At 41.1% G+C, this 72089-nt stretch overlaps 1 protein-coding gene across 1 annotated transcript; it reads left to right on the forward strand.

The window, feature by feature from the left end:
• Positions 1-748: 748 nt before the first annotated feature.
• On the forward strand, positions 749-17241 carry LOC134607760 (cytochrome b-c1 complex subunit 7). Its single transcript, XM_063450308.1, has 4 exons — positions 749-812; positions 9900-9971; positions 11962-12128; positions 17027-17241. Exons 1-4 carry the CDS (start codon positions 794-796, stop codon positions 17102-17104), a joined length of 336 nt encoding a protein of 111 aa, XP_063306378.1. The 5' UTR covers positions 749-793; the 3' UTR covers positions 17105-17241.
• The last annotated feature ends 54848 nt before the right edge of the window (positions 17242-72089 follow it).

Raw genomic sequence — 72089 nt, forward strand, 5'->3', positions numbered from 1 at the left:
CCTTCATCCAATTTAATTATTGTAAATGGATTCTGCTACAAAAGTGTCTTTTCAGGGATTCAAAATGTGAATATTGGTTTAAAATTGCTGAACTGAAAGCATATATGACTTTAATGATTTTAGCCGATTGGTGGGCTACGGTAGCCAAGCCGTGACAATACCTTAGTTAGAAATTATTCACAGGGCTATTTCCTAAAGTGAATACTGTTAGAAATTTAAAGTGAATTTCAAATTGCGATTAAAATACCCAAACGAGACGTATAGCTGACTTGGAGAATATTTCTAATTGAGATACTTTTTGCCTTATAGTCAAAATCCACTTTTAAATCCTGACAATTGTCACTTTATTAAAAAAAAAACAAAAACAAAAAAAAACCCTATGTCTATATACATCCAAATTGTTATAGTAAATAACCTAATTGTAATATCAGCTCAAATTCTGTTATTTCTCAAGTGTGTAACTCAAATGTACATTTAGATTCTTTTAGAACCTATTGCTAACATTGCAAGCACCAACTTGGGAAGGGGCATGTTTTTTTGTATATATACTAACTTTATTAGCTGTAAGGAAGTGGGAATTTTTTTTTTTTTTTAATTTAATCTTTACTGACATAAAAAATGTATTGTTGGTTTTTGTTTTCCGGGTCACAACAAACTTTATTTAAACTAACAACCTCTTCCACCATAAACATGGCTGAGCGCCCTGCCCTTAGTTCTGAGGCGGGTTTTGCCCACTTTAGACGTCACGTCCGCCCGTCAGTCAGACGTTTTTTTCTGCGGGAGTCGAGGGAAGATGGCGGCTAGGGCACCGGGTAAGGACGAGGCTCACCATGTTTAGAGTTTGTCTTGCGTTGATGTTCGTTGGATTCACGTACAGCAGAGCGTATGCTGGCAGCCCCATGTCCTATCAGACTGCAGGGGCTATAAAAGGCTGGCAGCTATGTTACCACTCTGCATGTCCTCTGTGTGACCCAGGCAAAGCCTGCTAGAACCTGCATGTCCTCTGCTGTCACTGCTCCCATAATGTAACAGCTATATTTTATATATATATATATATATATATTATTATTATCAGATCCACTGTGTATTCATGGAAACAACATCCCCATGCTGATTTAACTTTGGAACCTGGCAGTGTTCTTTCTATTGAAATTTAAAAGAAGACTGTGTGTTGTAAAAAAATAATAATTAATTTTTATAAACCTCCTAAAGCAATGTAGTGCTGAAAAAGAGAATGGTTTGTCCAATACATTAATAGTAAGTACCCACTGTGTCTCAGGAAAGGTAAGCATTCATAACTCACATAGGTGTGTGTGTGTGTAAGGGTGCTGTTAGTGTGTGTGTGTGTGTGTGTGTGTGTGTGTGTGTGTGTAAGGGTGCTGTTAGTGAGTGTGTGTGTGTAAGGGTGCTGTTAGTGAGTGTGTGTGTGTGTAAGGGTGCTGTTAGTGAGTGTGTGTGTGTGTAAGGGTGCTGTTAGTGAGTGTGTGTGTGTGTAAGGGTGCTGTTAGTGAGTGTGTGTGTGTGTAAGTGTGCTGTTAGTGAGTGTGTGTGTGTGTAAGGGTGCTGTTAGTGAGTGTGTGTGTGTGTGTAAGGGTGCTGTTAGTGAGTGTGTGTGTGTGTGTAAGGGTGCTGTTAGTGAGTGTGTGTGTGTGTGTAAGGGTGCTGTTAGTGAGTGTGTGTGTGTGTGTAAGGGTGCTGTTAGTGAGTGTGTGTGTGTGTGTAAGGGTGCTGTTAGTGAGTGTGTGTGTGTGTGTAAGGGTGCTGTTAGTGAGTGTGTGTGTGTGTGTAAGGGTGCTGTTAGTGAGTGTGTGTGTGTGTGTGTGTAAGGGTGCTGTTGGTGTGTGTGTGTGTAAGGGTGCTGTTGGTGTGTGTGTGTGTGTAAGGGTGCTGTTAGTGTGTGTGTGTGTAAGGGTGCTGTTAGTGTGTGTGTGTGTAAGGGTGCTGTGTGTGTGTGTGTGTGTAAGGGTGCTGTGTGTGTGTGTGTGTGTAAGGGTGCTGTGTGTGTGTGTGTGTGTAAGGGTGCTGTGTGTGTGTGTGTGTGTAAGGGTGCTGTTAGTGTGTGTGTGTGTAAGGGTGCTGTTAGTGTGTGTGTGTGTGTAAGGGTGCTGTTAGTGTGTGTGTGTGTAAGGGTGCTGTTAGTGTGTGTGTGTGTAAGGGTGCTGTTAGTGTGTGTGTGTGTGTAAGGGTGCTGTTAGTGTGTGTGTGTGTAAGGGTGCTGTAAGTGTGTGTGTGTGTGTGTAAGGGTGCTGTTAGTGTGTGTGTGTGTAAGGGTGCTGTTAGTGTGTGTGTGTGTGTGTAAGGGTGCTGTTAGTGTGTGTGTGTGTGTGTGTAAGGGTGCTGTTAGTGTGTGTGTGTGTGTGTAAGGGTGCTGTTAGTGTGTGTGTGTGTGTAAGGGTGCTGTTAGTGTGTGTGTGTGTGTGTAAGGGTGCTGTTAGTGTGTGTGTGTAAGGGTGCTGTTAGTGTGTAAGGGTGCTGTTAGTGTGTGTGTGTGTGTGTAAGGGTGCTGTTAGTGTGTAAGGGTGCTGTGTGTGTGTGTGTGTGTAAGGGTGCTGTGTGTGTGTGTGTGTGTAAGGGTGCTGTTAGTGTGTGTGTGTGTAAGGGTGCTGTTAGTGTGTGTGTGTGTGTGTAAGGGTGCTGTTAGTGTGTGTGTGTGTGTGTAAGGGTGCTGTTAGTGTGTGTGTGTGTGTGTAAGGGTGCTGTTAGTGTGTGTGTGTGTGTAAGGGTGCTGTAAGTGTGTGTGTGTGTGTAAGGGTGCTGTAAGTGTGTGTGTGTGTGTAAGGGTGCTGTTAGTGTGTGTGTGTGTGTGTGTGTAAGGGTGCTGTTAGTGTGTGTGTGTGTGTGTGTAAGGGTGCTGTTAGTGTGTGTGTGTGTGTAAGGGTGCTGTTAGTGTGTGTGTGTGTGTGTAAGGGTGCTGTTAGTGTGTGTGTGTGTAAGGGTGCTGTTAGTGTGTAAGGGTGCTGTTAGTGTGTGTGTGTGTGTAAGGGTGCTGTTAGTGTGTAAGGGTGCTGTGTGTGTGTGTGTGTGTGTAAGGGTGCTGTGTGTGTGTGTAAGGGTGCTGTGTGTGTGTGTAAGGGTGCTGTGTGTGTGTGTGTGTGTAAGGGTGCTGTGTGTGTGTGTGTGTAAGGGTGCTGTGTGTGTGTGTGTGTGTAAGGGTGCTGTGTGTGTGTGTGTGTGTGTAAGGGTGCTGTGTGTGTGTGTGTGTGTAAGGGTGCTGTGTGTGTGTGTGTGTGTGTAAGGGTGCTGTTAGTGTGTGTGTAAGGGTGCTGTGTGTGTGTGTGTGTGTGTGTAAGGGTGCTGTGTGTGTGTGTGTAAGGGTGCTGTTAGTGTGTGTGTGTGTAAGGGTGCTGTTAGTGTGTGTGTAAGAGTGCTGTTAGTGTGTGTGTGTGTAAGGGTGCTGTTAGTGTGTGTGTGTGTAAGGGTGCTGTTAGTGTGTGTGTGTGTGTGTGTGTGTAAGGGTGCTGTTAGTGTGTGTGTGTGTGTGTAAGGGTGCTGTTAGTGTGTGTGTGTGTAAGGGTGCTGTTAGTGTGTGTGTGTGTAAGGGTGCTGTTAGTGAGTGTGTGTGTAAGGGTGCTGTTAGTGAGTGTGTGTGTAAGGGTGCTGTTAGTGAGTGTGTGTGTAAGGGTGCTGTTAGTGAGTGTGTGTGTAAGGGTGCTGTGTGTGTGTAAGGGTGCTGTGTGTGTGTAAGGGTGCTGTGTGTGTGTAAGGGTGCTGTGTGTGTGTAAGGGTGCTGTGTGTGTGTAAGGGTGCTGTGTGTGTGTGTAAGGGTGCTGTGTGTGTGTAAGGGTGCTGTGTGTGTGTAAGGGTGCTGTATGTGTGTAAGGGTGCTGTTAGTGTGTGTGTGTGTGTGTGTAAGGGTGCTGTTAGGGTGCTGTTAGTGTGTAAGGGTGCTGTTAGTGTGTAAGGGTGCTGTTAGTGTGTAAGGGTGCTGTTAGTGTGTGTGTGTGTGTGTAAGGGTGCTGTTAGTGAGTGTGTGTGTGTGTAAGGGTGCTGTTAGTGAGTGTGTGTGTGTGTAAGGGTGCTGTGTGTGTGTGTGTGTGTGTGTGTAAGGGTGCTGTTAGTGTGTGTGTGTGTGTGTGTGTGTGTAAGGGTGCTGTGTGTGTGTGTAAGGGTGCTGTTAGTGTGTGTGTGTGTGTGTGTAAGGGTGCTGTTAGTGTGTGTGTGTGTGTGTGTAAGGGTGCTGTTAGTGTGTGTGTGTGTGTGTGTAAGGGTGCTGTTAGTGTGTGTGTGTGTAAGGGTGCTGTTAGTGTGTGTGTGTGTGTAAGGGTGCTGTTAGTGTGTGTGTGTAAGGGTGCTGTTAGTGTGTGTGTGTAAGGGTGCTGTTAGTGTGTGTGTGTGTAAGGGTGCTGTTAGTGTGTGTGTGTAAGGGTGCTGTTAGTGTGTGTGTGTGTGTAAGGGTGCTGTTAGTGTGTGTGTGTGTGTAAGGGTGCTGTTAGTGTGTGTGTGTGTGTGTAAGGGTGCTGTTAGTGTGTGTGTGTGTGTGTAAGGGTGCTGTGTGTGTGTGTGTGTGTGTAAGGGTGCTGTGTGTGTGTGTGTGTGTGTGTAAGGGTGCTGTGTGTGTGTGTGTGTGTGTAAGGGTGCTGTGTGTGTGTGTGTGTGTGTAAGGGTGCTGTGTGTGTGTGTGTGTGTGTAAGGGTGCTGTGTGTGTGTGTGTGTGTGTAAGGGTGCTGTGTGTGTGTGTGTGTGTAAGGGTGCTGTTAGTGTGTGTGTGTGTGTGTGTGTAAGGGTGCTGTTAGTGTGTGTGTGTGTGTGTGTGTGTGTGTGTAAGGGTGCTGTTAGTGTGTGTGTGTGTGTGTGTGTGTGTGTGTAAGGGTGCTGTTAGTGTGTGTGTGTGTGTGTGTGTGTAAGGGTGCTGTTAGTGTGTGTGTGTGTGTGTGTGTGTAAGGGTGTTGTTAGTGTGTGTGTGTGTGTGTGTAAGGGTGCTGTTAGTGTGTGTGTGTGTAAGGGTGCTGTTAGTGTGTGTGTGTGTAAGGGTGCTGTTAGTGTGTGTGTGTAAGGGTGCTGTTAGTGTGTGTGTGTGTAAGGGTGCTGTTAGTGTGTGTAAGGGTGCTGTTAGTGTGTGTGTGTGTGTGTGTAAGGGTGCTGTTAGTGTGTGTGTGTGTGTAAGGGTGCTGTTAGTGTGTGTGTGTGTAAGGGTGCTGTTAGTGTGTGTGTGTGTAAGGGTGCTGTTAGTGTGTGTGTGTGTGTGTAAGGGTGCTGTTAGTGTGTGTGTAAGGGTGCTGTTAGTGTGTGTGTGTGTAAGGGTGCTGTTAGTGTGTGTGTAAGGGTGCTTTGTGTGTGTGTAAGGGTGCTTTAAGTGTGTGTAAGGGTGCTGTTAGTGTGTGTAAGGGTGCTGTTAGTGTGTGTAAGGGTGCTGTTAGTGTGTGTAAGGGTGCTGTTAGTGTGTGTAAGGGTGCTGTTAGTGTGTGTAAGGGTGCTGTTAGTGTGTGTGTGTGTGTGTGTGTAAGGGTGCTGTTAGTGTGTGTGTGTGTGTGTAAGGGTGCTTTTAGTGTGTGTGTGTGTGTGTGTAAGGGTGCTGTTAGTGTGTGTGTGTGTGTAAGGGTGCTGTTAGTGTGTAAGGGTGCTGTTAGTGTGTGTGTGTGTGTGTGTGTGTGTAAGGGTGCTGTTAGTGTGTAAGGGTGCTGTGTGTGTGTGTGTAAGGGTGCTGTGTGTGTGTGTGTGTGTGTAAGGGTGCTGTGTGTGTGTGTGTGTGTGTAAGGGTGCTGTGTGTGTGTGTGTGTGTAAGGGTGCTGTGTGTGTGTGTGTGTGTAAGGGTGGTGTGTGTGTGTGTGTGTGTAAGGGTGCTGTGTGTGTGTGTGTGTGTAAGGGTGCTGTGTGTGTGTGTGTGTAAGGGTGCTGTTAGTGTGTGTGTAAGGGTGCTGTTAGTGTGTGTGTAAGGGTGCTGTTAGTGTGTGTGTGTGTGTGTAAGGGTGCTGTTAGTGTGTGTGTGTGTGTGTGTAAGGGTGCTGTTAGTGTGTGTGTGTGTGTGTAAGGGTGCTGTTAGTGTGTGTGTGTGTGTGTAAGGGTGCTGTTAGTGTGTGTGTGTGTGTGTAAGGGTGCTGTTAGTGTGTGTGTGTGTGTGTAAGGGTGCTGTTAGTGTGTGTGTGTGTGTAAGGGTGCTGTTAGTGTGTGTGTGTGTGTGTAAGGGTGCTGTTAGTGTGTGTGTGTGTGTAAGGGTGCTGTTAGTGTGTGTGTGTGTGTGTAAGGGTGCTGTTAGTGTGTGTGTGTGTGTGTAAGGGTGCTGTGTGTGTGTAAGGGTGCTGTGTGTGTGTAAGGGTGCTGTGTGTGTGTGTGTAAGGGTGCTGTTAGTGTGTGTGTGTGTGTAAGGGTGCTGTGTGTGTGTGTAAGGGTGCTGTGTTTGTGTGTAAGGGTGCTGTTAGTGTGTGTGTGTGTGTGTGTGTGTGTGTAAGGGTGCTGTTAGTGTGTGTGTGTGTAAGGGTGCTGTTAGTGTGTGTGTGTAAGGGTGCTGTTAGTGTGTGTGTGTGTAAGGGTGCTGTTAGTGTGTGTGTGTAAGGGTGCTGTTAGTGTGTGTGTGTGTAAGGGTGCTGTTAGTGTGTGTGTGTGTGTGTAAGGGTGCTGTTAGTGTGTGTGTGTGTGTGTGTGTAAGGGTGCTGTTAGTGTGTGTGTGTGTGTGTAAGGGTGCTGTTAGTGTGTGTGTGTAAGGGTGCTGTTAGTGTGTGTGTGTGTGTGTAAGGGTGCTGTTAGTGTGTGTGTGTGTGTAAGGGTGCTGTTAGTGTGTGTGTGTGTAAGGGTGCTGTTAGTGTGTGTGTGTAAGGGTGCTGTTAGTGTGTGTGTGTGTAAGGGTGCTGTTAGTGTGTGTGTGTGTGTGTGTAAGGGTGCTGTTAGTGTGTGTGTGTGTGTGTGTGTAAGGGTGCTGTTAGTGTGTGTGTGTGTGTGTGTGTGTGTAAGGGTGCTGTTAGTGTGTGTGTGTGTGTGTGTAAGGGTGCTGTTAGTGTGTGTGTGTGTGTGTAAGGGTGCTGTTAGTGTGTGTGTGTAAGGGTGCTGTTAGTGTGTGTGTAAGGGTGCTGTGTGTGTGTGTGTGTGTGTGTAAGGGTGCTTTAAGTGTGTGTGTGTGTGTGTGTGTAAGGGTGCTGTGTGTGTGTGTGTGTGTGTGTGTGTGTGTGTAAGGGTGCTTTAAGTGTGTGTGTGTGTAAGGGTGCTGTTAGTGTGTGTGTGTGTAAGGGTGCTGTTAGTGTGTGTGTGTGTGTAAGGGTGCTGTTAGTGTGTGTGTGTAAGGGTGCTGTTAGTGTGTGTGTGTGTGTGTAAGGGTGCTGTTAGTGTGTGTGTGTGTGTGTGTGTGTGTGTGTAAGGGTGCTGTTAGTGTGTGTAAGGGTGCTGTTAGTGTGTGTAAGGGTGCTGTTAGTGTGTGTAAGGGTGCTGTTAATGTGTGTAAGGGTGCTGTTAGTGTGTGTGTGTGTAAGGGTGCTGTTAGTGTGTGTGTGTGTGTGTGTGTAAGGGTGCTGTTAGTGTGTGTTTGTGTGTAAGGGTGCTGTGTGTGTGTTTGTGTGTAAGGGTGCTGTTAGTGTGTGTGTGTGTAAAGGTGCTGTTAGTGTGTGTGTGTGTGTGTGTAAGGGTGCTGTTAGTGTGTGTGTGTGTTTGTGTGTAAGGGTGCTGTTAGTGTGTGTAAGGGTGCTGTTAGTGTGTGTAAGGGTGCTGTTAGTGTGTGTAAGGGTGCTGTTAGTGTGTGTAAGGGTGCTGTTAGTGTGTGTAAGGGTGCTGTTAGTGTGTGTAAGGGTGCTGTTAGTGTGTGTAAGGGTGCTGTTAGTGTGTGTAAGGGTGCTGTTAGTGTGTGTAAGGGTGCTGTTAGTGTGTGTAAGGGTGCTGTTAGTGTGTGTAAGGGTGCTGTTAGTGTGTGTAAGGGTGCTGTTAGTGTGTGTAAGGGTGCTGTTAGTGTGTGTAAGGGTGCTGTTAGTGTGTGTGTGTGTGTAAGGGTGCTGTTAGTGTGTGTGTGTGTAAGGGTGCTGTTAGTGTGTGTGTGTGTGTAAGGGTGCTGTTAGTGTGTGTGTGTGTGTGTGTGTGTAAGGGTGCTGTTAGTGTGTGTGTGTGTGTAAGGGTGCTGTTAGTGTGTGTGTGTGTGTGTGTAAGGGTGCTGTTAGTGTTTGTGTGTGTGTAAGGGTGCTGTTAGTGTTTGTGTGTGTGTGTGTAAGGGTGCTGTTAGTGTTTGTGTGTGTGTGTGTGTAAGGGTGCTGTTAGTGTGTGTGTGTGTAAGGGTGCTGTTAGTGTGTGTGTGTGTGTAAGGGTGCTGTTAGTGTGTGTGTGTGTGTGTAAGGGTGCTGTTAGTGTGTGTGTGTGTGTAAGGGTGCTGTTAGTGTGTGTGTGTGTGTAAGGGTGCTGTTAGTGTGTGTGTGTGTGTGTAAGGGTGCTGTTAGTGTGTGTGTGTGTGTGTAAGGGTGCTGTTAGTGTGTGTGTGTGTGTGTAAGGGTGCTGTTAGTGTGTGTGTGTGTGTGTGTGTGTGTGTGTGTAAGGGTGCTGTTAGTGTGTGTGTGTGTGTAAGGGTGCTGTTAGTGTTTGTGTGTGTGTGTGTGTAAGGGTGCTGTTAGTGTTTGTGTGTGTGTGTGTGTGTAAGGGTGCTGTTAGTGTTTGTGTGTGTGTGTGTGTAAGGGTGCTGTTAGTGTTTGTGTGTGTGTGTGTAAGGGTGCTGTTAGTGTTTGTGTGTGTGTGTGTAAGGGTGCTGTTAGTGTGTGTGTGTGTAAGGGTGCTGTTAGTGTGTGTGTGTGTGTGTGTGTGTAAGGGTGCTGTTAGTGTGTGTGTAAGGGTGCTGTTAGTGTGTGTGTAAGGGTGCTGTTAGTGTGTGTGTAAGGGTGCTGTTAGTGTGTGTGTGTGTGTAAGGGTGCTGTTAGTGTGTGTGTGTGTGTGTAAGGGTGCTGTTAGTGTGTGTGTGTGTTTGTGTGTGTGTGTGTGTGCTGTTAGTGTGTGTGTGTGTGTGTGTGTGTGTGTGTGTGTGTAAGGGTGCTGTTAGTGTGTGTGTGTGTGTGTAAGGGTGCTGTTAGTGTGTGTGTGTGTAAGGGTGCTGTTAGTGTGTGTGTGTGTGTGTGTAAGGGTGCTGTTAGTGTGTGTGTGTGTGTGTGTAAGGGTGCTGTTAGTGTGTGTGTGTGTGTGTGTGTGCAAGTGGCGCGAGGGAGCAGAGAGCACACAGCTCCCTCGCCGCATCTGATATGGAGACAGGCGGGGGGCATCACCTCTTGGGGCCCCCCCCCCATGACAGGGGCAACATGGGGGGAAGGGGAGGCATTTGGGGGGTGCTGAGTGCCTGCAGAAACAGCGTTCCTGCTCACAAAAAAGTGCAGGAACTCCTGCAGGACTCAATCCATAGGCGTGCTGCGGGGATTAGGGTGTGCCCAGGCATGATAACTCATCAGTATTGTGTATTGTATGATTCTTGTAATGTGTAATTAAAGGACCAGTAACCCTGGCCACTTCAGCTCAGTGAAGCAGTCCTTTAGTTTTATCTTGTAATATAAAAGAAGCACTTTTATAGCGTTAAGGACATTAATATGGATTCCTAATGTCATGGCGCCCTGTAGTTGTTTGGGTGACTGTTCCCCTCAGAGAGCCCATGCAACTGCTATCTCTGGCCGGTCCCTCCTTCATACCCATAGGAAAGCATTGGGAGGTTAGTGCGCACAGCAAAATGCTGTGCCAATCAGATGGTCTCTATTATACAGGTTTGTATTCCTAACACTTTAGTGTTGCTGTATGTAGCTATTGCACATTCTACAGTTCTGCACACTGCTCCCTAGGCACTTTTATATGAGGATGCAATATATATTATTGGGTTCTCCATGCAGAACTCCTGCAGTCGTTTAAATTGATCATGAGACCGCTTTATATATAGATGTGCTGATTCATAAATGTACAATAAAATAAGTGGTAATGTAAATGTTGCGTTAACATCATTTTTTTTTTTTTTTTTTCTGTTTCAGTTGCAGCTTCCGGGCGTTTATTGGATGGCTTGCGCAAGTGGTATTATGGCGCTGCTGGATTCAACAAACTCGGTAAGGCCGTATCATCCTATACAAATCATCTATGAAAGGTACATTGTGTTATTTCGTAAGCCATGTGAGCATCTGAGTTTGCAGGATGCACTACGGAATCTGTTGGCGCTATATAAATGGCAATAATAATAATTTTGTAGGGAAGCCACTGCTTTCCTTAATTTGTAGGATGTAATTTCTTTTCTACTTATTTTTATCTTTATTATTGTATGACATAGCAGTGCACATCTATGGCTGGCATTAGGAAGCGTTCGATTGAATTCAAATACATTTCTGTTGGTAAAACCCTGCTATTCTGTATTGCTGGCCCTTTTGTGTATAAACAAGTATTGCTACTGGCTAGATCCTAGCACATCTATGTGCTGTTTCAATATTCTGTTAGCCTCACACTAGGATTTTTGTAGAAACTATATTGGACTTTTCTGATTCATATTAATACTCATATAACCAAAAGAAAAAGTGGCAACCCGTCCACAGATGTGCAAAATGACACCACTATAGCATGCCATTTATATCAAAGAAAAGAAAAACGTTACTTGCGCTTTCTCCTTTATCCCTATGTATATTTAGACAAATGGAGGTCATTTAGTTGCTCCAATGGCCATTGGAGGGAATGCCCGCCTGCCAACGTCAAGGCAGACCCCCCCTAAGCGGGTCCTAACACTGACCCTTCATGCCATTTATATGTTGAGTTATCAAAATGAATTGGGACTGTCTGATAAACTGATCGAAGCCATAACACAGCTGCTATCAGTTTATACACAGCCTGGTTCCCTGTTGTGCACACCACATGCCCAAAAGGGGCAACAGTTATATGGGCAAACTGGAACTTTTAGATACAGTTGTGTTTACACATTGCTGCTACTGTAAGCCACTCTGCTATAAAGTTTAGACTGACCCCCTTAAGTTGATGATCGAGGCACATTTTTTTTCCTTTTATCTCTGTGTTTCTTAGCTCTGCCACCATGCCATATGTGTTTGCATACAAGTGAATATAAAGGCTATTTTTTTTTTTTTTCTTCATTCCTCAAGAGAATCTAAGGTTCTGAAAAAAAAAAAAAATTTATCGGGACTATAGGTCCCCTTCTGTCCACCCCCTTTGATATAAAAAAGATAAACTTTAAAAGAGATTTACCAAATTTCTAGTTCCAAGTTTCCTCTGTTGCAGCCGCCCGCTCCGCCTTCAAAGACATCAGCATACCTACTGACTTCTTGCGTGATCTGCTCTAATCTATGCTTCTAATAAAGAAGCATTGGTTTGGAAAAAGGCATGCATGGGCAAACACTGTGCTTCTCTTATTAAATGCTGGCGAGATAGACCCCTCACTGACCACTACTTGGCTCCTCCATGAAGAGCCTCTCATTCTGGTTTTTGCAGTCTGATTTTATCCCATACATAGACCATTGTCCAGCACCATTCTTTAGTCTGAGGTGAGAGAGACTTCCCACCTCTACTTGTGGTATCCAGATGCATGCTAGCATAAGTTGTATGAAATAGATGTTGAGGGGGAATTTTTTATTATTTAAAAAAAAAAATTATTATTATACAAATTGCTGCCACTGTCCGCATTGAGTGGGTGATCGGCACTCTTTGTAATGACGTAATATGTTGCGGTGCCAAGACTAACCCTTTTTCTGCATGAAAGGGCACCTTAGTCCATTGTGTCTTCCAGCTTTGTCATGAAGAATATTTATTTATATCTTTTAATTATTTTTTGTAAATTTTGATATGCATTGTTTTGTGAACAGCTTGGAATACAAAGTACTGTCTGAATGCATAGATATGTTTAAATGCCTGCCGCGTGGTGTATTCAACCTGCAGATCTATGACCTTTAATTACTACTCCCATAATCATATTAATTGTGTAAATATGTCTATTTAGAATCTTTTTATTATCTGTTTTTATTTATTTTAAATTTTATTTGCAGTGCTGATGTTTTTTAATATTTTAATGGTGTGTTTGTAAATTATTTTACTGCTTTTTAATAGGTTTAATGCGAGATGATACAATTTATGAAGATGATGATGTCAAAGAGGCGATAAGAAGGCTTCCAGAAAATGTTTATAACGATAGGGCGTTTCGCATTAAGAGGGCCTTGGACCTTAACATAAGACAAGCAACTCTTCCTAAAGAAAAGTGGACAAAATATGAAGAAGTATGTATTACTTACAAGGGAACTTAACTGTGTTAATAGGGGGAAACATTTAATTTGCTTATTCACTAAGGTCTAAATGAGGACCGGATTAGAGAAATGTGGGGATAATCACCAAATTTGCAGTTACAAAACTGACCAGCTAACACATTTTTAACCATTGCACTGCAAGTGTTTTTGTAGCTATGTAGTGCAGCATTGTGTTGTTCACTGAGCAGATGTGTTCAGAATTTTACATTCTTGGCATGTACAACCAAGCAGGCCCAAGTGCAGAAACATAATAATTCATCTTTTGATTGTGATTATTTTGCGTATCACTGTTGTATGTGAGGCATCCAATGCTGCTGTTTAATGTTGTGAACTATATTTCCCATGATGCTCACTGTTCAGGTAAATCAGTCTAGTTTATGATGCCAGGTCTCACAAAGTGTTCCTTTTGGGGGAACAAAAAGTGGTTGTGAATCCAGCAAAGAAAACAAACAGTTTACTGTATTATTAATTTATTCAGGTATAGCAGAGTTTATGCTTGTCGTTTGTTTTTGTGCTTTGTAGTCCTAATTGGGCTAAAGATTCAGGCTGTATATTCTGCTAGTTGGTACTGTACACACTAGCACTCCATACAAATATGCCCTGCAGTCATCCCTTATGTAATAAAAACTAAATTGCTTGCACTCTTCATTTACATGCTGCCACATGGTTTACAGGAAAAGAGAGCTTTGATTTTTGTTTTTCAGTCTCTCTCCCATATATTCTGGATTTAAAAAAAAATACTTTTGGCCCTACCTTTTTGTTTAATGCAGGGTTGCTTTCGTACAATACCTTATTATAGAGTAGACTTTAAAGGGTTACTCCAAGCACCATGACCAATTCAGTGATTTTTAAGTGCTTATGGTGCCTGGATTCTGTATGTGCAGTGTTTTGTTATGAAATGTTGCACATACAGAGTTTAAGCCCTCTGGTGCCAGAGGTGTAATGCTATCTCCTGGCAGTGTCTCTGGGGCGTCATTAGCTTCATGTCAGTTCTGTGCATGTGTCTATGTACACAATGTCATTCATTGACTGAGAGCAATCAACTGCAGCTCTCCACAAGCCGGATGTACGTCACCAGAGCTGCATGGAGCTTTGAGGTCCAGTTAAGAGGGCAAAATTACCGGGAAACTGGGCCAGGGTCTCCTCACATCATAACCACTACAGTGTTGTTGTTTTTAATTGCACAATTATTTTTATTGGCATTCTTATAGTGCCAACATATTCCACAGAGCTTTATAATATTACAAAGGGGGACATGTAGCAATAAATAATACAGTTACAGGAATGATAGGTTTAGGAGGACCATCCTCGAAAAGAGCTTACATTCTAGCGCACATGATCATTTATCTGTGGGTAGACCTTATTGTTTGTCAAACATACAAAATGTCTTCTGCAGCAGGCAGGTATTCAGACTTATTCTAATCAGAATGACATCTCTTTTAAAGGTAAGATCTTACAAGATATTGCAATTACACGGTTGCCTGCAAGCTTTTCAAGGTCATGCCGCTGAAGTCTCACTGCACAATTCTCTGCCATTTAGGAACTAAATCATTTTTTTTAATCAAATGTAACTTACTTTAAAATGTGTTTACTCCTGCAGGCATAGCAAGCTAGTAACAGACAGGGCCGGATTAACATAGGGGCTGATGGAGCTGCAGCTCCAGGCCCAGGCCCATGGAATAGGCCCATTTAAAAAAAAAAAAAAAAATTTTTTTTTTTTTTTTTTTTTTTTTTACACACTACTCTTAGGGTTGCCACCTGACTGGTATTTTACTGGTTTGCCACCTGACTGGTATTTGAGGCTGCCTGGCCGTACCAGTATTGCAGTAATACCGGCAATACAAATGCAGGTATTTTTCTCAGAATAAATGGAGATTACTCTGCAATACCAGCACCGGCCAGTAGGGGTCACTGTGTGTGGAGAGAGGCAGGTATAGGAAGTTACAGCATATCCCTGCCTCTCTCTACTACTTACTGATCCGTGGGGGAGCAGCAACACAGCACAGAGAACAGACAGCAGCTCTACAGCTCAGGTAAGAGAGGGATGGGAGGAAAGGCAGCAGGGACACATGGGGACACTGAGACACTAGGGGACACATGTGGACACTAGGGGACACTGAGACACTAGGGGGCATATGGGGACACTGAGACACTAGGGGACACAGACACTAGGGTACAAATGGGGACACAGACACTAGGGGACACTGAGACACTAGGACACAGACACTGGGAGACCTGGAAACACCGAGACACTTGGGGACACTGGAAAACATGGGGACACTGGAAAACATGGGGACACTGGAAAACATGGGGACACTGAGACACTAGGGGACACTGGGACACATGGGGACGCTGAGACACATGGGGATGCTGAGACACATGGGGATGCTGAGACACATGGGGATGCTGTGAGACATAGGGACATTGGGAGACAATGCGACATTGGGACACGGAGACACTATGTCCCCATTTCTCCCAGTGTCCCCATGTCCCCTATCCAGTGTTTCTAGTGTCTCAGTGTCCCCAAGTCTCCCAGTGTCTGTGTCCCATGTCTCTCAGTGTGCCTAGTGTCCCCATGTGTCCCAGTGTCCTTATATGTCCCAGTGTCCCCATGTCTATGTCCACAACTGTCCCCATGTCTCCCAGTGTCCCCAAGTGTCTGTCTCCCAGCCAGTGTCCCCTAGTCTCCCAGTGTCCCCTAGTCTCCCAGTGTCCCTAGTGTCTTAGTGTCCCCAAATGTTTCAGTGTCCCCATGTCTGTGTTCCGAGTGTCTCAGTGTGCCTAGTGTCCCCATCTCTCCCAGTGTCCCTATATGTCCCAGTGTCCCCATGTCTATGTCCACAACTGTCCCCATGTCTCCCAGTGTCCCTAAGTGTCTGTCTCCCAGCCAGTGTCCCCTAGTCTCCCAGTGTCCCCTAGTCTCCCAGTGTCCCCTAGTCTCCTAGTGTCCCCTAGTCTACCAGTGTCTGTGTTCCCATGTCTCTGTGTCCCTAGTGTCTTAGTGTCCCCAAATGTTTCAGTGTCCCCTGGGCGACATGGGGACACTGACACTGTGATACATAGGGACACTGAGACACTGGGTGACTTGCGAGACTGAGACACTGGGAGCAATCCATCTATACAGCAGAATCAAACTGTGAGTAGTTTGTTGGTGATTTTACAGAATTTTCTCTGATGTCACTCCTTGTGATTATACAAATGATTAAGGCTGGTATTTTTTTTCCAAGAAAGGTGGCAACCCCAACTACTCTTCACATACTCTTGCTTAAAGGAGCACTATAGAGTCTGGAACACAATCATGTATTTCTGACCCTATTATGTTAAAACCACCACCCTGGCCCCTTCTTGCCTCCCTAAGTATATTAAAATATAACTTGTATTCAAGTCTGCAGCTGCTGGCTCTGCTGCTGAACTGACTGTCTGCTGACATCATCAGAAGTGGTGGTCTGAGCAAATGACAATACTTCCCCATAGGATTGGCTGAGACTGTCAACTAGGCAGATCAGGGGCAGAGCCAGCACAAGCCCTGGCCAATCAGCATCTCCTCATAAAGATAAATTGAATCAATGCATCTGTATGAGGAAAGTTCAGTGTCTGCATGCAGAGGGTGGAGACACTGAATGACAGTGCTGCACACTAGGCAGTACTGTCCCAGGAAGCACCTCTAGCAGCCATCTAAGGAGTGGCCAGTGGAGTTATTTTCTCTGAAAAGACAGTGTTTACTGCAAAAGGCCTGAATGGAATGATTCTACTTACCAGAACAAATACAATAAGCTGTAGTTGTTATGGTGACTATAGTGTCCCTTTAAGTTTGGAAGCTTAAGAGGGATGTATGGGAACAAAACTTGTGTGGACTGGCTGACAATAAAATTAGTTTAGGTAATGCAGACGCTTGTCTCTTTTAACACTGTGGCATGTACCCTTTCTTCTACACTCAGTACATACACATTTTCTCTGTCCCAGACTATATACCAGGAACTTCTACCTGCTAGTAAGAAAGTAAGGAGACAAGTGGACATGTGAGTGCTAGGGGGCAGTCCTTAGAAAGCATGGAGTGAACGCATCATTAGACACATTTATGTCAAGCTCAGGGTGCTGCCTGCATAGTATGCCCTTAGTTGGACAGCCTGCAGGATTGGCGGGCAGCCTGACATGCATTCATGCCAGGCTGTCCTTCAAATTCTTTGGACAGACATGCCCCCTTTTTGGGCATGTTCTCCCCTTTTAGCAGGTCTGGTCACGTGATTCGCACCAATGGCCCACCCTTTTACCCCGCCCATTGACTTCCTGCTTCACTGGACACTGCTGTTAAGGGTTATGGATTTACTTGAAAGATGAAAGCAAAAATTAGAGAGAGATTAGAATAGAGTATGTGTTTTCTTATAGCCGCATCCTATGAGTTTCCCTTCAGCACCATCTCCATCAGATACATGACACTTGGGAGGTATGACTGTTTTAGTGTTTTTGGTCAATAAGATTCCGTAATTAGGCCCATCATAATTGTCAGCACCAGGCCCACTGTGCTCTTAATCCGCCCCTGGTAACAGAGCAGGAGACAAGTTCTAAATGAAACAGATTTTGCTATAAAGTGTAAACATTAGGTAACTCTTTACAGGAAGTGTTTAGGAAAGCTGTGCCAGTCATATGCAGGTGGGTGTGCCTAGGGTTGCATAAACAAAGCGATTTTACTTCTAAATGGCAAACAATTTAGCATATACCAAAACTGCTTCAATAAACTAAAGTTGTTTTTATGACTATAGTATTCCTTTTAATATTCATATTCTTGGCTCACATGGAAACCATTTGAATTACAACTGTTGATTATTGGAATTATTTTTGATTGGCTTATGTTTTTTTCCCCTCTTTTGTAGGATATCCACTATCTCTCACCCTATCTGAAAGAAGTTATCCGTGAAAGGAAAGAGAGAGAATCCTGGGAAAAGAAATAATATGCTTTCAGTCCCATGCCAGGATTTCAATATTTATCAAGGATGTAAAAATAAGACAGATCGTTTTGAAAAACTCATATCCGTGTTTGGAGCTGACCCCGAAATAAAATGTAAAAAGAAACAAAAATGTGTCATTTTATTTGCAGCTAAAGTTGTTTGTTTATGCATCTTGCCCCACCACTCCCTTTTCTATCTATTTATTATATCCGCTTTCAGAATACTTACCACTGTAAGACACTCAATGTAAATATTACTACCACCCAGTACAATTATTATTTAGTGGTGTAATAGCTTTCAGGCATGCAAAAAGCAGAAATATAAACCCGCACACACAAAAATGTGCTGTTGTCTACAACTCAATTATTATAAACCTATATATAATAATTGTATAGAGAATTTGGAGACTTGGTTACATGATATGGACATTAGAAATGTTGGTGCTCCTTATCTTGTATTATTGGCTTTGTACAATTTTTCTCTCTTTCTCATAGCTTCATATCCCATTGATGCACTTCTTGCCTCACTCTTCCATGTCTGAAACATGGTCACTAACACAGATATTTACTGAGAAACCTACAGCTACACAAACCAACTAACGACTTGAATACATACCGAATTAAAGGAACACTTTAGTATTCCTGACACTTTAGTCCTGCTATGTCTGTTTATGTCCGTGGCCTCCCTTTTGAAAGGGTGATTTCACAAGCGCTTTTTTTTCCCCCCTGTTTTGGCTGACTCCGTCTCCATCGCTCTGAGCTCCTCGAACTGATCCGCCGCCCGCACTGAACTAAAAAGCACCTGTTGTGGCTGTCTGAGTGACTGCCACTAATACCAATGTAAAAATTGCCCTTTCTTTGAAAAGCCAGCATTTTTACAACTTAAAGCATGAATGGACAGGCTGTAGACACCAGAACTTCTACATTAAGCTGTAGTGGGTCTGGTGACTAGTGTCCCTTTAAACATCATTAGATTAATAATCGGTCTACTTCACTCGCAATAAAAGGAAAATGCATTCAGATAGATGGCATCATTTGTATTGAATGCAGTTGCTGTCCCTCTACTAGTCTCTGGTCTGAAGCTCTACTTGGCTGCTCCGGGTCTTGATCTCATGGATGTTGGAAGAAGTGAAGACTAACCCTAGAGCCAAACTAGAAAGAAATACGCTAAACACAAGCCAAGAGTTTTTTTGAAATATGTGCAGTATCTTTACATTTGCCAATTATACAGTTGTCTATCATTTATAACGTTTGTGCAGCAGCTATGTAGACTAGAGGAGAATTATTTTAAGGGCCACGTGCAGCCCTTCACTCAAGGGAGTGGCGTAATTACTTTGACTTTATTCCTTTATGTCAACTAGAGGCCTTCCTGGTATTTAGTTGAACGCTCTAGCTCTGCAGCTGTGCTTTTCGGATTAGTTCAGAACTTGAATAGTCCATTTAGATTTAGTCTCTTGCTTTGTATAAATATGTCCTTGGGTACTATCTGTCACATAGTTCACGGTGTCTTCACACTTATCTTCCAACTATGATCTCACCTTCTTAATGTTCCTGTTTTCATTCCTGAAGTGCAGGGCCAGGACAGGGGAACTGCTCTGGTTGAACTTCACTTAAAACCATAAAAAAAACAACAATGGCTGCAATCAGCCACATGTACACTTTACCAATGTTAATCATGTTACTCAGTTACATAGAATAGACTTCTAACGTTGTGAATGACAAATACAGCCAATCACAGACATTGCAGCATAAATAATAAAATAGATCTAAAACTCTATGTTTTAGTCATAACTAAGCTAGTTGAATAATGATTTGGCTGTTAAGTCTAAATATGACAAATTAGTTAAAGGGACACTGTAGTCACCAGAACAACTACAGCTTATTGAATTTGTTCTGGTGAGTAGAATCATTACCTTCAGGCTTTTTGCTGTAAACACTGTCTTTTCAGAGAAAATGCAGTGTTTACATTACAGCCTAGTGATAACTTCACTGGCCACTCCTCAGATGGCTGTTAGAGATCCTTCCTGGGTCATGGCTGCCTAAAATGCATCCAAACATTCAGTGTCTCCTCCCTCTGCATGCAGACACTGAACTTTCCTCATAGAGATTCATTGATTCAATTCATCTCTATGAGGAGATGCTGATTGGCCAGGGCTGTGTTTGAATCGTGCTGCCTTTCAGACCACTCTGGCTCTTACAAGCCAACCAATCAGAGTATTCTGACTGAGATAGCGAAGTGTTATAAATGTTTTAATTTTTTTCTTCTTGTGGTTCTGGTCTTTTTATTTTAAAGTGACACTGTTATGCTATTTTTAACCTATCTCTTTTAAGAGAACATGGAGTCTCATCTGTACATTGTTTGCAAATTTATAGATTTGAAGAAAAACCTATTTAAAAGTAGGGTTTTTTCCCCCCCACACCTCTCTCGCTCTCCTCTCCATCCATAGAAGCCACAGTGCATGTGCTGTGTTTGCTATGGTAACTCCCTAGCAAGGACTGCTAGGGAATTACCATAGGGACACACATTTCAGTAACGAGAGCATAGCGGTTTTTTTTTGTTTTTGTTTTTTAACTTTTTGAAATGAAGACTTAAGAATAAAGTAGACTTCTGAAGGTAAGTGTGATTTATTTTATTTTTTTCCCAGGTATTGGACTTTACTGGGCCCCCAGACTATTAAGGTTTAGGTAGGATTGTTTTTATTGGGGTTGGCTAGGTCCTTGGGGACCCCTAGCTACAAGGGGGAATAGCCCTTTTTTGGGGGGGTTTAGTATGTCTCATGTGGCATTAAACCTCCCCTGTCAAGGCCTATGGATAGGGGGATGGACAGGCTATCCCCCATGGTTTTATTAAACCTCCCTTATATGAATATGGGGGTTGTATTGACCTTCGTTGACATTTTGTATTTAATTTTTCACTTTATATTGTGTAAAGTAGCTGGCTAGCAAGCACAACACTCCACATTGTATCCTCTTCCCAGACTGACAGGAAGTGATCACTGAGAGCACTTCCTGTTAGTCCGGGTAGAAGATACAGAAGATCCTCTACCCACGGTCCACTCGGCAGCGCTACAAGAAGGTCAGCAGGCACGGAAGAGAAGAGGAGGCGAGGGGGTGATAGTTGCTATAAGAAGTGACCTTCAAGAGGGGAGCAATTCTTTTACAGCCAGCTTGGAAGGCAGGCGTTCTCTATTAAAATGCGCTTGCTACTTGTGTTAGCTCAATGGAGTAATGGAAGTAGGAAGTAAATCTCCCCAGCTGTTTGATAGCTGTGGAGGCGTTTCTGTTTTGAAATATGAAAAAATGCTAATTTCACAATGAAATTGGCACTTTTATGAATGGAAATTTTAAAGGGACACTCCATAGTCATATAGCATCTCAGCAATAGGAAGTGTTCCTTTTATAGACCTATCATCTTTCACATAATGACAGTTCCATACACATTCTGGATATACTGTCATCTGTCAATGTATATACTTTTGAGATGGGATAAGTATGCTAATCTATTTTAATTTACTTCTAGACATGTGCAATTAGCTTCGTTCCGAATGCAAATTTGGACAAATTTCAGAAATTCAGACATGCGGATACTTCTGAATGTCCGAAGTGCCGAATTTCGGAATGCTGAACCGAACCAAAGTGCTTCGGATTTCTGAAAAGTGGCAAAACAGGAGGGGGTTGGGTTAGGGCTAGTGGTTGGAGTAGGGTAACCCTAACTCCTAAACTTAAACTTACCCATAACCCTACTCCTACACTTACCCAAAGTCCCGAATTTCAGAATGCCGAACCAAATATTTTTCCCATGCACATCCCTATTTAATTCAATATATTTTATTTTTTTTAACAACTCACACATCACATTTCTCATAGCTGCCTTCATTCAGTGCCTGTTTATTATACTTTTAATTTTATTTCTTATTTCTCTGCATTGCTGCTTCATACATTGTTCCATTCCATCACTGCTTTTGTTTAATTTCAATAAATTAGGCACACAGTTTTTGTTTTTGTTTCTACAAGGATCATGCAAATAATCCCAACCAGAATTGTAGTGTTTGCTGGAAAAAAAAGTTAAATATATATATATATATATATATATATATATATATATATATATATATATATATATATATATATATATATGTTTTGTGTGTGAACATAATCTCCTCTGCGTTTCAGAGTTTTTTTTGTTTTTTTTTTTGAAGCACTGAATTAAATAAAGAACCTGTTATTGTGGAATTGCTCTTCTGCCATATATTTTATCCAGATTCCTGTGGCTATGTAATTGCCTTAGGAACATCTGAGTCTCGTGAGCCTTTAACCCACATCAGATCCGTCTGCTTGTCATTCTTCTCCTTTGCATCTCTCCACCTACTCTGCAGAAGATGAGGACTGTTTAAATAGTGTGTAATTCAAAGAATTATGTGTTCATGCTCTTTAGGCAGCCAGAAACAGAGTTATATATCCTTCTCTTGAGAACATGAAAGATAGGTTTGGAAAAAAAATAGTGCTAATCGTACATCATCTTCTAGAAGCTCTGACAGGGTACACCTCATTTTGAGGCTTAGATCATGGAACAAGTACTATTAAATCTGACAGGAAACTCTAAAGATCCCTAATACATCTTTCTCTAAAGATAGCCTTGTTTCCCAAATCCCCAACTGCAGGTGAAAGTTGTAGAAAAAAAAAAAGAACACATGCTCTCGTAAGCAGAAAGTGTTTTAATAATGTAGAATAATTTAGTTTGACTTCTCAACCCAAAAAAAATACTTAAAAACAAAAAATATGACATAGGTGTAATAACCTCATTTAATGAAAATGTATAAACAAAAGTCTGAATCTATTTGCTTTTTTGGGGGGTTTGAGAAATTTAAGGGGATATTTAATAACAATTTTAGTGACTTGCGAAAGCTGTAACTCATGCAGGGCATTCCTGTGACCACCACAACTTTGAATAGTTCTCTACAGATCTTACCATCTTTTCACTATTGGCCCACCACATATAGCCATGGTATACACCCTGTATAAACTTGTCCACCAGTCACACACTTGGTAACGCACGCTGGATATTGTTTCTTGACTCTGGTCACTTAGTCTCAATGCTTACATTAATAACCTGAATTTATGATTTCACTTTTTTTTTTTTTTTTTTTAACCAGGACTGCATTCTATACCACAAGTGGAATAAGAAAGGATAGAGGTCAGCAGCTAAAAGATTACTTATGTTTCCAGGTTTGCTTACAGTCCCACTGCCCAAGGCACTTTGCTATTAAGCATAAGTATAAATTATTCTAAGGTTATAGCCAGCACTGACCAGCCAGCATTATAGCCAGCACTGACATTGTCAAGTGTTTGTCATAGTTATGGTCAGGAGTTCAGGGGAGGGCAAGTCTAGGGTAACTCACTATGCATATTTAATTATAACCGCCTATCACCTCACGTGTATGGGAGCTTGGGAGGACATTAAGTCCCCTCTTGCATGATTCATTTTGTTAGGGCACCCCCACCCACTACCAATGGATGTGGGCTGGTAGACAATAGGTTCCCCATGTATATAATAATTATAGCACCCACCCATCGACCACGGGCTCTATGCCACCCCCTTGCTTTGTTAATTAATCAGAGCCCCACTGTGGGGGCACATGGGTACACTATGTCCCCCCAGTTTATTATTTTAATTAGAGCATCACTTCCAAAGCACATTTATTGGAGAATATTTCTCAAGCAATGACCCATTTATTGGGTTCGGTTGCTAGGATTGCACCTGACATGAAATCTATTTTAAATTTAGTAAAAATATTGTCCAAAACCTGTCAATCATTTTCTAATGGATTTTGACAATAGAATGGAATCGAGGCCTCTGTAAGAAAAAGTTTTCAAATGATTTATCTTATCCGAAAGATAGCCCTCCCCCAAAAATAAACAAACTGGGTTCTCCTGGATGCTCTATTATTTAGGGGGGTGGGAGTGGCGGAAAGTATAGGTGAACAGCAGCCCCACTTATTTAATCCCATGTAGGATTTAATGGAGGATGGTTACATAATAATAATGATACAGAAAGTTATTAAGATTGGAATTATCTCCTTTCACTTGATATGATTCTATGTCAAAACACCAGAGCTGATACTAACAAACAAAATAACTGTTTCTGAAGGACGTTTTGTTAGGCTACAGATATATACCATATGGTACTCATTCTAGAAAAGAATTTCTGTAATCCAACATTTAATAGAACATATTTTCTGTGCAAACACAAATCTACGCACTAACTCCATCTCAATTTCTTGGTCCTGCTCCTGTTTAATTTCTTAATGCATGTTATTTAATTGCATGATGTTACGGTTGACAACATGTGGAAAAAAATAATAAAAGACTGGGATGTTTGATACAGCAGCCTTGTATTTGGTTATTGTCAAAAACACAGGGAGAGAAACGGGCCTTTAATTTTCATGTTGTTAGCAATTCATAAATTAATGCAAACCTTGGTATGTGTCTAAAAATACTACATTTTTCAGATGTTTCTGAATTCTAACACCCCGTAGCTTGCCAGGTAGGATTGAACCTGACCAGATTATTTTCATGTATTCCTACAATGGGAAGAGTTAGGCACAAAAGCTAATAATATGATCCCGTGCACTTCACAAATATTACATATGTCCCCCCCCAAAAAAAAATATTGCATCAGTGATTGGCAGGTCTTGGAAGGAGACTGGATAAAATTTCTGGATCGAACCTAACTATTTTTTTACAAAACGGAGTATTATTGTGGGTACGGCTGATATGGAGATTCCCGGATAGCATTTTTTTTATCTATCTTTTTCCATTTGTATTTAATTAGTAAAACTTAGTGAATAACCTTGAATGCAGTGAACTCCAGGATAGTGTAAGACTATATTCTCTCAAATGTAAAGTGTTACAAAAATGTTAAGATTCTGAGATTAACAGCAGGTTTAGATGTGCTTAATATGCTTAAATAGTCACTTCAGACTGGAAAGTAGATGGATTTTAATGCTAAAAGAGGAATTAATTCTTCTCCCTTTGCAGGTAGACACACAGTCTTTTAGATGCTGCAATTTTTGTAAATTATTGTACTTATCAGTCAATATGTGAAAGCGATCACTGATACAATGAGCATAGATTTATGTAATGCTTACAGTGTCCCAGGAAAAACGACCAAGGTTAAAAGCACTAAATCCCTAAATGTGTCTGTTGAGTGACGTGTCAGTAAACTAAATCTTTATATGTTTAGCAAATTGTAATTTAATAATTACTGATAACACATTTCTATCAGCTGTGTGTTTCAAATAATAAATATCTCAAGTCCAACTGTAATTTCAATGTTTGTAGCTCTTGTTGCACAGTCAGTTCTATGTCGGTGGTGTCTAGTTTAAAAACCTGTGCTTTCTCCTTTTTCTATTTTTAATTCATCATTTCCATTATCTTCTCCTCTGCTTTTTTTTTAAATCTCCTTCTCTAGTCTTTTTTTCCCCACCATTCTTTCTGCTGTGTCTTTTCCCCAATGGTCCCTCCCCTCTTTTATTTCTACACCTCTACCTCTCTAGTCTCGAGTTACTGAAAGCGTTGCCACAGGTTACCACGGCAATGCTCTCAGTAACCCTGGAGCTCCTCCGAAGTAAGTGTGCCTCCAGCGGAAGAAACCACTGGACCACCAGAATTTCACATCTGATTCCCTTTCCCTTAGCCAAAGGTAATAAAAGGGAGGGGAAATATATATATATATCTTCTTTTTGTTTTTTTTATAGTATTAAATATTTTTTTAAAGTTGTTTGATTTTTTAATTTTAAGATTTTCTTCCAATCTGCAGCCTATTTAGCAGGACATACTCACTTTGAGGTGGCATGCATGTGATTGTTGATGACATGTCATGCCCCTTCTATGTCCCCACCTCCTTATACTGGGCTGCTCTGTCTTTAAATGCCCAGGCTGAATTGTTTTCCCAGTCCAGCCATGGGTACCAGGGACAGTGCACCCACACCATTACTTTGAGATGAAGTGGTCTAAATGCCTATAGTGTCCCTTTAACCAGCCCTCTGTGATTGACTGATTGAAATGTTGGTAGCTGTCTCAACTAGCCCACCAATCTCTCCAAATGTAATCAGCAATGCATCTCTACTAACCACATACGACATATGACAACAAACTGACATTTATGTAGAATTCTGAAAAATATTTTTTTTAATTCAAAAACTAAAAAGTTTTGAGCTTTCCAAAAAATACAGCATATTAATGAGGCCAAAATTCATCAAATGCATTAAAGTAGTATAGGTACCCAGAGTATCCCTTTAAGTTTATTTTCTTGTATTCAATGAATTACAAATTTGACATTTATGATATTATTCTTGAAATCAATATATTTATTTAGGAATACTGGAGCAATTTTTTGGTACGTTACTAAGTTTGGAGTAATTACTCTAGTTACCAATAAAATGTTTCTGTTGAGAGCATCCCATGTAGCACTTTGATAGATAATTCTTTCAATTCTTTTTAGTTTGTTCCACAAATCTTAAAGAAACACTACAGGCACCATAACAACTTCATATCAATTAAGTTTTTATGATGTGTGGAAGTCCCAAGCACTGTCTTTCCTTACGGTATCAAACTCTTTACAAATATTTTAACCCATAAGCTGTGTAGACAGTGCCTGGCCATTCCTCCCCTCTTGGCCGGAAAAAATGGGGAAGAGGGCACAGGGTACCGTCTACACAAGTTTGGAATTTAACTGTTTGTAAACAGTTTCTCGTTGCGATAAACTAGCACCCAGGACCTCCAGGCACCATAACAACCTCATTGATATGAACTTGTTAAGAACGCAGTTTGTCCTTGTAATATCATTTTTTTTACCATAAAAACTTATCTAGCAAAGATGTAAAAAATAACAACTATTAATTTATTCCTCCATTTATTAAACAGTCTTTATCTAGTACTCTTTCCAAGACATTCTTATTGTTCCTCATGCAGCAAATTGTCCAAATGGTGTACATCTAATGTGCACATCGTCTCTAATTAAAATCTGAACAATATTCGTAATGTGGTTGAAAGAAGCCAGTAGCAAGTTCTTGCCATGGACAATTTGCAAAATAAGACAATTTCAAAGTTCTGAAGTTCTTGCCTGTTTATTTAGGTTATTTTAACAGCAAAAATGCATTGTATGATAAAAATCAGAACGAAAAACCAATAATGAAAAAAAAATAACAGCTGAGAAGAATTACTCCTTTTTTTTTCTTTTGTCCTGTGTTTTTAATGAAGCGGGTCGCTTGTTCTGACAGAATTAAATTAAGAGGACAATATTTTCCTGCTGATTTTGGGATGCAGCCTACTGTTCTTATTGAAGAGAAACGGCCAATAATTCCAATTCCTCCACAAGACAGGCACACAATAGGTTCCCCGTGGACAAGATGATAGGGGAATCCAATTCGTAATGCTGTACAAACTGGAAATGGTGATACAATGAAGTGGTACACTATCTTTGAAAGCCATAAAAGCAGATAGGTCACAGTTATTATTTGTTAATTAGGTAACATCAGCAATGCTTCTTATTGCACTATGCTGAATTAGGCAGCTGTGTGTGGGAACCAGCCAAATACGTTTCCCATGCATACAATTGGACAATCCTAGTGCCCTGGGGATATTTTTCAAAGTCTAAGTTGACCAAATCGGGTGATCAAATGGAAATACCTTAAAAATGAGAATAATGTGTTTGAAATGAATGGGATTGCTTTAACAAATATATAAACTGCTTTTGTTAACTCCAGATTGACACATGGAGTCTTAGAATTACTCCACAATAGGCTCATAAACTGATTTGTTAAAACTAATCACCGTTGATGTCACCAAATTAAAACAAATTTAAGCCTTTTCTCTCACAGTTTGGATGTACAGGATAGTCCCTTTTTAACTTAGAACTGACATCCCTCCAGATCTCATGTCAAAGGTTTGTTTCATTTGTGTTTTCACAAAACATGTTGACTGTATATTTAATTTATAATTAATGCAATTTAATCAAAATGTGTAGGTGTGGTATAGGAGGAAGAGTTGGTATATGATAGATAAGAAGAAAAAAAATATTAGATTTGATAATTATACAGAGCTAATTTGTTGTTTCGAAATCCACTATAGAACCAACGAGGGCCAATCTTGAACCAATGAGGACAAATCATGGCACTGCGGATGTTCATAAAATATGAATGAAAGATGAAACTTTCTTTTTAAGTTCATGTTATGATTTTCAAAGGATAATTGAGAGTAAAGTGTTTTTTTCTAAATTAAATATCACATATGCATTGGAGTCTCTGTATAGTGTTTCAATAAAATTGTATTTATATAGAGTAGAACTAAAGGGTTACTCAAAACACAATGACCATTTCAGTGATTTGAAGTTGTCATGGTTCCTGGAGTCTGTACTTGTTCCAATTTACATTGCACATACAGAGTTTAACCCCTTTGCTGCTGGAGGTGCATCTCCATCTACTGCCGCGTCATTGGAGCATCGTTAGCCAGAAATAGAGTTCTGGGTTGGCTAATAGCAATTTTGTGCATAATGGACGCATGTAGCAGACTGGGTCCGCTGTACAAGACTTATTCCTCTCTGTTCGGCTGTCCGTATCCCCATGTTCATTTCCCGAATGGAAGATGTGTGGTCCCCCCTATTATTCCCTTTGAACACCGACCACCCCTGGCTTGTTACCTTCAAAGGAGCAATTAGCTCAAGTGCTTTCCCTGGGTGGCCGCCATTTGTATAACCAAACACGGGTGCGCTAGTGAATGATGGACATTTTGTCTCATGAAGGCAGGCAGCAGTACATGGTTGTTGAATGCGTGGAACTCTTTTTTCGGCTACACATTCCCATGAACTCTGGGGAAAACTGTACCGCTGCCCGTTCTGTTCCCAGATATTTTAGGAGAACGCAGTTTGGGAGAAGGAACTACCGACTGGGGATGCATTTGCTCCCTAAAAGCCAGGGGGAGCATTCGTCTGTGTTCGCACAGGAACTCTCAAAAGTGGGGTCAGAACTTTGCCCGAATGAAGATTCTATTCTACAGAAGTGATCTGAGCGCTATTTGGACACTACTCAGATCCGTGCTATTCGGGGATATAAGACTTGTTGGGTTCCTGTGTAGTGTGATTATATTTTCTGGGTGTTTTATGTATTTCATATGTGATTCCCTGTAACTGAGAGATAATTGAGTTACCGGTCCCTGACTCAGTTATCTCCCAGACACAGGGATGTCTGGGAGGGGTTTGTGTTATGTTGAATGGAGACCCGATGCTGGGGGCCGGTGTATAAAAGAACGAATTGTGGCTCAATAAACCTCAGTTGACTCCCAGAACTATGTGTCGTCTAGTTACAGGGGGGAAGAGTTATGATCACTGAGCAGCGCTTCTTACAGCTTTGAGGAAGAATCAGTGGGTATACCTAGTCGGGATATTTGAGACGTCTCATGTCAGAACACACAGCATGCTGGCAACAGTTTCCAATGGTGGAACGCCCCCCCTCCTCCATTTCACTCATGTCCTCTTCTCAGCTTGTCCTCCGCCTACAGTCATCAGTGGAGGAGAAACACTACCCTAAGGGTAGAACTTGGCCTGGAACAGAGGAGGTTTATGTTTATTTTTTTCAATGTTGGGAGTGGGGGGGCAGGATAGGAAGGATTTCTTAAAACACTTATTTTTGGTTGGCGTAATCCATTAAAAATGAATTCAGATTGGCTAAGATAATTTTATACATTTTGTTTTCTAAATGTATTTAAAAAAACATACTAACAATTAGTAGAAACACATTCACTAAATAGCGAATTAGTGTAATGTCTAACTTCAAAAAAATTGAAGGAGAACAGAAGGAAGGTGCAATTGTGTTTCCATTTTTTGTATTTGTTACGTTTGGGGGAAAAAAATGTAAAGAAAATAAAAAAGTTATAAATGAAAAAAAAATGTTTTGTTAGTTTGACATAGACAAAGCATTAGCTAGATCTCGCATGAAAAAATACATTGACAGGCTGTGCAAGTTGCAAATGTAACAAGTAAGATTGGTGAACTGTATTAAAGTTATAGAAGGAAACTGTTAGGTACCTTAATCCTAACAAACAAAAATTTGTGGGGAACTGGTTTAAGCCATCCATTAAACGGTTAACTTAATGGACCACTATAGGCACCCAGACCACTTCAGCTGGATTAACACTTTCTGCTGTAAACATAGCAGTCTCACTGACAGCCGCTAGAGGCGCTTCCGTGCTTCTCACTGTGATTTTCACAGTGAGAAGACGCCAGCGTCCATAGGAAAGCATTGAGAATGCTTTCCTATGGACTGGCTGAATGCGCGCGCAGCTCTTGCCGCACATGTGCATTCAGCCGATGACGGCGAAAAGGAGGAGGAGAGTTCCCTGCGCAGAGGGAGCCCGGCAGGGGAAAACAGGTAGGATTTAAGCCCTTCCATCCCCTAGAGCCCGGCGGGAGGGGGACCCTGAGGGTGTGGGGGACCTAGAGACCCTACAATGCCAGGAAAACTAGTATGTTTTCCTGGCACTATAGTGGTCCTTTAACATCACAAATTGATAGATATATATTACGCTTTATCTCTTTTTTTGGTCTATATTTGTCAGCGTATACATACAGTGAATATAACACATAAATAAAAAATAATGTACATGAATAAAACCTTTTTGTAACATTTCTTCCTAAATCCTTGATTTGAACAGTTCTACTAAATGCCACTAGATGGCACTGTAACTTTGCCAAACAATATTTGCCTTTTCTAACTACAAAGTACCCCCTCCTCACCATTTTTCAGAATGACAACACCTTTAGAGGTTTATGAACATCAAGAGAATTTACTACTAAGTCCTGTACTGATGTAATGAAATGTAATATCTGCCGTGTAATGAGTTATGAGATGTTATTTGGTTTCAGGATTTTATTACCTTCAATCAGTTATGACCATATTTCCTTTTATACGAGAGATCACACTTTAACTTTGAAATTTCATGGGAAGGGGAGAGGGCAATGCCTTAAAGGGTTAATAACACCACTCGCTATTTATGGAAACATAATATTTTTACGGCACGCAAAGTAGGGTTTACAAGTAAATAATTTGATTTACTTTGTAACGGCCTTGCTGTGTGACAAAGAACATTTCCAATGCTTACCTCCATCTCTTAGACAATAAGTAACCATTGACACATATAGTAAGTACATAAATACTTTACACATTTGTTCCCCCCACGTGCAACATGAGGTCAGCAGAAGGTTTCTGTAGTGGTGAAGTAAATTAGTTACATATCGTGCTGAGGAAAATAAACACTCCGTGCAGATAAATTCTCTCTGGAAAATCACAATTCATCTGCAAGTTATTATACAAACTTGTACAGTTATGCCGATACTTTCTTGCAACCCGTCACATGACAGGTGTGCCCGCGAGCCTGGAACAGCTCCTGCAAGTACTGGGTTTCTAAACACACACGTCATTATTATTCACTAAACAGTAAGTTGTGGTGAGTTGAAAGCAGTATCCAACAAATCAGGCACCAAAGCATATAACAGAAACTGTGCACGTGTGCGGCTCAGGTTTATTGCAGAGCAACTCTTCACGCACAAACCTTTCAACATTAACAATCTCTCTGACATGCACTCAAAACCTTAAAGGGATGTCCCTTTAAGAGACTGACATGAAGTGGTCTGGGTGCCATGCCCCTGTTATTTTAATACTGCAACTGAAATAATTGAACTTTACATTGCTGGGTTAACATGCCTTTAGTGGCTGCCACAACTGACAGACACTAGAGATGCCTAAATAGAAGATTTTCAATCAGATGGTGTCATAAAGAGCACGTGATTGACTCAGCGTGACGTTTTGACGCACTAATCATGCCCACTAGTCTCCTAATGCCTCCTATTAGGGCATTTGCCTTGGGTGGTATTTTCCAGGGGGCGGCAAAAAAAGCCGCCCCAAATGCCCAGGGCAAATGTCTTGTTAGCCTTGCGGCTAACAGTTCAGGCATGCGGGCTCCTGGGCTGCTGGGTGGGCGGCGCTGGCGAGGGAGCACTTTCCCCTGAGCGCTCTGCTCAGCTCCCTTGCGCGCCAAAGAGTGATGCCGGGAGCCGGAATATGACGTCATATTCCGGCTCCCGGCATCACTCTGCGGCACGCGAGGGAGCTGAGCAGAGCGCTCAGGGGAAAGTGCTCCCTCACCAGCGCCGCCCACCCAGCAGCCCAGGAGCCACTGGACCTCCAGGGAAAGAGAGAGCCCCCCAGCATTCCCAAAGGTAAGAAGGCTGGGGGGGGGGTTGAATTAAAAAAAAAGTGAGTGTGTTAATGTTAGTGTGTGTGTGTGTGTTAGTGAGTGTGTGTGTGTCTGTTAGTGTGTGTCTGTTAGTGTGTGTGAGTGTGTGTATATCAGGGAGTGTGTCTGTTAGGGAGTGTGTTACTATGTGTGTGTCTGTTAGTGAGAGTGTATGAGTGTCTGTTAGTGAATGTGTGTGTCTGCTAGTGACTGTATGTGACTGTATGTGTCTGTTAGTAAGTGTGTATGTCTGTTAGCTAGTGTATGCGTGTCTGTCAGTGAATGTGTGTGTATTTAGAAGGCTGGGCGGGGGGAGGGGAGGTACCTGAGTTTTGTCATGCCTAGGGCAGCACAAAACCAGGATACACCACTGCCTTCTATGGCAAACCCTTGGATTGGCTGAGACCTTCAAGATTGATGATCTTAGCCGAGGAGGTGGGGCTGGCCATAGAGAGAGCACGGAGGCAAGCGAGAAAAGGTAAGTAAACTACAGTTTTCCTTCACATTGGGGAGGAGGAGTACCCTAACAAGTGAGCAGGTCACTATTGCCATAGAAATACATGTTTCCTAAAAGAGCTTTCCAGCTGCTTTAGGAGTTAACAAAGTGTACCCTAAAAGTGTACCCTAAGTTTAATTATCAGCATGTAGCAGCATTATCCCCACTATTAGAAATACTGCTTTATGCTGATATTAGTAGAGCTTCTACATAAGCTCCATAAAATGTGAGTGGGCATTTAAGCACTTTGTTGTCTGTCATCAACCCAGCGTACGAAATACTACACTACTAATATTCCTCTTTCTCTATCTTCAATCCGCATCTACACATGAGGACTTAATAAACTTCAATAGAACTCAGGCCATTAGAAGAATTTCTGGTCTTTATTTTATTCCTTATTTTTATTTTATTGTATTTTACTTTATTTCATTTGATATATTCTATAGTATCTACATTTTGTTCCCTTTATTATTTAGTAATTTGCTTTATTAGTCTTTTTTATATTGGCGCAACCTGTTGTTTGTACTATTTGGTTACTTTTTGGGGGGCTTAGAGCAATCTCCAGTTTCAGAGCTTGCTAACTTCGATCTGCCTGCACTAGAACTTCAAGCTCTTTACCTTTCTTTTGCTTTTTTTTGTGATTACACAAACATATACATGCGCACACAAATCTGTGTGTATATATTTTAACAGTCAAGTTTTTTTATATTAGTTGGGAGGGGACGGGATCGGGGAGGAGCTTGAGATTTCTGTGCCTGCAAGTGCGTAAATAAGGCCCTGGGGAGAACTGCAACGAGGAGACCTTATCGCCGCTAGTCGAGAGGTAATGTAACCCTTTTTTTTTTATAGGTATTGTGGGGGAAATTAGTCCAGTTGATTCTCCAACACTCAAGTGTTATAAATACATTTCTACACACAATGCAACAACTAGACTTGAGCATGTCGCGAAAAATAGGCTTGACCAAACCATTTTATCACATACCTGAATTTCGGGACCAAAATTATGATTCGTGAACTGAATCACAAGAAGTAAAAAGGGCATAAGAAAGGAGCAATTAGTGTGCTACTTAATAGCTATTAATATATAAATATAAATATTTTTACATCTCCTCCTGTTCTTTTACTGCTCACTTCTCACTTGATCTGCGAATAAAATCTATATTTATATGACTGTCCCCTAATCATCGTATTCTATTTTTCCCATCAATTATTTTTTTGTTTGGTTCCACTGCGCAGTTCAGTTGGTCAGTGATTCGGTACATTATAGTACACAAAGTTTGGGAGTTTGACTGATCGCCCCATTGGCCCAGCTCAGATAAGGCTAATAAGTTTGTGTGTGTACATGCTAGACCCCGTTCATTGGTGGTTATGCATTTTGTAGGTATGTATACATTAGCTTGTCGAATGTTGGATTTCCAAGTGAGAAAAACTGAACCAATAGATCGTAATGTTACAGACAGATAATGATTAGGTTATCATAGCTGGATTAAATGCCGAAAAAGCAGGCTGAGCTTTTTGAATCAGTATTCCACAACAGATGGAGTTCCGGAGGCTCTTCATCCCTTGGATATAGCTAAGACCTTCACATCTACACTAGGCAGAAATTAACCTCTGTACACAAAAAAAAGGAAAAAATATGTGCAGGAATTCAAGGCAAAGGGTGAGAACAGGTGGATTTTCAGCCCAGCTGTGCGGAAATTGGAAATTGTTAAATGAAACTCTCGAACATTATTTGACATGTTTTTTTCTGCCTTTCTTTTCACTTGCTGAAATAGAAAATCCCTGGCTTATTTCAGTATTACCTGGGGAGATAAAAGAAACGTTTGTTTTAGGAGCCGGGTAGAATAATTCGGTAATTACGCCGTGAATTTGAGCTCATTGTGATCCAGTGCTTAGTATCAGGAGAATAATAGCCGCTTCTACTGTCCGTTTACATTGGTTTGGCTCCCAAATGCTTCCATCTGCTAATGTGATGCTTCATGGCTTGTATCAGCTATCGCTTATTATGTACAATTATCTGCTGTATGGCTTTCAATCCACATTGTGCACTGCTAAGCCAAAGCTGGCATGGGATGGAGGCCTGAAAGCACGGATTATATTAACGTTTGGATAGGGACTAAATAAAATACATATTATCTTTAGCGTATACTAGTTATAATATAAGCTATTTTTAAAGAGAAATTATACAAATTTTTTTTCAAAATCAGCTCCAATCCAAGGTATAATTGGTATTGGTAAATGTTACCATAATCTTTGAATATGGTCTTTTAAGAGGTATACACACTTCCTAAATGTGCTCAATAGAAAGCTGGAGCTGATTATATTGGGAAATAATGTTAGTCTGGTCATCTACAGAAACATTCTGGGTTTGATGCAGAGATTCCACATTTGACACATAGTTGCCAGGCAACCAGGATAGAATATTAACGTGGGAGCATGATAAGTGGGATTTAGGATTTCTCTCCAGTGCTAGATAGCCCCCTAAACAAAGCAAATCCATTTAAGTCTAATCCTAGACACCCAACATGGATTCTCCCCTTCCTGGCCTGGCACCATCAGCTTCCTGTATTTAAAGAACAGGGTCGAATTGAGAACCAAAGTTTGGGCAAATGCTCATAGTGATAATTTAATGACTATGTCAGATTTGTATTTCATTCTGTAATATACAAAGTCTTACTGGGTGCCCTAACTCTAAATGTGATGTTAGCATGCCCTTGCGAGCCTGTCTTTATCTACCGAACCTTGGTGGACAGCAAGTGTAAAGGATTTATATAAAGCAAGTAATGAGGTAGTAATGAGTTATATCCAAGGGAAGGCTTACTGATAATTTTTAATGCCACTTCCATTCACATTACTTTTATTATTATTTGTAGACCAGGAATCGTCTGAATTTTGAATGATTGGCGAGTCGTCTGTATCCATAAGTATCCAGAAGAGCCATGTGGACGTATCACGAACAAACAAACCGGACAATAGATGAGGAGGTTTTTTTGTTTCATGATTCTGGTGCACCAAAAAAAAAGAGATGATGGGAAAAAGGATGATTGATGGCTAGGGGACAGTCATTAAATGTTTATTTTATTCACAGATCAAATGAGAAGTGACCAATAGAGGGGGGAAAAAATTAAAACAAAATCTATATTTAGATATTTTTATATTATATATTTAATAAATATATAATATATCAATATAGATTTTTTTTGCTGCTAATCCTTTTTCTCTCTGCTGGTAACTTCTCATTTGAAAAAGCACTGATCAGTGGAATGCAAAATATTTACCTATTATTTATGTTATGTATATATTTTGCAGAGCACAGATTTGCCCATTTTCATGCTCTCTTTGTTCATCCAAATTGTTTTTCTGAATCGCTTGCATGGATGCAAATTTTTTGAGCCGAACTGCCACATGGACACATTTCAGACCACCTGAACTGATTCAGACAAACTAAATTTTAACAAGTCTAATTATTTCTCTCTGTCTTGTGTATTTAGCAGCACTATAAAATGGGGATATAAAAGCAAAAAAAAAAAAAAAAGAAAAACAAGTGAAGAGGGCCTTTAAAAAACAATAAAGATGTTTTGAATATATGTAAAAAAAAAAATACAAGATTTTTGTATAAATACTGTAGAACACAAAGATAAGAGACTGAAAACACTCACCTTTGGTTGAAAAAAGTGCATATCTGTGGCTCAAATAGTTAATATCAAAACAGCTCAGGTATAAGGAAATCTTAAAAGACTCCCATTCCAGTTTGAATATTTGGGACAATATTTTTCCTGTAAAGATGACAGAAAGCAATTTATTCTGTAGACATGTGACCACCGGTGCCAACAATTATTATTACAGAATGTGCAAAATGATATGATTTGTTTCACGCTAATGTAAATCTTGTGCAAATTGCCTTGGATTTTCACCTTCTTAGGACCATGCCGACTTGGCTGAAATGTGAAATAGGCGAAGTCTGGCATTAATCTACATCGCTACGTGTACTTGCAGCATGGATAAACGTTTTATGCTGGCTAGAAATATAAGGAGAAGAAAAAAAAAGAAAAAAGAAAAAGCATGAGATTTAGAAAGGGAGAACAGGAAATCTGAAAAACACAGCATATCACAACAAATTAGAAACTCTCTGTGTAGGAGTAAGAAGGTTTAGGAGGAGAATGTTTGGAATTGAACTTCAAATTGTCAGTTCTTAAAACATCTCTCAGAATTCCATGAGTTGACAGTTCACAGCTTTCTGTAGACAGCACTCTAGGCAAGCATAGGTATTATGGAAGTTGGAATTGGAAATTCATTCCGGACCAAAAAGCCATTCACCGAATTTAGGGCGATCGGGGGATTGGTCAATAGCCCATATCATGAATCAGCTGAAATGTGCGATGGCCAGGCCTGTTTGTTTCAGTTTGTGATTCTGAATTCTTCACATGGAGCCCAAAAGAGATGACTGTTGGGAAAAATAAAATAATTGATAACTAGGGAACTGTCACTAAATGTTGATTTTATTTTCAGATCAAGTGAGAAGGGAGCATTATAGGGAAAATATAAGGAGCAGTAAAAAATGCATGTGTTTATATTTATAAATTATATTTTTAATAAATATATGATGTAAATATATAAATGTTGATTTTTTTTTTTTTTTTACTGCTCCTGTTTTTTCCGTTATTGGTTACTTTTTCTCACTTGAACTGTGAATCACTCCTATCAGGTTCCCATATTCTGTCTAGCCGAACCAATGTTCGGCTGAAATTCTCACGTTGCCACGTTGAATTTCCTTGCTGTGCACAAATCTAATGGAGATAATAGTATGTTAGTGACTTAGACAGGAATGGCCAGCAGTTCTCCCCAGCTATTTTGAAACTATATTTTATGTAATTCCCAGAAAGCATTCAAAGGTGAGCAGGCCCTGGGAAAGGTATCTCTGGTATCTCTAGTCTGGACCTTCTCTATTGACTTTGTATTCATTGAAACATTATTGGGTCCAATTTGGGATATATCTAGAGATGACTCACCAGAACCCTTTGACATCTGCTGCATTAGATAGACTTGCTGGTCATAACAATACTGCTTATCTCCTATGTGTAAACCATATGGAACCCTACAAGAAGTGTTCCTGCAGCACAATCTCTCATTGTGGTCAAAATATAGATACATTGTAGTCCTTTGAAATCCAGGGAAGTAACGTTCTTTAACCCCCTTCATGACAAGTGTTTGGGCAATTTTATTCAAGTCAAGCTATCTTTCATAAAGAGTTTGAGAGCAGAATGCACTCACTTGAGCTGAAAAAAGATAGGTTATGGACAGGGTCACATAATTGCACTCACTGCTCCCCGAAAACATAATTGGCAGATAAAGTGAGTTTGATGAATTTATTAACTGGACATTGCAGGCATTGCAAACATCTAAAAGTCATTCACTGGTATTGGAGAACTGCATATTATGTATGTCTATATGTATGTGCATTTTCTACTTGTAATGTATTGGGCTTGAATCTGTGAGTAAAGTGAGTGTATGTAGCTGAGTAAATTCATGCAGGGTTAAAGATAATGGTAATGATTAGTGTGAGGGGGGTTAAGAATTAAGAGGGGTAAATGTCAGAGTCGGATTACATAGGGTGTTTATTGCTAAAAGGATTTAAAGCTAGAGAGATGTTATAGCTGTGGTATAAGTGGCGTTTATGATCATTGGGTTTAGGGCTAGAGTTGGGTTAACCTTTGTTTTAGAGTGTTAAGTTTTTTAAAAAGTAGGATAAAACCTATGGTTTTTATCAGGTTTAGACGATAAGTGCTAGGGACTATATGTGTGACCAAGGAAAGATTTTTTTTTTTAGGGTTGGGGTGAAATTTATGTTAAGGGAAAAGGGGTGTTTAAGGCATTTGGAGTTTGAAGGGTTATTTGCAAAGTACACAGCTTCCTATTCATTCTGTAGTCCCATTAACCTCCTATGACTGATAACCGAGATGCACCAGCTGTTATACAGTGTGCATAACTCAGGGCTATGCCTGCTCCTCCTGCAATGCATTTCCTATGTGACAGGCTGTTAGTGGGCAGATGGGAAGTGATCCTTTCCACTTCCTGTCCAGCCTCACACACAGACACTGGAGGAGCGGGGACAGCACTGACAGCACTTTTACACCCTCTATAACTGTTTTTGCAGAAACCTGGACTACAGGAGACACTGGGCCAGGCTCCTGGTACTTATCTCTCCCCACTAACCCACTTCAGCTCCAAAAAGGGAACATTATAAGTGCTGAAAACAGACGCCCTGTACAGGACAGGAATCTGTAAGCAGGTTTCTAATGTACTTAATGTGAATTCCAGAATGGAATGTTAAAATATCTTCCTCACTGTTTAACAACCAATACCCTTCTACACTTTCTCACACCCTGCTTAAGTTGCTGAATATCTCTACACAATATACTTTATTTGAGGTGTGATATTAAGATGACATATAATAGTGCCTTTGAGGACACAGTATTCCTCAATTCCTCTTCATGTGCTGTTTCATTAAACTAGTCAGCTGCTGCCTTAGGACTTTTCAGCACACACATTGTGGAACTTCTTCTGACAGTAGTCATCATCACTGGGGATTGAAGACAGACATTCTATGTAGGGCCCCAGATGGCTCTTTTGTTTTGGTCACCCTGTGCCCAGTATAGGTGCAGGCTGTATGCAATGTAATTGTTTGTTTTTAAGTTATTTTCTTACCCTTTTTCATGTCTTATTGTTTTCCCTGTAGGGAGTTGTCCCACAGGTCACTTTCAGACCAGTTCAAAATGGCTGCCCTGCCACTCCTTCAAACCAACTATGTGGTCCTCAGCCTTTGTTATTGTCTGTCCCCCTGCAGCATTTCTTCCAACCTGACAGGACTTCAGCTGAGATGCTCGCTTGGAGTATTGGAGGTCTGATAATGAGTCGTTCACTTTATCCTTACAAAGCAAACAAATTATGATATTATGTAAGAAACAACTAACTAACCCCAACAGTTCAGAGACATATATTATTTTCTCACATTTTACCTTCTGCCCCCTCTTCCTTTAAGTGAAAGATAGTAAAAAAAAAACCACAACAACTTTATTTTAATGAATACAAACACAAAAAGAAAAGTCCTGCGCTCACTCCCATCACTTCTGGGCGGCTGCAATGACTACAGTACACATCAGCTAATGCATATAGTAAAAACCAAAGGGAAAAAAAAGTTACCTGCGCTCTCTCCTTAATCCCTATGTATATTTAAACAAATGGAGGTCATTTTGGAGTGAGCACAGGACTTTGCTTTTTTTGTTTGTATTTTTTTTCTTTTATTTTAATGAAGCAGTTTTTATGTATGCAGTCTCACTGCCTAGTTTACTTCCATGTAGGAGTTAAATCATGTTTGCATCTGTTAATGCAGCCCTAGACATACCAACCCTGCCTGTGACTGACACAGCCGGCATAAAAACAAAGTGGTTTAATTTTCAATCAGATGTTAACTTACTTTAAAAGTCTTCATCTCCTGCTCGGTAAAATTAACTTTAATCACATACAGTAGTCTCCTGCAGTGTCTAGCAAACTATTAATAGAGCAGGAGATACGAAATTCTAAATTAACCCCTTCAGGACGGAGTCAATAGTACATGTTCTGATCAAAACAAAACGTAAACAAAACCTGGAATTTACGCTATATGTCTGTTCAACCCAATAAAATAAAAAAAACTTAGAAATTGTAATAAAAAAAAAGAGAATTGTAGTTCCGCCTCACATTTTAGCTGTAAATGTCATGATACTTATAGCTTTTACTGCAAAAAAAGCACATATTTGGATTCAGCAAAGTCTCATGAGTACAACAGTAGCCCCCATTAACAGTTTTTATGGTGTTTTAGAAAGTTAAAGGGTCAAATATAGCACATTCAATTTTTCAGGTTTTTCACATTAAAATTTGCTAGATTAGCAATGTTACCTTTGAGACCGTGTGGTAGCCCAGGAATGAGATTTACCCCCATGATGGCATACCATTTGCAAAAGTAGACTACCCAAGGTATTGCAAGTGGGGTATGTCCAGTCTTTTGTAGTAGCCACTTTGTCACAAACACTGGCCAAAGTTAGCATTTATATTTGTTTTTGTGTGAAAAAAGCAAAAAACAAATATTTGGCCAGTGTTTGTGACTAAGTGGCTACTAAAAATGACTGGACATACCCCATTTGCAATAACTTGGGTTGTCTTCTTTTGCAAATGGTATGCCATCATGGGGGTAATTCTTATTCCTGGGCTATCATACGGTCTCAAAAGGCAACAAAACCAATCTGGCAAATTTCACTGTGAAAAAAATGAAATGCAAGCCTTTTATTTGACTCTCTAACTTTCCAAAACACCATAAAAACTGTACATGGGGGGGTACTGTTATACTTGGGAGACTTCACTGAACACAAAAATAAGTGTTTTAAAACAGTAAAACATATTACAACAATAATATCGTCAGTAAAAGTGCCGTTCGTGTGTGAAAAATGCAAAAAAACTTAACTTTTACTAAAAATTTCATTGTTGTAATACGAGTTACCATTTTTAAACACTAATGTTTGTGTTCAGCGAAGTCTCCCGAGTAAAAGAGTAGCCCACATGTACAGGTTTTATGGTGTCTTGGAAAGTTACAGGGTTAAATAGAGTCTTTAAAACATAACTTTTATTTGTAATATTAAGAGCAGATCAACGTTTCAGTCCCTCTTGTGGACTTTCATCAGGATCCTGATGAAAGTCCACAAGAGGGACTGAAACGTTGATCTGCTCTTAATATTACAAATAAAAGTTACATTTTAAAGAATCCGTGAGTGCAGCCAACCATTACTACTATTTAAATATAAAATATATATAGATGTATTATATATATGTTATATATATGTAACGTCATTCTAAGTGTATTTTAATACTGATATATATATATATACTTATATTAACATTAAAATACACTACGTATGACCTTACATATATATAAGATGTATATATAATATATTTATTATATATATATATATATATATATATATATATATATATTATATATACATTCATTTTAATTTAAACTTGTCTAATAATATTTTTTTCATACTTCCCACCAGCAGGGGGACTGTCTGACATTTCAGATAGTCCCCCTGCTGTCAGATCCACAGCCAGTTATAGGGGGCCATGTGATCGTTCTTTGAGAGCGATCACATAGCCCCCGGGGGCCTGATTTGCCAGGGAGGGCTGTCTGGGCAGTCAGGCAGACTTCCCGAAGTTCTATGCCACCGCAATGACTTTAAAGCCCATTTAAATGGGGACAGCGTAGAACGCCAAAACAGCGTTAAGGGGTTAAATAGAATTTGCAATAAAGGAAGTGTAAACATTAGATGTTTGTTTACAGAAAGTGTTTAGGAAATCCGTGTAAGTCACATTCAGGAGGGTGTGCCTGGGACTGCATAAACAAAGTGATTTAACTCCTAAATGACAGAAAATTAAGCAGTAAGACTGCAGGAGCATTATCTATACACTAAAACTACTTTATTAAAGGGACACTATAGTCACCAGAACAACTACAGCTTATTGAATTTGTTCTGGTGAGTAGAATCATTACCTTCAGGCTTTTTGCTATAAACACTGTTTTTTCAGAGAAAATGCAGTGTTTACATTACGGCCTAGTGATAACTTGCAGCCCACTCCTTAGATGGCTGTTAGAGATCCTTCCTGGGTCATGGCTGCCTAAAATGCATCCAAACATTCAGTATCTCCTCCCTCTGCATGCATACACTGAACTTTCCTTATAGAGATTCATTGATTCAATTCAGCTCTATTAGGAGATGCTGATTGGCCAGGGCTGTGTTTGAATCATGCTGGCTCTGCCCCTGATCTGCCTCTTTGTCTGTCTCAGCCAATCCTATGGGGAAGCATTGTGATTGTAACAGGCCACCACTTATGATGATGTCAGCAGACTGCTTGTTTTTCTTAGGCAAACAGCATGCAGAGTTACAGCTTCAGGCTTGAATACAGTAAGATTTTGCTATATTTATGGAGGCATGAGGGGCCCAAGGGGGGCTAGATGGTGATTATAACACTATAGGGTCAGGAATACATGTTTGTGTTCCTGACCCTATAGTGATCCTTTAAGCTAAAGTTGTGTTGGTGATTATAGTGTCTCTTTAACTTCTCCAGTATAACCACATTTACCTTCCAAACAGCCATCTCATCCTCCCCTCTTTTTTTTGATTAACAGTCAGGAAATCATCCCATAGCAGTCCCTTAACCAACTAACCCTCCAGCCCCTAATTAATTTTGAGTTTTTGTGCTCAATGTATAACAGAAATATTATTTAGCAAGACTATGAATGGTTTGTTATTTTGAGAAATAAGGACTATTAACCTCCCAAGTCAAAAATAGACACCCAACCAGCCGCAGAATAATGTGCACTTCTGTTGCAATACATAAAACATATGTGATCCTGATTGCATTGTAAATACAAAGAGCTAAATAAATATATATAAAGACACAGGGTATAATTATAGCACTTATTGTGCAACAATATTTAAGGTATTTTAAGTAATAACATAATTGTTCAAGAAGTCTGATAAACCTTCAATGTATCAATTATGTATCTTTTTTTTTAAAGGAAACACACTTTGAACATATAATTACATTCAACAATTGTGTATTTACGTATGCAATTACAAAGACATTTACTGTTATTGCAATTTAATTAGTGATTTAAAGTGCTGGCCAAATATTATTTTCTTGCAAATTTTAGATGTTCTGTTTGGTCTGAAACTGTTGCATGTGTGCGCGCACACACACACACATGTACGCACAAACACAGAAAACTATATGTTTTCACTTGCTGCAAACCCACACCTGGAATAACATGAACTAATTTGAATTTTTTTTTTTCCCATTTAATTGCTTGCAGCTCCCTTCAGGAATGAAGGAGTTAAAATATTGTCAAATTACCAAAAATGATTTAATTTTAAGCAAGTCAGTACCAAAATTGCTGACAGCATGAATTATTTTTTTTTAAAAAAACAAAAGTATCTGGTTATGTACATATCTAGCTTCATCTGTATGAGACCAATCCATGTATGGTATAGAATTATACTTATATATTATAAATGTTGTGGTTTATCTCCTGCATTTAAATAAAAATATATATATATTTTCAAATGACCCAGTTACTTGATGAAATATCCAAATATGAAAATCTGGGAATGCCATTGTGTATTTAGGCTAATAGAAAGATTTATGGCAAGCAAGGTGTCCAGCAAGTATACCGAGAATGGTATTTGGCCTCCAGTCTTTGAGTATATACTTTTCTTGACCAATAATTGGGCTCTTGATATCTATCCAGTTTGAGTGATTCTTAACATACCATATTGAGTTGTAGTCTACATGGTTCAAAACGTATACTTACAACAAATAATGTTTTCTACCATATGACATTATATTTTTGTACTTACATTTCAGTCTTTTTTCCCCTGATATAAAAATGAACTGTTTAAGACCACATCATAATTATTGTCTCCTTTACATATCCAAATATTATCTTCAAACCTTCTCTTCCTGTGGTAAAGTCCACTTCTCTGTTTCATTTGCTAACATTTTAATGATCATGATTCTATTGGTCTTCTTTAGAAGACCCAGACTTTTATTTTCTGCTTTTATATATATATATATATATATATATATATATATATATATATTCACTAATAAATTACATTATGTGCCATTCTACTATGGCCTACCTTCTGGCTCGAGACTTTCTTGACATCCAAGTTCAGTACCTTTAGGATCTCAAGATATTATTGGCCAAAGATTTTGCAAAACTAGACCTTTTATGGCAGTTTGCATTAAGATTCTACCACCTGTCGCAGTCGGCCTCTCATCGGAGGATGACGGAGGCGTCAAGGATGTAAATATGGCTGCCACAGCAACAAGAGAGGACAGGTGACAATGATGACATCCCTTCTACTAAGAAGAATATTACAAACGTATTGCAAGATAGTAAACAGATGTTCAATACTGAACTGTCCACAGTTAGAAAGGAAGTTTATGATATCACGGGCAGGGTTAAAGCTACAAAGGAAGATATATCTGATATTTGTCAGAAAATGGCCACTATGGCTGAGATTTATAAGAAATTACAGGGGCTCACAAGGCTTTATCACGCCTTCTTATGTTGTCTTATTGCGACTCTTTTGCCTTCTAAGCAAGCAAAGGCAATTACCCTAAATCTCATAGAGCTATGGAATCCTCTCATCAAGATGTTGTAGTGTATTGTCAAAGCCTATACGATAAAACCTGCCTTATGGCATCTCTTAAGAACAAGATGCTTTAGGCTTTCGAGAACCACCAGATTTTATTCTATCAGGACTTACACAGCACTACCCCTCATTGTTGAGGCACCGTGTACCCTACTATTTAAATCCTGATAAATGCTGGTTTACTTATAGATGGGAACTGCATCAACTTCTTATCGTTCAGAAGGAGGGCTTTTTACACAAGCTGTCCTCACCTGAAGATTTTCCTAACTTCTTGGCAGCATTTGGGTTTATCCCAAACAACCTCGACCTTAAGTCATAGTTCCACAACTCATGTTTGGGACATTAAAAAAAAGTAGCCCCCTTTGTCCTTAGACGTCTTTTCAAAAATGGCAGAATATACCCTGTGTTATTATTTTTATAGATATTTTTTTCCCATTTACATTATTGTCCTTATTCATAATCCTACATTTCTTCAACCTGTCATGGTCATCGTTTATTGCTTGCCATTGTATAATTGCCTGTTCTTGCATTTCAGTCTGTTTCCCTCTGATCTAAATATTAACCTTATAAGAGCATATCAGGATCATTATCTCCTTTACATATCCAATTATTATCTTCAAACCTTCTCTTCCTGTGGTAAAGTCCACTTCTCTGCTTTATTTGCCAAGATTTTAATGATCATGGGGCCGTTGATCTTCTTTAGAAGACCCAGACTGTTATTCCAAGTAATTCATATCTGTCTTTGTGTATGACAAACCAGCATAGCAATTATACATATCTTAGCTGAATAAGATACCATAAAACCGATGAGATGGTGTGGCTCAGGGTCCTTAAAATTATAATTCCTTCTTCAGATCTTCATCCTATCTTCAGATTCCCATACATTCTGGTAGGTATTTGGTCAAGTGTTATTTTGGAACAGAGCAAGTTGTTATGGTACTTTTTCAGTAAACCAAAATGTTTAAGTGTCTATCTGTTCCTGTCCAAATTAAAGAGAATTGAATTGCGTATATACGCTGAAGTAATTCAGTCTGACACACGGAGTTCAGGTTAAAATAACTTCGAGGAAATTTATTGGCAAGTGCAGAATCAGCGGGCGCGCAGGCCCTTTTAAGAGACATTTTCGTCATCATTGATTATCAAGATATCAGTGAATAAACATCATTAATTGGATTAATTGTTAAGTGTCTGGGTTAGTGTCCACCTATCAATATAATTAATTGGATCAAAAGCTAAGTGGTTAGTTCCGTGTCCACCCACCAAGAGGTGGTACTTTTTCGGACACGGGTGGGGGACAAGGGGTCTTGAGCGTCATTTTACTCGGTCGGTGATGTCAAATCTCGTGGTTAGGTGCAAGGTCTCTTATGAATAGAACATTTCATTACTACTGTGTTCTCGTGGCCTTTAAATTATACTATGTTGCGAGTTAGGGGAAATTCAACAGTTCCTGGGTTAGTCATATCCTTATGGAGAATACAGTCTTTGTCTATTGTATTAGATGTGCTGAGAAATACTGTCATGTAATGTAGTTTTCATATGAAGAAGTCAGGTTATGAGGACAAAATGGAGGATTTGTCACAGTATCAGGTTAATACAGAGTTAGAGCAGCAATTCAATATAAATACAATAAGATTTTTTAATAATTCTACATCAGTCCCCCCTATGAAATGTTAGATTCTAAGAGATAAAACTTTATTTGTTAATACCAGAAGACGTGTTAGCCCAAAGGCACAGAAACCCCGTGGCCGCTAGCTAGGTGTTAATGCAAAGTGCAAGTCTGTCCCTAGATCTGACCCTAATAGGCTAACCATCCGTCAGTATGGCTCTCGAACGCTTCACACCCAAGGGTATCCCATGGCAGCTAACCCACCACTTCTCCACATGGGGCCTTTACCATTCACCGACAGATGCTGTCCCTAAGGTGGTCCCTTCCTAGAACTCTCGCACTTTATCATCAAAAGGGATGGATTGCAGCGGCAAACAGGGTGTGTTGAGATCCTGGAAATCTTGGTCATCAACATCAAGTAATGTGAAAGTGGGTGCCGCTTGGTCAATAGTCTTCGTGAGAGCTTTCCTCAGGCAGGGGAAGACACAACAAAAGAGAAGAGCAAAGATAAAAAAAGAAATTAGTATTGCCATACCAATATACATTAAAGCCTTTTTCCAACCCGTCATCCAACCAAACCATCTGTCCCAGGGATCTTTTATCCCGGAATTCCTTTTTAATTCTTCTGAGAGGTCATTTAATTTTGCTATGGCTAATGTAACTTTACCATTAGGACCTGTGTTTTCTGGGATGTAGGTACAACATGTCATGGTGTCGGGCAAAATTTTACATACCCCTCCTTTTTCGGCTAGGATCATATCCAGGGCTATTCTATTTTGGAAGGCCATTTGGGATGTTGCCTGCAACTGTTCGGCTAATCCCTGGAGGGCATCTCTGGTGTAATTAACGAAACGCTGTTGATTGTAATAAATGTAGTTTATCCAATTTAAGTTCTTGTTTGCAGTAACTATGGTAAAAATTGATTCAAATCCTGCAGCAACTTCATCTCTTGCTTTAAATTCATTGGGTACCCCCCTAGGCACCCCAATGGCATCAATGTAAATGTGAGGGTCAAAACTTCCTTTTACTGGGGCTTCACGCTTGGCCTTAGTGTGGCTGGACTCATGGGTGTTGGTGTGTGTGTCAGAAATAATGTGTATAGGCATAATGGCCTTGGCCAATGTACACTCCCCCCACCACTCTGTGTCCATTCTGGATCTTAACTGTAAATCCCCACACAACCAGTAAATATCTCCCAGTGACCTAGTGTGCTGTTGCAGCAAACGTACAGGAACAGTTCTATATGTAGTACAATAACCTGCGGGAAAGTTACCCACAAATTTACCAATCCCATCATGTTTGACATAGCAAGTGTAATTACCTTTATATACGGTAACACCATGAGGAGGTCTTACATTTTTGGCTATAAGAGGATACTCCGCTGTCCATGCTTGACATTGAGACCTGTTGAAATTATATTGGTAGGCAAAAAGACTTAAAATGCAATTTTCTTCATTTACTGGTAGAGTTAAAGGTACAGTGCCCAGATGAGGCCGGGCACCACCACACACATAGCATGCGGTTCGGTTATGTTTGTTGGCATTATATTTCATCCATTCTAACCATAGGTTAACATCATTAAAACCTGTTTCAGCGGCCATAGTATCTTCAAAGGTGGGGTTAGCAATGGCCATCATGTCCTTAAAGGACTGGATGTGTGGTTTTAATGGGTTTGTGACCATATGAGTAGCTCCTTGCCACTCAGGGGAATTACACATATCTTTAAGGTAGAAATGCCCTAATTTAGTATAGGAACCCTTTTTCCAGTACATTCCCAATACATACTGGTCTGCATCTGTTGGGCTTGGATGCTCAACATTAAGAATTAATTTCATTGGTGTGCCTCCTCCAGGCTTTCTCAGAGTCATTCTTTGAAGGAGGGACCTACCATGATCATCTACTTTAGATAAGGCACTTTTTGGCTTGTAGCCCCAGGAAGGTCCGGCATTCCATCCCGCCGCCCCCCAATGGCCACAATTATGCCCCCATTGTTTGTCAACTACACAAACATATGGATCTTTTACATGAGGGATATCTCTATAGATATTCTGGATTTGTGTTGTAGTGAATGGGCATTCTACGATGTCACAATAATCAAAGGTATAGGTAGCCACACGGGTACATGATGAATTATACCAGAAGGTGTACCCACTAGCATCTTTAGTGATGGCTACTTGCTGGGCCTTAATTAAACTAATTAAGGAGACAATGTACCAGAGGTACATGGTTGTGCGGTATCTGCTTCCTCTGGGGCAGGAGACTTCTTGCAGTGGGAAGCGTGGATCCAATGTGGCCTGCCGGCCAATTTGACGGAAGTTGCGGTGATCAGGAGAACTTGGAACGGCCCGTCAAATCTTGGTTCCAGGGTGCTTTTCCGCACGAACTTCTTAACCAGAACCCAATCTCCGGGAAGCAGGTTATGGGTACCTGTGTTCAGATCAGGATCTGGAATTGAAGAGAAAACTTGGGCATGTATTTTGTTCAAGGCACTTGCAAGTTCAGTTACATAGTCTACTAAAACATCTGATTGAAGCTGTAACTGCTGTGGATAATAACAACCTAGCCTGGGTGCTGTCCCAAATAGAATTTCATATGGGGATAACGAGTGTTTCCCTCTAGGTGTGTGCCTAACGCTGAACAAAGCTATTGACAGACTTTCTGGCCAGGGCATTTTTGTTTCTTGTGACATTTTTAACATTCTGGCTTTTAGAGTGCCATTCATGCGCTCTACTTTACCACTACTTTGTGGGTGGTAAGGGGTGTGGAAGGCTAGGGTCACTCCCAGAGCAGTCCAAATTTCTTTAGTCACTGTTGCTGTAAAGGCTGGGCCTTGATCACTTTCAATGACTTCTGGAAGTCCAAATCTACATACAATGTCTGTAAGTAGGCGTCTTGCAGTTGTTTTTGCAGTGATATTGGCTACAGGGTAGGCTTCTGGCCAGCCTGAGAACATATCCACCATTACTAGTGCATATTCATGAGACCCACTCTTGGGCATTTGGATATGATCAATTTGAATTCTCTGGAATGGGTACATGGGTTTTGCTAGGTGCTTTGCAGGCACCTTGATTGGTCTTCCTGGATTACATTTTGCACAAATGACACAGGCCCTGCAGAAGCTGTTGATCAGGGTTGTGATTCCAGGTGCTTCATAATATTTTTGAATGAGGGCGGCCATTAGGTCTTTTGACAGATGTGCAGGCCCATGGGCCCATTGGACAACTGCTGGGTATAAGTTTCTTGGAAGGCAAAATTTAGAATTGTTGTAGTAAATTCCGTCCTTTTGGACAGCTCCTTTCTTCTTCCATTTCTGGATTTCTTCAGGGGTAATTATAGCTTGTTGTTCTCGTAGAATTCTTAGGTCAGTAGGAAGAGTTTGTAAGGTGAAGATAGGAACTTCTTCTTCTTGACCGGACACTTCTTCATCCACTTCCTGCAAATCTCTGGCTGCTTGCTTAGCAGCCTGATCGGCCAAATGGTTGCCCTTTGCTTCATCTGAATCCAATTTCCCATGTGCCTTTACTTTCAAAACGGCCACTTCTTCAGGGAGTAGGAGGGCATCCATTAGTTCCTTGATTGCAGAGCTGTGTTTGACTGGTGTACCGGCAGTGGTAAGAAATCCTCTTGTCTTCCAAATGAGGCCGAAGTCATGTGCCACACCCAGAGCATATCTTGAATCTGTATAGATGTTGGCACGCTTTCCCTTGGAAATCTTGCATGCTGAAGTCAGGGCTTGCAATTCAGCTTCTTGCGCAGACATTGCTGGCGGTAGAGGTGATGACTTGAGAACTTCCCCTGTTGTGGTTACGGCATATCCTGTATGGTATTTTCCTTCTTCATCAGCATACCTTGAACCGTCCACAAACAGAGTAAAATCCGGATCCGGTAATGGATTCTCATGCACAGTTGGTAAGTGTACTGTTTCCATTTTCATCTGTTCGAAACAGTCATGAGGAGTTTCTGGGTCATAGTCATTTGTTATAACTAGGTCTTTAAATTCTTTTTCTAGGAAGTGGCGTGGCCATGCTTCCAGAAGGTCAGTTGTTGGGTATTTGACAATACCATTTTCCTGTAGCTGTTCTTCATCCATGGTGGCCCATAACTTTGCCATGGGCCCAAGATCATTCCATGACTTTGTCTTCAATTTGGTAACAGGAATATGTGGGATAGCAGTATCCCAATGGCGGTAGAGGTAGTTAAGTTGTTGAGGTAGTTGGACCAAGACCATGCTATTGCCTTCAGAGTCACAATAGAAATCTTGAGCAGTGAGCTTAACATCAGTCCAATGGTAGAGCTCATCTTCATAGCAAGGCTCGGGAGTAATGTCTGGTTTGTACCACATGGTACAGAAGGCGTGATCTGGGCCTTCACAGAGAGGCTTTTCACCTTCATAAAATGTCAAATGTGGATGCATGACTTTCTTGATACATCCACAAAGCAGGTAAATGTAGGTTTCATCTGTGATAAATCCATAATAGATACCCCCCTCAGGGAGTGGAAGAAGAGTGGATGGGTTAAGAACTTGACATCTTTGGATGGAAATGTTGTCAGGTAGAAGAAGATGGCACTGGAGGCGTAGGTGTCTGGCTGGAGACACGTGCTTGAGCTGGACTTGGTTGATGATGGCAGAAATGTCATGAGGGGCCAAAACAACCAGGGGGTGGCCAAGGACCAGGTCTGAGGTTCTTTCTATGAGCTCTCTTGCAGCAAAAACAGCCCTGAGACAGGAGGGAGTCCCTCTGGCCACAATGTCCAGTTGACATGAGAAATATCCAATAGGCCTCTGGCGGCCTCTTAAGTCATTAGTTTGGGTGAGAACTCCTGTTGCGTGGCCTTGTCTTTCAGAGACAAATAATTTGAAAGGTTTGGAGTAATCAGGTAGGCCCAAGGCAGGAGCAGAAGCAATGGCACGTTGAAGAGATTTGAAATTGTCCAGAGCTTCGTTGGTCAGGCCGAATGGATCTGACTTGAGTGCATCGTAGAGAGGTTGCATAAGCAGAGAGGCCTCTGGGATCCATGCTCTGCAGTAGGAAATGAGGCCTAAGAAGGCATGAAGAGATTTTGAAGTCCTTGGGGGTTGAATGTCCAGAATTGTTCTGACTCGGTCCCGAGTGAGATGTCTGGTACCTTGAGATAGGCAATGTCCAAGGAAAATCACAGAGGGTTGACAGAATTGCAGCTTGAGAAACGAAGCTTTACATCCTTGTTCTGCCAAATAGCAAAGCAGACTAATTGAACATTTTTCAGTAGTGGGTATATCATCTCCACAGAGCAACAAATCATCCACATACTGGAGCAAAACAACTTCTGGGTGTTCAGCTTGCCATGGGTCAAGAATAGTACACATGGCTTTGGCAAATTGACTTGGAGAATTTTGTGCCCCTTGGGGCATGACAGTCCATGTATATTGTTGCATTTCATGGGTGAAAGCGAACAGGTATTGACAGGATGGATCTAGTGGAACACTGAAAAAGGCATTAGCTAGATCAATGACTGTGAAATACTTTGCAGAAGGTGGGACGCCAGAGAGCAGGGTATGGGGGTTTGGTACAAGAGGGGTGTCCAGGACAGTGGCTTCATTGACTGCACGGAGATCCTGAACCATCCTGTACTTTACTGGCTCACCTTTTAGAGTCTTCTTCTTCACAGGAAATAATGGAGTATTACATTCTGATTTACACTCCACTAAAGCACCCTTTTCCAGGAGCGCTTTGATGTGAATAGAAATGGCTGCAGCCTGTGCTGGTTTTAGAGGATATTGTGGTTTTCTTGGTAACTTAGCTCCTGGGATAAGCTTAACCACCACAGGTGGGACATTTAGATGACCTATATCCTCTGGGCCTGAGGACCATAACTTAGCAGGCACCTGAGTTTTTAACTCATCTGGGAAATTGGACCTAGGTTCTGCTGCTTGCTCATTGGGTATATCTAATTGCAGCATCAAAGGTAAGGAGCACAGGGCTGAAGTGTCAGAAACAGATAGAGGTGTAGACATTTCTACCTGTCCATCTGGAGTGAAGGTTATAGACGCCTGCAGGCGTGAAAGGACATCAGCGCCTAACAGGTTAATTGGGCATGTGGAGGAAACTACAAAACGAGCAAGTAAGCTTGTGCCAACCCGCAGAGGGGTTGTTAGAGGACTGTGTCTCGGTTGGCCATCCACTCCAACACAGGAGACATCAATACTTGACAAAAAAAATGGGTCTGGCAGGTCTTGTTCTCTGAGAACACTTCGGGCTGCGCCTGTGTCAATAAGAAATGTGGTAGGTTGGCCTTCAATGGGTAAAGTCACTGTGGCAAGTGCCCCCCCCCCTTATCCCCTGTAAACACTGCCATGACAGGGGTTAATGACACAGGTTTGCCAATTTCCTAATCATCATCTGGTTCCTCAACAATTGGAACCGTTTTCATGGTCTTAGGGGCCGGGGCAGGCTTGGGAAACTTTTTGGGCTCCCCTGTAGGAAACTTTTTGGGCTCCCCCGGTTCCCTTTTGGGTTCTGGACAGTCACTTCTGTAGTGTCCCTTAGCCCCACAATTAAAACATGTTACGTCCTCTAACTTGACACCCTTGGTGCCAGGGGTGATGGGGGTGGCACGGGCCACCATGAGAGGAGCTGAATTGGGTCTTCTGGGGGTTTGGGCAGATTCCAAACCTCTAGCAACTAGGAGTAACGTATCTAGGGGAACAACCTTGTATTCAGGGCGTGCAGCAATGATTCCCTTGCGTATGGAATCTTTAACACCTTGGACAAACGCACCTGATAGCATTTGTGAATGAATTTTGTCAGTGAGATCAAATCCCAAATCTGTAAACATTTGATATAATCTTGCATGAAACCTTTCCACTGATTCTCCTTTGTCTTGCACAACATCAGTAAGGCCAGCAGCTTGATCTGCAAGTTTATCCTTAGCCCAATCTCTCAATTGATTGCAAAAGGTTACTCCGGAGGGATAATCAACATCACTTGTAAGCAGATCTGTACTGAGGTGGCGGGCCATGCTGGGCCAATATGCATCCCCTGCTTTAATAGCACAAATGCTCAGTAGGTCACGCCAGGCGGCGGAATAAGTCTTTTGTATCTGAACTATCCCTCGGTAAAAAGGCATAGGCTGTTTCTCTGGGTCAGGGAGAGATTTCATTAAAGCACTAGCTTGTGTGGGGTTAAAAGCGACATATTTAGGAGGGGCCTGTTCTCCCCGACCCTGATGGCCGAAGGGATCTTCAATAGAACGGTGGGCTCTCGCAGCCTCCAGTGAACCCTGGGACAGCCTGTCATCCTCTTCCTCATCTAGCTCTATTATCTGGGACCTTCTGCGTGAGGGGAGCACCTGAGGAGACAGGGCCGGGGGATAGGAGGGAGCTCCGGAGGCGGGAGTTGCCATTGGGTCATAACCTTGGGACCGGTAATCACCGGGAAGCACTGGCATCAGGGGTGCTGAATGGCTGGGGGCCGCCATATTGGAGGCGGGGAAGGAAGTTGCATTGGGGTTAAGGGAAGACGTGGCGGCCATGTTGGACGTGGGCACATCCGGGGCAGACTGAACCGGACTGGGCATGACCGGAACCTGGGGAGTGACTTGGGGAAAGGGGTATGGCCAGTGAGGATAGGGGTATGGGAAGGGGTATGGCCAGGCCATTTGGGTGGGAGTTGGGGCGGAACCTGGAGTGGGCAGTGAGGTTGGGGAGGGATTAGCAGAGGGGGTGGGAAACTGGGCTGTGGTCGGGGCGGGCGAGGGAGAGGGTGGGGAAGAGTCAGTAAAGGTGCCTGAAGGAGGAGGAGCCGGAGTGGGATCAGCAAGATTGACGGTGGCAGGAGAGGAGGGGTTAGTGAACTGGGCAGATGCAGATGGGAGGGTAGGATTATCTACGGAGACAAAGTGTGAGGAAGGAATGGCAGATGAGATGTTAGCATTAGACTCAGAAGGTGGCTTGGGGATGGATGAGGATGATGGGAATGTTAGGGAAGGAGAAGGGGAAAAGTAGGATCCATCAGAATTTAGGACCGGGCAAACGGGAGAGGTGACGGGATGGGGATTGGGAGGATTAATCAGCTGGCAATCTCCCATTACTGACTGGATCTTTGGGATAGACATCCCCCGGGCGCCATTTTGGGGCGCTGGCTGAGGAAGAGCCCCAACAACACAATTATTATGGTACACAAACATTTTCACACCCTTGTGAATTATTTCTTCTTCAACCCAACCTTCTTGCTGAATAGCCTTTGCTACTCTGTACCATGCTTCAGCTGTTTTTAATAAATTATAATTTGCAAGCTTGCCTTTCTTTTCCATCAACAATCTACGCCAACTTTCTGGTTGTAATCTACCACATGTCGGCACAGCTATTTTACAAACTTTTGCAATCTTTTCAACACCTTTAACCATCTCCTCACCCTCTCTGTCATCAACTAAATCACATGCTAACCAGCCCTTACTGGGCTTACTTAAATCCTGCCCCATGATCCCTTCTCCCCTACACCAGCGTCCCAGATATAGGGAAAGATAAGGAAAATTGAACCGGAACGTCTACAATGCTCGACTGCCACCTGAGAATCGTGGGTCTTTCTCAAGTGCGTCTTCCCAAAACGTAGACTAGTCACTGAATCCGCCTACCCGGGGTGGTAGACACGGATTGGAGCGAGGTGAGAAGTGTGTGACCAATCACTTCTCTATTAAGAGGAATGGGAGTGGATAGTATAATAGTACAGGAAGTGTAGAAAAGGTAAAGAGTAAGGGAAGGAAAAATCCTTAGAGACAGATACAGGAGTTTAAATGACTCCACATTAAACGAACAAGACAACAGTACAGTTGAAATACAGTGCATGCATCACAGTTCAAATGAAATCAACAGTAATCCCTTTCCTTCTACATGTGCTTACTCCAAAGTCACCTTTCTCAACCTCGTAGTGTCCCCGCTCGGAGAATGACTTCCTCAAGTCTCACTACCAGCGGCCAAGGATAACAGCTAACACCGGTCCGAAATCCTTTCTAGCCTCCCTCGTTACAGCAGTCCACTTAAAGTGGCCACGCCACCCTCACTCCCGTAGTGCCCTTATAAAACCCACTCTATAAGTCTCACTACCACGTGATGCGGAAAACAAGCAATGCCTGCCTGAATCCCCCCAGGAAACTGAGTCCCCTGCCACAAGGCTAAGTCTCCTACCACAGTTAAAATAATCAGTGGACCTTCAACTCAACTAGAGCCGAAGGGTCCGGGTCAGGACGTCCCCAACTCAACTAGAGCTGGATGGTCCGGGTCAGGACGTCCCCAACTCAACTAGAGCTGGATGGTCCGAAAGCGCACAGTGAAGCTAGCTAGGCTATCAAAGTGACACAAAATTGGATCACAGGAAACTATGATTCTACACAGATCCCACAATTCCACAAACTTCTTTTTCCTTACAGCCACAGCCACGAGGCTCCTAAAAGAAGTAAACAGGCAAAGAAGACCCCCAGGAACACATCCACAGGTCAACCCCCCTTTTTCCCTACAGCCACAAACACGTGGCTCCTAAAAGGAGTAAAACAGGCAACAGGACTCCAGGCAAATCCCCCGGGTCCACCCCCCCCTTTATCCCAAAAAAGGGGAAAAACAGACAAACACAGGACCCTCAAGCAAACTACCACGGGTCCACCCCCCCCTTTATCCCAAAAAGGGGAAACGAATAAACATTCAGCCCGGGCAACCAAACTAGACACACCCAGGCAACAGATAGACTAAATGCAGGTAACAAATGGGTAATGAGACTACGGGCAAGATATTACCTGTCTTTGATGTCCTCCCGGGAAGCAGTCACAGACACGTGGACGGGTCAATCAAAGGGGCCGGAACGTACCGGTGGCTCTGCAGTAGTCTCTACCGTGTATCTGGAGGTGATCAATCTCCCTTCCTTCCCCCTGGATTCCTCCGTCCACCCTTGTCTTCCTTAGGACGGCTCACCGGCCAGACATAGCCCGGAGTCCCTGTTCGGGCGCCAAAGTTGTTATGGTACTTTTTCAGTAAACCAAAATGTTTAAGTGTCTATCTGTTCCTGTCCAAATTAAAGAGAATTGAATTGCGTATATACGCTGAAGTAATTCAGTCTGACACACGGAGTTCAGGTTAAAATAACTTCGAGGAAATTTATTGGCAAGTGCAGAATCAGCGGGCGCGCAGGCCCTTTTAAGAGACATTTTCGTCATCATTGATTATCAAGATATCAGTGAATAAACATCATTAATTGGATTAATTGTTAAGTGTCTGGGTTAGTGTCCACCTATCAATATAATTAATTGGATCAAAAGCTAAGTGGTTAGTTCCGTGTCCACCCACCAAGAGGTGGTACTTTTTCGGACACGGGTGGGGGACAAGGGGTCTTGAGCGTCATTTTACTCGGTCGGTGATGTCAAATCTCGTGGTTAGGTGCAAGGTCTCTTATGAATAGAACATTTCATTACTACTGTGTTCTCGTGGCCTTTAAATTATACTATGTTGCGAGTTAGGGGAAATTCAACAGTTCCTGGGTTAGTCATATCCTTATGGAGAATACAGTCTTTGTCTATTGTATTAGATGTGCTGAGAAATACTGTCATGTAATGTAGTTTTCATATGAAGAAGTCAGGTTATGAGGACAAAATGGAGGATTTGTCACAGTATCAGGTTAATACAGAGTTAGAGCAGCAATTCAATATAAATACAATAAGATTTTTTAATAATTCTACATCACTCTTACACTCAAAGAAGATCAGGAACAAATTGAGCATCTAAAAAAGGAACCTCAGAGTGTTTTCCCAGGTGAGTATAGAAGATGATGTTTTTTTTCAGGACTGAATGCACTTAAGTCCTGAGGCAAACACACACCTTCACTTCTAATGACTCAGGTTAATAACAATTTAATGAACAGAATTGAACCCTGGACAAGGCAGTAGACAGGGACCAGTGTTTTAATAGTGCTTAGCATTCCCCTCAAAAACATGTAGTTTTATATACTTATATTGATAACTAGTAATTCCGTAGTTTCTCTCTTCATAGAAATTTATAAAATAACACAGGGCTGACAAATGGCCAAAGTCCAAGTTGCGTCATTATTGAGGAGATAATGTGTTTGCTAAAAAAAGCTCAAGTAATAAGAGAGAATTACCAGATTTTACTAATTTCATGACGTAAAGGACACGGAGGCGAGTATTATGCTTTATTGCTTTCTTTATTCCTCAGCAGCAAATAAAATATACTGTAATATTCTTAGAAAAATTCAAACATGCACCCTCAAAGGGTAAATAACATAACATGACATCCAGTAAAAATGCTCCTTGCACCATAAGCCCCCATTTGACCCTAAGCTACTCCTCTTTCTTTATGATGCCAACTAACATATCAATCTAACAAACATATGGTCAAACGTGAAGAAGAAACAGAAACTTCACAGGTGGATTACACCAGTATTCCACGGAAGACGTGATCCTCCGTTGGAACATGAAAGGAAAGAATGCAAACCAGTGCCAAATCCAGTTAGGAAGCTGAAAGGAACAGAGAAATAAGTGGTAAAAAGTGTTTCCGGATATCTATAATGCATTATTAAACATAATAACATATCCAATATAAACAGAATAGTATCATAATAGAACCTTCAATTAGGTAAATATACAGCAACATCATAACAGACCATATAATAAACTCATGAGAAAACCCATATAAGGGAGGGTCTGGTCTCCAACTGAAGAACTTCGGTAGTTGGGAGTTCAACCATGATGCAAAAAGGTCGATATTCAAAGGGCCCCTGAGTGACTGCAGGTGGAGGAAAATGGGATGATTCAGCTGCCAATCGCTGGCATCCTGTAGGTATCTGGAATTCCAAAATGCTACTATGTTGGACATCCGAGGAATGTATTCCGCTTGAACCGATATATTGTGATCCAGGCAGAATTGCCAGAATTCCTTGGCCAGTTCTGCCAAAACTGAGGACCTTGTGCCTCTGAGATGGTTTATGTAGCGAACTGCCGAAATGTTGTCCATACGTAAAAGGATGGTGCAGTTTGTCGACACCCCTAATAGACTCCGAAGTGCAAATTACCCTGTCAGTAGTTCGAGGCAATTGATGTGTTACCACTGTTCATTTAGGAACCATTTCCCTCCGGTGGAAATTGGACCGCAGCGCACGCCCCAACTGAGCATGCTTGCATCCGACTCCACTACGAGATCTGGGGCAGTCCCAAAGATTGCTCGTCCGTTCCACGCTTCCATGTGCTGCAGCCACCAATTGAGTTCTTCTTTGGCTAAACACTCGAGAGGAACAGAGTCTGAATAAAAGCGCCCCAAACTAAGGTGTTTTGCTTTTAAGCGTTGAAGGGCTCTGTAATGAAGCAGACCTGGAAAAATGGCCTGGATTGAGGATGCGAGAAGGCTGATGATCCTGGCTAGTAAGAACAGGAGATGCCAGTGTTCGACGGCTTTCCTTCTTTAGGGCTTTGACCTTGGAAGGTGGCAGTAGGAGAGCCCCCCTACGGAATTGATGGTTAAACCGTGGAATTCCATGGACTGGAACGGTTTGACGATTGACTTGTCCCAGTTGATAAGAAAGCCAAGATAGCATAGTAAAGTCAGTGTCCAATCCAGGTGTTTGCGGATTATGTGAGGGGCCTGCACCATCATGAGTATATTGTCCACGTATATAATCAGATGAACCACTCTGCTTCGTAGGAGGGCAACCACTGGTTTAATTAGTTTTGTGAAGCACCAAGGGGCTCATGAGAGCCCAAAGGGCAGGCAACTGAAACGCCACATTGTCCTCTCCCACCGTAATTGCAGGAACTGCTGGCCGTCGGAACTGTGAGGTATGCATCTTGCAGGTCAAGCTCGACCATCTAATCCCCCAGCCAGAGTAGGTCTCGGAGGGAGTGAATACCTTCCATCTTGAAATGGTGGTATGCAACAAATGCCTTTAGGAAGAAGAAGGGTGAGGTGGTTTTAGGATCAGGAACTCGGAATCGGGAGTGCATGGAGCCTTGGGAACCCCGGTACGAGCCCCGGGAGGAGCGGCCGGGTAGACGGCCCCGATATCTGCCGGCCCGGCCAAAAACTCTTTGGGAGAATACCTTTTTCATATTGGCTTGCGCCTTATTGAGTGCGGTAAAATTCCCACATACGTGCCCAGTTCCTTCACAAAATTGTCCCCAAAAAGGAGGCCTTTTGCCTGTGGTCCAGGCTCAGATATAGCCAAAATCACCAATTTTGGTTTGATCTTAGTAAGGATTGCCTTACGTCTCTCAGTGGCCAAAGCCGTATTGGCATTGCCAATCAAACAGAAGGATCACTGGATCCAACCCCTGATGGCCAGCAAATCTGCAGGAGTACCACCTGCCAGGGCCGTTTCGACCATGTTGAATATTTTAGCACTGGGTCCAAGGACGTCCAGGATTTTGTCTTGGCAATTACGTACAGAAAAATCTAGGCCTTTCTTGGCCTTCCACCCCATTTTGCCCAGAAACTGGGCGATTTTTGGGTCTAGGACTGGGGTGACGCATGCCAAATCAGGAACGCGGGCATTCAGCCCGAAGTTTATTCCTTGACACTTTATCAAGTGGCTTCCTGATACCTGCAGAGATATACTTCACCACATGATCCAAAGGGTACCACTCCGAAGGGTTCAGGGTTCACCCTGAGGGTCGAGGAGGGTGGAATTCTGCCTACCGACTTTAAGGTCAGTCCCAGACATGGATAAAGAACAGTGATCAGGAAAAAAAAATCCTGAATTGTAAGAGTCGGACTCGCTCAGTGCCTCTTCCTGTTCCAATTCAGAATCGGATGATTTGATTAGGGTCTTTGCCCTTTTCCAACGCCTCACCATTTTGCCCAGTGGATGGCTCTTTGTTGTGGTGCAACCACATCATCTGTGACAGGACGTTCCCTGTCCAATTGTACTGTTTTGGAGGCATCCTCATCTAGCTGACGGGATTTTGTGGCCGCTTTGCGCCCACCAGTAGTAACCAGTTTATTCTCCAGGGGGTTAGGAGAAATGTTGGTAGATGTCTGCTGGGTGGACATAAGGGCATGGGTAATAGAGTGGGACAACGTGTCCGACATAGCCCCCATAGAGACTAAATGGCTTGAGTCACTGACTTAGCCATAGTAGTGTCCAGGAGGGAATGAAGCTCTTGTGAGTTCATTTGCTCCTGTGAGGCTTTGCCTACAGTAGTCAGGCTATGGGGTTTTGATACCACCTGGGGTGTTAGGTGCCTAGTGACACTAGAGGAAGAACCATTAGTGGCAGTGTCCAAGTCTTTCTGTGATTGAATTATGAAGTGCAAAGTACAGAACACACAAAAGGGGGTAACAATGGCAGGACCAAACACAGAGGGGGACAAGGTAAGACTCCTAGAGATCCTAGTACAGTGCAAACTCAGTAGTACAGGCAAGTCAGGGGATACCTACACTGACCACCAATATAAACACAGATGACAATATGAGAAAGGCAAGCTCACAGAGTGTTCCCTCAGGAATGGCCCCTGGGGAGCACCAGTGAGCTGCCTAGTTACTGTGCCGGCCAATCAGCACGCACCCGCCCCCAAACTTGTGCAAAAGGCTCGGGAAACAAAACTGCAGCAAAATCATCAACCCCAATATGGCCGCCGCAATGCACAGAACGTCGGGTTATAAACAACCCGATCAATGAGCATAGAGAGGAGGGGGATGGAGGGAAAGAATGAGGGAGAAACAAAAGAGCCAACAGAGATCACTAAACAAAGACAACACCAAGCACAGAAGCAGTGACTATGGTAAACAGAACATAAATCATGAAACATCAATTATGAAAACACATAAAATTACACTGAAATTACTGGTAATGACAAGAGAAAAATAAATTGTACTTAGCTGACGAGGCAGCAGCAAAGAAAGAGGAGTGACTTGTGAATAGCCTTCCAGCTGAAGTGGTAGAGGTTAACACAGTGAGGGAGTTTAAAGGACCACTATAGTGCCAGGAAAACATACTCGTTTTCCTGGCACTATAGTGCCCTGAGGGTGCCCCCACCCTCAGGGACCCCCTCCCGCCGGGCTCTGGGGAGAGGAAAGGGGTTAAAACCTACCTTTCTCCAGCGCCGGGCGGGGAGCTCTTCTCCTCCGATCCTCCTCCTCTCCTCCCATTCGGCTGAATGCGAACGCGCGGCAAGAGCTGCGCGCGCATTCAGCTGGTCTCATAGGAAAGCATTATCAATGCTTTCCTATGGACGCTTGCGGGCTCTCACTGTGATTTTCACAGTGAGAATCACGCAAGCGCCTCTAGCGGCTGTCAGTGAGACAGCCACTAGAGGCTTTGAGGGCTGGATTAACCCATTTATAAACATAGCAGTTTCTCTGAAACTGCTATGTTTATAAAAAAAATGGGTTAACCCTAGCTGGACCTGGCACCCAGACCACTTCATTAAGCTGAACTGGTCTGGGTGCCTAGAGTGGTCCTTTAAGCATGTGTGGGATAGGCATAAGGCTATCTTAGACTTAAGATAAGGCCAGGGACTAATTCAAAGTATTTTGAAACATTGGGCAGACTAGATGGGCCGAATGGTTCTTATCTGCCGTCACATTCTATGTTTCTATGTCACATGGGGACTTATGGTGCAAGGAGCATTCTTATTGGATGTCATGTTATGTTATTAACCCTTTGAGGGTGCATGTTTGAATCTTTCTAAGAATATTACAGTATCCTTTATTTTGCTGCTGAGGCATAAATAAAGGGATAAAGCATAATATGAGCCCCCGTGTCCTTTAATACAATTATGGATCAGTGAGTTTAAATAAAATTTTGGTTGGATAGAGTATCAGGTCTCCCAGAAAGGCTATCAGTTTAATGTGTCGTAAAAAAAAAATCATAAATTTATTGGCAGCAAAAGTGTTATTACTTTTCGATATATATAAAAAAAAAGATAAAAGAAACTCTGGCAATTGTTATTCGTTTGGAATCTCGAAAAGAAAAATTATATTTTAGATCTCTTCATATTTCAACACTGAGTTTGAGTAGGGTGGCCAGTATTCTTTGGAATATATCCCAGCCAAACAAAATTGAGATTCCTATCAGTTAAAGTGTAAGGAGGGAAGTATGACCTCAGAGGTTTGTGTTTATCGTTGGATTTGTGGCCAAGCGATCTGTCTCTAGAAAAGCAAAGTTCAAACACATTTTTATTTGGCTAAAATATACATGAGTAAAGTGAAATCCCTACTTATTGTTGTGAACTGCCACCAATTTAACGTATTGCACTTACAAAGCTAGCTGCTAGTGAATTGGAAGTCATGGATATATTACAAGCATATGTTTGATTTTGCATTAATTTCTTTGAGCCCTCTGCCGGCCTCATCTACAAAAGAATGGACAATGTATTAAGTTTAAAATGTATACATTACCTGCTGATAAACTAAACGTTTAATTTATATCTTAAAACAATTTTCACAATAGGCTCTGCTTGGCAACTTTGATACTTTAAATCTCTGTTGCAGGCCTGTTTAAGAATATAATACCATGCAGAAAAGTTTTAAAGAACAACAAAAAAAAGAAAGAAAAACATAAAAAATTAGAACATACTGTCTGCCAACAAAATTAGTTGGAAATATTTTTAACATGCTATTAGCTAAACCTGACATTCCTATCCAGATGTATGGGTAAACTTAAAAAAGGTCTTCACAAAAGTAAGAATTAAAATTTATAGTGAATATAGCCTATCTGGAAAAAGTCAGATGGGCTTAAACTTGAAAATCACTTTAAAATCATTTTGAATTCCTAACAACTCTCACTTCCTGTGAGTGTAGTGACTTTAAAGTGTCTTGTTCCTCTATATTTTGGCTATAGTTTTCATGGGGTTCCTATTTTCAAAATGTCACTTCTCGAACAGAGGTTCCCACCTGAGTCCTCAAGGCATGCCGACAGTCCATGGAGTTATAGATGTCCCTGTTCTGTTCCTTTGCAGAGTTTAACAAAACCTGGACCATTGGTGTGCCATGAGGAAATTAGGAATCATTGATCTAGAATGTAGAACGTTTTGAGTGTAAGATTCTCAGTCATGATATTCTCAGGATAAGAATGACATTTACTTATACAGTCTAAGCAGTTCCAAGGACTGCACTTAATCCAATTCCCTTTCAATATTTCCCCACTGGTGCAACAGTAGAGCTAAGGTGGCCAGCCTCCTTAATTCTTATAGAAAAGAATCCGAGCACTTCCAGGGCCGTCTTTAATATTGATTGGACCCTGGGCAAGCATTTGCTTGAGCCCCTGTGCATGCAATCACTCCCTCCACCCCAACCTAGAGGCGAAACTAATGTAGAGAGTGCCTTGGTGCAAAAAAAATATTCAGGCCTGCCCTGTAGCACAAGAGTAAAGAAAAGATAGATCCCCATCTGTCATACAACTCCTGCGATGCTATGCCAGCTGGGGATCTACCATCCTTGCAGGGTTGTATTTTTGAGCAGTGTTTGTGCAATTGAATGTCAGCATGTTATTGTATAGAGTGTATGTGTGCATGTAGGGGTGTATTTGTATGTACTGTTACCATTGGAATGCAGTGGTGTACTTGTGTGTAGTGTTTGCGTTTGAATGCAGGGGGTGTTTGGATGTAGTATTGTGTTTTAAATGCATATGTACATTTGTGTGTAGTATTGGTGTTTCAGCAAACTGGTGTGCTTGTATGTAATGTTTGTGTTTGCAGGGGTCTGTTTGCATGTTGTGTGATTTCTATAACATATATACACATACACATTAACACGCAGATACACACATAAGCACACTGACACATGCTCACACCTTGACACATACTGGCACATACATACACACACACACACACTCAGATACACACCCTTTGACAAACAGATACAAGCACTTTGATACACACACACACTGACACATCCACACACAGAGATACACACACACTCAGATACACACATACATAAAGGTATAAATGCAGGGGTGATATGTGTACAGTGCTAGAGATGGAATATAGGAGTGTATTTGTGTTGGCATTAAAATGCTGGGATGTATGCATTACCACACACTCAGATGCACACTTACACACACCGACACATACATACACACAAACACACACACAGGAACACATACACACTGACACACAAGTACACATACACAGGTATACATACACACAGAAACACTGACACACAGACAAACACAGCCAGATACACACACTGACACAAACACAGCCAGATACGCACAAGGACATAAACACAGCCAGATACACACACATATATGTGTACATTTACATATTTTAATCTCTGCCTTCTAGCAGCTCTTGGACAGCAACTCCCAGCAACCTTGGCCAATATAATGTCTCAACTCTGTTCTTACATACCCTGGTCCAGAATTTGGCAAAAGTGACATTTGAAAATGGTGTACAGCCTTTGATAACACTTGATGCAATAATATGTTAAAATAAATACTTTTTACATTTATATTTAATGGGGAACTGCCAGGTTCTTCTAGGATTTTTAACATGTACTTATTCCCTGTGTCATAAATTAGCATAACAAAAAAACCTAAAAATATTTAGCCACCCTCCTGTCTCCTTACCTTTTGGGTACAGAAAGGTGGCTTCCCTGGGGTCCAGTGGGAGCTTGCTGGCCCAGGCTGATGGGAGCCTGCCATCAGCTTTCTCAGTCCCTCTCCCCCACAATGCTTGCGTCCTCCATGTGGTGTGTGCCCCCTCCCCAGCGGCACTGAGGAGGAAGTGATCTGTTCTTACTGGGAGGATCTGACCTTACTTCCTCCCAGCATGCCAAGGAGAAGAAAAGGGATCACAGGGCAGTGTGTGAGGGGGCTAGCTGTGAGTATGTATTCAGCCACCCCCATATTACAGGGGCCAGGTCCAGAACAGTATTAAAGGGCTGTGGCCCCTGATTACCTCAGGTGCTGCAGGGGGCCCATGGGGCAGCTGCCTTAGGGCCCCCAGGAGTAACTGGGCCCAGGGCAGCTGCCCCTTTTGCCCCTCCTTAAAGACGGCCCTGAGCACTTCAAGTAGGGTAAATTCTGACTTTAATGTGAGTCAGCAACCAGAAATAACATTTCGTCCACACAATGTGGCCTTTGTTATATCTTCCACAAAGGCCACATTATGTGGCCAAAACATTATTTCTTGTGTGGCTGAAACATTATTTCTTTAGTAAAATGTGTATACTTCCAAACCATAGGCATTATCTGACAATTAGATTTTCAACAATAATTTGGTATCCCGTGTCATCATGCTAAAATCTGATGCATATTTTGTATATGATTATTAAAATTGTCATTACTTGGCTGTGCGTTAAGCTCTCTGGTTCCCCCATAATTCCCACAACAAAAAAAATTCTTAAATTGGCACAAGTTTTGTCTTTACGGGAAATGGTGCAAGGAGTTCCTTTCAGTCTGCTTCTCATAACTGTTGACATTTGCAAAAACTACCACAGCCCTTGTATGATATGTCTACGGAACAACATATCCCACAAACCACTGGAATAGGCAAAAATACAGCTCCCATAATAAACAACTGGAAGGTTAGGATTGGCTGAGAGATTTAAGACACTTCCTGATCCCTTTCCGATTTCACTGCAGAAGATGCAAATCCCCAGGCTTTGCTGAAAACTTAGAAACATACTATGTGCACAGTAAAGGATTAACATCACACGGCAGGTTACTAGCTTGGGCTCCCCCTCTATTATTCACATGGGGACAATCAAATTCACGGTTTTGTTGCCCCTGTCTAACCCCTGGGCTCTAGGTGGTTGCCTAGGGGCGCCTTATAGTTAATCCTGCTCTGCATGTCATTATAGTTCTATTTTCTCATATTTTTCTTTCCCTCTTTTTTTTGCATTTGGTTTTATAATTCAGTCTGCATATAGTGAATAAATCATATGATAAGCTGACACCTTGAGCGTCCCTTTAAAGTGATACCCATGAGGGTGCTTTTAAATGAATAATATGTGTTATGAAATCTGCTCTGTACGTTTTATATTCTTTCTTAATAAATGATGATATGAAGCCATGGAAAGACATATTAGCACTAAATTAATTTATTTTTTTTAGTAGTAACTTTAGCTGCACTACATTTTTTTTTAACTTTTACTTTTTTTGTAATTTTTATACCCAATCTTTTGTTTAAATATATTGATGGGTTTAGTGCAACAGTTAATAAGAAAATGCATCATTCATTTTTAGAGCCGTATTACCCATTTGCTAAGGTCCGTTTAAACTCTACACAAATTGTTCTATTGTATCGTAAAACCTCTGCAGAAGTTAATCTGTTCGACCTCTCTGTTTTTAGACTTACTTGGCATGAAGATCATTGTTTAAACAGAGATCTCACATTGCTGTAACATTTATTGGCCTGGTTTTATTTGGTTGACAAATTCTTTTCTCTCCTATTGCATATGAATTTATTTGGGATTTTTCATATCACTCAGACAGAAAAATGTACTTTTGTGTGGGGGGGGGGAGAGGGGAGACGTGCATAAATGGTTAAAATGCCACAGATTAATATGTGCAGAACTATGACACCTCAAAGTGTGAAAGTCTACAAAACCTTTAGGGTAACTCTCCATAACACATGTTGAGGACAGGAAAGTGATGTAATGGCAATGTATAGCATGGTGTGCAGACACTATGCTAAGTGTTAGGTGAATAGTTCAATCGATTCCCAGGAGTGTTTTATGTCAATATTCCCTCACAAATGTCTTTTTTGATTATAACCCGATTTACGCCACTAGTGAATTCAGAGTACACATGACTTAGCAAACATTTGGTGCCCTTTTAACTCGCTACAGGTGTGTTAAACTGTTTTAATTTAACAGTTTGATTTTAAAAGTACATATTGTAGTAAGCACTTTAAAAAAAAAAAATACTATGGCATGGTCATGTTTTTACCTTCCAGAAAGCAAAATGGGGACAGAAGACATGATTTTAAAATACTGCCATATGTCATATGACAGATACAAAAAAAGTATATATATATATATTTTTTTATAATTTACAATAGACATACCCTTTAAAAACACTGCCTGCTTATAATTTAGAATAAATCTCAGTTTTTTGTAATAATAAAAATAATGACCAGTGCAAACATACTGAATATAACAAAAGCTCTAAGTAAGTTAGTTACATTACTGTTGCAGAGTATAACTAAAATGTGTTCAGCAGGTGACAACATCCTTATGTTCTCTTGTGACAAGTGACATCATCACTGCTATTGCCAGGTTCCATGGCAATCATTGTGTTGCAGAATATGAATAGACCAGGGGTATTCAACCTCTGACACTCAAGGTGTTGTGGGCTACATCACCCATAATGCCCTTACAGCCATAATGCTGGCAAGGCATCAGGGTAGATGTAATCACAAACATTGCCTACCCCTGGAATAGACCCTGGTCTGTTATCCCAGCATGCTCTGCTGATCACTCTGCCAGTGCATGCATGCAGAGATTTCGTGGTTTGGACTTGTTTCCAATCATTAGGTGTGATCAGATAGAGAGAAGGCAGAGACCTTTAAGAATGAAAAGCTCCCCTTTTATTAAAACTCATACATGTGTGACATTGTTGCAGGGATCTAGCTAAACAAACTTGGGTATTTTCCCCATGCACATGCCTATTAGGGAAGTAGATTGGTAGAGAAGTATTCACTGAAGACTTAGTGTGTGTTTGTTTCAATGACAGTTGCAGGAGAGGAATCAATTGGGAGCTATTAACAGTTTAATAGACTGTAAGATCGTTTGAGCAGGGTCCTCTTCAACCTATCGTTCCTGTAAGTTCTCTTGTAATTGTCCTATTTATAGTTAATTCCCTCCTCTCATAATATTGTAAAGCGCTACAGAATCTGTTGGCGCTATATGAATGGCAATAATAATAATAATTGGTACGCTTTTTGTGAAGAAGTGAGTTTTTAATGATTCTTTTAAGGAGTGTCTAACGGAGAAGAAGGTGATGAAATTGCTACAACAAAAATGTCAGACTAAAACTTTGTTGACTTCTTTTGAAAAATGCATCTCGTTAGGTGAGTCATTTTAATAGCGGGCTATTAAGCTGTCCCAAATTATAAAGGCCCAGCATGACAACTGTTCAAATTCAAAGTTGGAAATCTGAAATGGGTAAGTCCCTAGTTTGCAATTTTAGAAAAACCTACTATACCTATACATAGAGGCATCACCATGCAGGATTAATAGCAACAGTACAGTTGTGTTTCCATATTTGTGTTAATGTTAAAAAAAAAAAAAAAAGATATTGCGAGAACTTTGGTAGAGATCAGATGTAAGAAAAGGGATCTTTCTGTTTTCAATGCAAATATCTTCTTATGCTAATACATAACATTTTATAGCATTCTTCTTCCTCTTGTTTATCTTGGCGTTAACTTAAAACTCACAAAACTTATGGAGCCTAACAGTCATTAAACATTTCCAGTCATAGAAATATTTTTCCCAACTGAGAAAAAAAATCCTAACATTTCTTTTTATACAATAATATAATAAGTTAAAGTCTGATTAAGAACAGCAATAAAACAGCATTAAAGTTATACTTAAAGAAGTGAATGTATCATTCAGAACAGGCAATATAACATAAGCTCAGATTAGAGAAGAGGCATGGGCCTTCTGACATTGCCAAGGATAGTTTGATAAACTGTGTCTAAGCCAGGTCTTGGCGAACACTCTATTAGTTTCAAGACATCTGTAGCAATCAATCACTGATGGCCCCTCCTGCTGACCAAACAACAGGGGTAGCGTTATCTTGTTCTAAGGTTTTCATTTCCTGATCTAGGTAAGGGTCAAAACCCCCTATCTAGTGCTGGGCTATTGTAATGGAGATTTGCAGGGCATTACTTGATGTCTAGTTAGCTACTGTTATAAACAATGTTTGAAAACAGTTACAGAGTTTTGCAAATTCTAAATTGAGCAATTAATCTGAATTGTGACTATTACTTATATGTAGAGTTACAGTTTGCCGTAATGCTAAATTGTATTTCAAATATTACACTTTTCTAATAAAAAATGTTTTATTTTTACTTTTTACATGACGTAGGCTTACTGACAACGCATTTGGTAACATACAAGCATCAACTCATATTGAATCATTGGACGCTTATTCGTTGAGCGTCAAATTGCAGTAAATCACAAATTAGGCATGACTGTTGATTTGAAAAAATTTTTTTTTTTTAAATAATAAATAAATATAATTATTGTCATGGGATTTGGATGATAAATTGTAATAAGTGATAATAAAGTTTTGTTTTTTGTTTTTTTAAAGAAGCTTTTTATTTTATTACTAGCAATAATATTTTTATCTACATTAACTGCTACTTTTTTTAGGTGTGCGCTAATTGTGCTAGGGGATAATTACATGCTTTTAACATATCAAATGGATTAATAGACTCTTTAAAGTTAAGGAGGCACTAAACTTTTATACTTTAACTTCTGCTTTTCATTTTTTTTTAACAGACATGAACGTTAAAGATGATAGCTGAATGGCATTATATAGACCTGTTTCTTAGCTGATCCATACAGTTTTACAATGACCTCTGTCTCACAGATGATCCGGCTGGAAATACATGCGGCTGGTAGCAGTACCTGTTAATAGATGATAGTCTCTCTCTGCTGCAGTAGAATTAGTTAAATCAATCAACACAGATAATGTATATCTGGTTCCCTCTGATTGCTTATAAAAGGAATCTCTCTCTAGTCCAAGTGTTAAGAACAAAGGCAACTTGCATGCGTCACGCTAATATATGATTAAATGGCCTACATTTCAAAAAGTACATACAACTTTTCCCCAAAGTTAGCGCATTATATATATTTTTTTTAATTAAATTTTTTTGGGGGGGATGAACATTTTAATATTGACATAGCATAAGAGATATACATTGGTTGTTCGAGACTTATTTCAGCTGCTATTTTTAAAACATAGTCATTAGAATGACTATTACAATCTATTCTTCGATTGCCCAAAACTTCTCTCAACAGTAAGGCATAACGTGTCCGTCTCTAATGTGTTATCTATGTACACTGCATGTGCATTCAACATTTCCTTTTTATGATAAGATCATTATATTTGTAATAACTTACACGAGTAGTACATGCAATATTTTTGAAGGATTGCTTCTTCTAAATAAGCAATACTGTGCTAATTAACCAATTATTATTGTGATTCATAGTTTCAATAATTGTGATTCATCCATACTTGGTACTTTATTTATTGATATCAAGTCCATCATCCAGTCTGTGTTGGCCTCCTGTCACTCCATGTTCAGGTTTCATCAGCACATAGTTATGAATGTTAGGCTTTATGGTTGGCATTTTATTCTTAGGGGTTTTTGAGTTAGGAATATAGACTAGGGTTAGAGATAGAAGTGGTTGCATTAGAGATTTCAAAGTTAAGGAATTTAGTTTTTCATTCAAAAGGCCTGCATCAACAAACCTCTAATCCCTAATCTTTGAATTGACCTGTCACAGGTCAGGGGAGCCAAATGCCTGCATCGATTCAGAGGTTCAGAAATGGCATAAACTTTAGAGATTCCAAACATGGCAAAGTTTTTACCATGTGCTAAACGTGTTCTTCATGTCAACATTTAAAAAGTTTAAATCATGACAAATGTAAGCACATATTGCCTAATGTTGAGTAAATGATAGAACATGGAGAACTGGAATGTGTTTTAAGGAAGCAATCAAGTTACTGGTCAAAGTGGTAAAATACAATTAAGTTGTCTCCCTCTGTGGTAAGGTGCCCAGCTGGATAAATCAGACTCACAATGTGCTGGAAGCCGTGAAGCCATAGCTTATTGATCAATCAACTTTATTAGCTTTTTAGTAATGCTACAACACTGACATCTGGAAGAATGGATGGATGAGCTTCGGAGGAAGATAGCCTACAGTCATGATGGTAGCTGGTTCATACAGAATATGGAATGAGAAAAGTGTTTAGACCCAAATACCTGAGATTGTATAAAAGCTGAGTTGGAAACTGTTATTAACTTGTTTAATTTGTTACAAATCTTTTTTTTTATCAACTTAACAAATATATTTGTCAATGCACTACTAATGTTAAGCAAAATTCCTACATGTACATACATTATTTGCTGAAAAACAAACAAGTCGATTTAATTTACGAATTAATAGGTCATTGGTTTTTATTTATTGAGCTTGTTTAGCCAGAGTGAAAGAAACTCCCCAACCCACAACCTTACACTTGAGGTTCAGTGAAGATGCTTCTGAACTACCTTTCCCATGATGCATTGCTCAGCTAGCTTTCTGGAAACATTTAGCAAAAATATTTGAACAATGCATTGCCATTTTCGTTGTTTTAAAACATCCGTTTTCTAGTGCTACGTTTATATTCATGTCGAAGGTACTATACAAACGTAACAGAATGGCCACACATATTTGGCAAAATATGTTATTATTGTGGTAGTCGTGACATGTCATTGGTCCTAAAAGAAAGATTACCACCTGTTTCCATCATTAGGGAATTGCTGTCACATTTCATCATTTCTTCTTATGACTTTAATTGTAATAAATTATTTATGAAAATGATTAAGTTACGCAGTGTCTTTAAAGGGGTTGCTAATGCCCAACCTGCTGTCGTCTCTTGTAGCCTGTGACACACCAGAGGGCAGGTGGTCTGGAATGACAGAATTAGCAGGACCTTCAGAAAAAAACAACCCAAGGCAACAATTTGTAAGTCGTTACTATAGTGCTCTTTATATAGGAGCTTTAGGAAGCTGTAATAAGGAAGCTTACATTATCTTATTTAGTTGTAACGCTCTAAGTGCCATTAAGTTACATGCCCCTCTGGCATTCAAACCATTAGCAGTGTTTGAGGTCAGAGATGAACTTTTACTCACACTTTTCAGCTTTCAATCCTTCACACCCACTTATCCCTTCTACTTCGTATATTCTACTTCTACTGTTTAATGCTTTTAACATGACCAGACCCAAAATAAAAACTAGGAAGGCACCTCTGTGGAAAATGTGGTCCAGGACAAAGGTAAATCTGGCCTCTGCCTGCATGCTAACTGAGCAAGTATATAGCAGATATGTAAAATCCCTGTTCTAATGTTTTAAACATGTTAAATGAGAGTTCCTAGCAGCCATGTCCGTTCTGTGCTGTTTGGGCTAACGAGGAAGCATTAGCCTGAGCAGAGATGGGTGGCAGTGATTAGCTGAAAATGACAGCTGTCCCCATCTGGCCTATCAGACCTGGCCATAGTAATATGGATACAGAAATGTGTCATGTCTGCCTTAGCCATACCTCCAGAGACCCTCATTCAATGTCAAAATGCTAAAAAATGGTTTAACACTGAATGAAGAGACAGTGCCAGAGGAACTATAACCAATCACCTTTCTTTTGGAGTCCCCTTCTATAAAAAA

This window comes from Pelobates fuscus, chromosome 4 (genome assembly GCF_036172605.1).
Source record: "Pelobates fuscus isolate aPelFus1 chromosome 4, aPelFus1.pri, whole genome shotgun sequence".
Lineage (NCBI taxonomy): Eukaryota > Metazoa > Chordata > Amphibia > Anura > Pelobatidae > Pelobates > Pelobates fuscus.

Bases quoted from the DNA above. Each gene is read 5' to 3' on its own strand.
- LOC134607760 (XM_063450308.1), top strand. The intron at 9,972-11,961 runs GTAAGGCCGTAT...GCTTTTTAATAG, and splicing joins TGCTGGATTCAACAAACTCG to GTTTAATGCGAGATGATACA. The intron at 12,129-17,026 runs GTATGTATTACT...CCTCTTTTGTAG, and splicing joins AGTGGACAAAATATGAAGAA to GATATCCACTATCTCTCACC.